The sequence below is a fragment of the Ostrinia nubilalis genome, chromosome 15 (assembly GCF_963855985.1).
Source record: "Ostrinia nubilalis chromosome 15, ilOstNubi1.1, whole genome shotgun sequence".
NCBI classification, from domain to species: Eukaryota; Metazoa; Arthropoda; class Insecta; order Lepidoptera; family Crambidae; genus Ostrinia; species Ostrinia nubilalis.
Window position 1 is genome coordinate 1,798,504 of NC_087102.1, and position 72,089 is coordinate 1,870,592.

The 72,089-nt window shown below is 39.6% G+C and overlaps 2 protein-coding genes and 1 long non-coding RNA gene across 5 annotated transcripts; 1 reads left to right on the forward strand and 2 right to left on the reverse strand.

The window, feature by feature from the left end:
* Positions 1-5,713: 5,713 nt before the first annotated feature.
* Positions 5,714-36,564, reverse strand: LOC135078693 (S-adenosylmethionine decarboxylase proenzyme). 2 transcript variants are annotated; one of them, XM_063973239.1, is made up of 9 exons: positions 36,481-36,564; positions 35,578-35,730; positions 34,540-34,626; positions 14,244-14,445; positions 11,984-12,080; positions 11,378-11,535; positions 10,767-10,859; positions 6,937-7,092; positions 5,714-6,143 (listed from the first exon to the last, which is right to left on the reverse strand). In XM_063973239.1, the coding sequence occupies exons 2-9, from the start codon at positions 35,703-35,705 to the stop codon at positions 6,006-6,008; spliced, it is 1,059 nt and encodes a 352-aa protein (XP_063829309.1). In that variant the 5' UTR covers positions 35,706-35,730; positions 36,481-36,564; the 3' UTR covers positions 5,714-6,005. The 2 variants fall into 2 exon arrangements, with proteins under 2 accessions (XP_063829309.1, XP_063829308.1); XM_063973238.1 differs by lacking the exon at positions 36,481-36,564 and having other exon boundaries at positions 35,578-35,964.
* A 138-nt stretch (positions 36,565-36,702) lies between these two features.
* Positions 36,703-38,930, reverse strand: LOC135078729 (uncharacterized). The gene is made up of 2 exons (XR_010258654.1): positions 38,565-38,930; positions 36,703-37,008 (listed from the first exon to the last, which is right to left on the reverse strand). It is a non-coding gene; the product is annotated as an uncharacterized LOC135078729 (long non-coding RNA).
* Positions 38,929-59,558, forward strand: LOC135078718 (activating signal cointegrator 1 complex subunit 2). Of its 2 annotated transcripts, none has more exons than XM_063973276.1 (13): positions 38,929-39,015; positions 39,487-39,564; positions 41,869-42,020; positions 42,730-42,910; positions 46,733-46,930; positions 52,234-52,484; positions 53,285-53,464; positions 54,811-54,951; positions 55,631-55,941; positions 56,431-56,668; positions 57,159-57,309; positions 57,772-57,929; positions 59,220-59,558. In XM_063973276.1, exons 3-13 carry the CDS (start codon positions 41,932-41,934, stop codon positions 59,374-59,376), a joined length of 2,055 nt encoding a protein of 684 aa, XP_063829346.1. In that variant the 5' UTR covers positions 38,929-39,015; positions 39,487-39,564; positions 41,869-41,931; the 3' UTR covers positions 59,377-59,558. The 2 variants fall into 2 exon arrangements, with proteins under 2 accessions (XP_063829346.1, XP_063829345.1); XM_063973275.1 differs by lacking the exon at positions 38,929-39,015 and adding an exon at positions 39,228-39,409.
* The last annotated feature ends 12,531 nt before the right edge of the window (positions 59,559-72,089 follow it).

Sequence of the window (72,089 nt, forward strand, 5' to 3'; positions counted from 1 at the left end):
CTAATTGTATATTGAGACGTGGCGGCGCCCTGCGCGGGCGCTCTTCCCGCAGATATAACAATAGTCAGATGTAGTCAACCTAGATGGTGGACGCTACAATAGTCAAGGTGTAGTCAACCCAGAGGTGGACGCTATCACTTCCTCTAGGTATACGAAAGTCTTAGTATGTGTGTGTGTGTGTCGCCTGCAGGATGGCGGCGAGCGCGGGACGCGGGCGCTCTTTTCCTGCAGATATAACAATAATTGCCAACCTACATGGAATGTACGCTATCGCTTCCAAAGTCGCTAGTTTATAATGAGTCTCAGTAAGTTTACTAAGTATAATGGCATAAGGTATAAAATAAAAGTCGATGTAAGTTCGCTAATTGTATATTGAGACGTGGCGGCGCCCTGCGCGGACGCTCTTCCCGCAGATATAACAATAGTCAGGTGTAGTCAACCTAGATGGTGGACGCTACAATAGTCAAGGTGTAGATCTAGGGTAGATCCGCCGATTTGATTCCGCGAGATTTATTTTACGTTTTTTGAAAAACTTTACAGGAATGCGTGCAAACTAGCTTAAACTGAAAGGTTAAGCAATGAGCTTTTTAGATCAGTGTGAGGCCCTTAGATTCAATCGTTATTTTAGAAGTAACAAGCGTCCAAATATTTTTTCACAAAATGGTAATGACGTTTTCCCAATGGTAATGATTTTATTAAAATGGTAATGATCTTATGTTAATGGTGATGACGAAATATAATTTTATAGTAATACATTAAATTAAAATAACTTGAAAACTAAAATTTAGTTAAAATTGTTCAGCTAAACACCAATTTTATCTATGTTATTTTCCTAGCTAAGCACGTACCTATTAAAGAATGGGTTGGAAATAAAAGTAAATGTATTCAATAATTTAATGAATTTATTGAATTTGGAACAATACGGACATTAGTTAAAATTTTTTTACGTTCCTAATATTATTCAGAATCAGAAAAAATATATATTTACACCAATGAGGATTTTGATTGAAAAATATGCCAAGCTACTCTTACTTAGACTTACACAATAGTCAACATACAAGAAATAAATAAAAAAACGTCTTTTCGTAAACTGATAAAAAACCTTCTCATTTAAAAACAAAGCTTAAAGAACAATGGGACAAAACGTCCCCAGAACTGTAGCACTTTAATACCTACCTTATATGATAGACCATGCTAATACCCGACCGATCTCTCTAGCTACAATCACGGCAAAGGTCCTTGACAGTGTGCTTGACTCTCTACTAGATAAATATTTAAAATCACATGATGCTCAATTCGGGTTTAAGCCTGGACTGTCGACCGAGAGCGCCATCCTTAGTCTTAAGCACACTGTCAGGTACTACACGGATCAGGGGACTCTCATTTACGCATGCTTCCTCGACCTCTCCAAGGCGTTCGATCTTGTGTCTTATGACATCCTTTGGGATAAGATGAGGAGGCAGGGCATCCCGTCAGAAGTATCACAAATATTCCATTATTGGTAAGCTAACCAGATTAACAGCGTAAGATGGGCTAACGTTTTTTCTGAGGAGTATGGGTTGCAGTGCGGGGTGAGACAGGGTGGGCTGACGTCTCCCAGGCTTTTCAACCTATACGTAAATGACCTCATTGTTGCCCTTAGCAGTATGCGTATCGGATGCTGGGTAGATGGTGTTTGTATCAACAACATAAGCTACGCTGATGATATGGTACTGCTGGCGCCAACAATGGGGGCTCTCAGAAAGATGGTGGGTGTGTGTGAAATGTATGCTAAATGCCATGGCTAATTGTATATTGTGAAGAAGAGCGAATACATGGTATTTAAGGCCGCCAGTAAATGTCCAAACGTGGTACCCGACCTCTTGCTTAATGGGGTAAAGTTAAACAGAGCCACTAAATTTAAATATCTCGGACACTACGTTACTGATGACCTTAAAGATCATGTTGATATCGAGAGGGAACGAAGGGCGCTGGCAGTAAGGTGTAATATGTTGGCTCGCAGGTTTGCCCGATGTAATGACCATGTCAAGATCACTCTGTTTAAAGCATACTGTCAGAGTCTATACACGGGAAACCTGTGGACCACGTACTCGCAGAAATCGCTTAGCGTCCTTCGGTTCCAATATAACAACGGTTTCAGGATGCTGTTGGGCTTGCCTCGCTTCAAATGTTTGCTCAGTCGCACACTGACGGCTTCTTTGCTGTCCTATGCAAGAAGACTGCCTCGTTGCTCAGTAGGATACGGGCGAGCCCCAACAGTATCCTGAAGACCGTGGCGGAGAGGTACGACTCTCCTATTACAACTGTCTACAGTATTTTTGCGCACGGGTTATGCATAGCTTATTTTTATTGATTTATAACCTAGAAACAAGAATAACAACAAAAAATTGTTCTGAATTTGCTTTTATGTGTAAAAAATAGAAAAATTCATATCAATGAATGTATGAAACATGAACATAGAGATGATTTAATTTGTTGCCAAATATTTTTTTTTCTTTCTTTCTTTCATTATTTCTAATTATTAAAACATAACAAACATCCATTTAAGATTCATTCTCACAAGAGAAAAAATAAAATAGAGTCCAAATATTTATTAAAAATTAAAAGTTCTAATTTCCTGTCATGTTCCATAGAAGATTTTTTTCATAAAAATCTAACCCTATCATGCTTTCAGTATACTGGCCTTGGTAAAGTCGTTTCTCAAATCCCACTATATTTTGATGAAAGCGTGCCCCTTGTTCTTGCGAATAAGCCCCCATAATTATTTATAAATATATCCCAATGAGAATGTGACGTGCATCTTTAGAGACATTCTACTATGAAGATAGAAAATTCAAATCGCTATAACTTTTAAAAAAGCAAATATTTTCGATTTGTAATCGCACTTTTTTATATACATTTGCTTATATAATCAGAATATAATAAGTAAAATTCATGCGCAAAAAAAAAAATTTTTTTTGTTGACCGGTGTTATCCGACATTTCCTTCGGCTACTTCTTACCGAACGGGTTGGATAATTAGTGGTATGTTATAATAAGTAAATTACTAACATAGTTGTATAAGGCACCCATTTACTAACCATGTGGATCATTGTTATCTTTAAATGAATAAATTGAATGGAATACTATAATTTTATTACAATTATGACAGCTCAAGTGTGACATGTCTCAGAAAAGTTATATCAAAAATAAAAATTCATAAGCAACCCTGAAAAAATACATACAAAATCACTTTTGACCAACTTCAAAGGGCACGACAGCTTGACCCAGGGACAATTCGACCCCTGCTACAACTCAAACCCTGCGACAACTTGATTTTTTTCAAAACTCAACACTTTTAACTTACTTCAAATGGTTTCACGACTGCTGGACAGTGGCGGCGTAGCATGGGTTGGCACCCGGGGCATAGCACAGCACAGCACCCCCCGTCATAAGTCTTTAATGTAAGTAAGTTGGGTATACATATAGCGGGGAGGTAAGACACCCCAAAATGGTCCTCCCTTACGCCGCTGGTGGCTGGACCCTACGACTGCTTAACCCTACGACCACTCGAACCCTCCGACAACTTACACTTGTGACCCTGTGACAAGTTGAACACTGCGACACGTCAACCCCTGCGACTACTCTGAGCATTTATTGTAGATACAGTTCAGGCATTGATTGATGGAGCTAAATGGTTTACAATAAGTATCATAGTTGAATATTTTGGACTTGTCGTAGGGGTTGAGTTGTCCGGGTCAGTTTTTGTAGGGTCGACCTTCGTTTAAAGTAGGTTAAAATTAATTTAATCGAGTTATCACAGGGGTCGAGTTGTCACAGAGGTCCAGTTGACCCCGATGACAACTATGATACTTATTGTAAACCATTTAGCTCGATCAATCAATGCCTGAACAGAATCTACAATAAATGCTCAGAGTAGTCGCAGGGGTTGACGTGTCGCAGTGTTCGACTTGTCACAGGGTCACAAGTATAAGTTGTCGGAGGGTTCGAGTGGTCGTAGGGTTAAGCAGTCGTAGGGTCCAGCCACCAGCGGCGTAAGGGAGGACCATTTTAGGGTGTCTTACCTCCCCGCTATATGTATACCCAACTTACTTACATTAAGGACTTATGACGGGGGGTGCTGTGCTGTGCTATGCCCCGGGTGCCAACCCATGCTACGCCGCCACTGTCCAGCAGTCGTGAAACCATTTGAAGTAAGTCAAAAGTGTTGAGTGTTGAAAAAAATCAAGTTGTCGCAGGGTTTGAGTTGTCGCAGGGGTCGAGTTGTCACAGGAGTCGAATTGTCCCGGGGTTAAGCTGTCGTGATACCCATTGAAGTTGGTCAAAAGTGATTTTGTATGTATTTTTTCAGGGTTGCTTATGGATTTTTATTTTAGACTAGCTGACCCGGCGAACTTCGTACCGCCTTAGCGTAGAGATTTTCTTTATATTTTTTTCCGTAAAAACCTTTTACAGAGTATTAGAAAACTACAAAAAAAAATCAGCCAAATCGGTCAAGCCGTTTTCATGTTAAGTCGTGACAACGGAAAACGAGTTTCATTTTTATATATATAGATATAACTTTTTTCTGAGACACGCATGTCACACTTGAGCTGTCATATAATAAAATTATAGTATTTTAAGGTAGGTATTAAAGTGCTACAGTTCTGGGGACGTTTTGTTACATTGTTCTTTTAGGAAACCATTCATAGTCATCATTACCATATACAAAGTGTCATCACCATAAGCCTAAATGATATGGTAATGATGTTAATGGTAATGACGAAAACGATTTTAAAATTATATAAAAATAATTGTCACCACTATTGGGACACCTCAATATCGCCATTTTTTTATTGTAATCACATGCTACAAAGTGCTAATTATTAGAAAAATATCGATATATTAAACTTACTAAATCGCACAAAATGGGAATGACGCGAGCCGATGACAAACTGCGAGTGTCTCTCGTTTTCGGAGTTTAAAAAGTCTCGGAGCTGCGTAAATTTTACGTGCATTCTTCTGTTACGAGCAACGAATTGAAGAGTGGGACGCGCGGACACAAGCGGGGATAAGTCGCGTCGCAGCCGCATTAAAGAACCTTTGATGCTGCCGCGATGGCTATGACGATTTCTCGTGACAATATTTCAATTCATGATTCCATTTTATTGGCTAATACGATTTCAATATAATTTTGTTATTTTGTCACGGTAAATATGTACATTTTAAATTTATAATCAAAATCTGGTCTGTGTATAGGTAAAGTAAAAAAAATTAAAAGACAACGGCAAAGGTCAGTACTTTTACTGTGATGGTAATGACGTTTAGTGCGTGTTTTCTTGATTATCGAAATAACTTGAAGTATTTAATCAATATGGATCATGGCGCCTTATGTGGAAACTTGTATGAATCGTTTTTCAGAAGTTTAATTTACCAGAACTACAACAGTTTTTTTTTTATCGATCGGAACATAAGTTTTTTACTGTTTCGCGGATTTACCCTCTAGCATCGACCCAGACGCTGTCACTTCCGAAGCCGCTAGTATATGAAAGTCTTAGTATGTGTGTGTGGGTGTCGCCTGCAGGATGGCGGCGAGTGCGGGACTCGGACGCTCTTTTCTTGCAGTTGCCAACCTAGATGGAATATATGCTATCACTTCCAAAGTCGCTAGTTTAAAATGAGTCTCAGTAAGTTTACTAAGTATAATGGCATAAGGTATAAAATAAAAGTCGATGTAAGTTCGCTAATTGTATATTGAGACGTGGCAGCGCCCTGCGCGTCGCGGGCGCGGACGCTCTTCCCGCAGATATAACAATAGTCAGATGTAGACTGGTTTTAGAACACCAGTCGACCTAGACGGTGGACGCTACAATAGTCAGGTGTAGTCAACCCAGAGGTGGACGCTATCACTCCTCTAGGTGTACGAAAGTCTTAGTATGTGTGTGTGGGTGTCGCCTGCAGGATGGCGGCGAGCGCGCGGCGCGGGGCGCGGCGGGGCGGGGCGGGGCGCGGCGGGCGCGCGCGGCCTCAGCTCGGGAACTTGCAGTAGAGAGCGTAGTGCAGCGCGTAGCCCGCGAAACGCACGAATTGCGCGTCTTTTTGCTCGAACGCGAAGAGCGAGGATATCTTTTTTAGTTGGCGGGGCGTGTCTGCGCCGGGCGAGTCCTGTGGAAGAAAGCGATGGTTTAACGCAGCGGTTCCCAAACTTATTTAGTCTACTGCCCACTTTGAGAATAAATTATTTTTTAGCGCCCCCCATTTTTGTAGTCAATAGTCGAGCTCAGTCGGTGTCTAAGAGTCCTCCTAGTAGATGACGCCTCCCAAGCCTCTACACAACGTCCCGATTTTTTTTTCTAGGTCTCTTACCGCTTTAAGCCTGCAGCGCCCACAAGGGGGCGTTATCGCCCACTTTGGGAAAGACTGGTTTAACGTCTTGATTCTAACATAAAAATAAGGTTTAGGTTGTATTAAGAGGTTTCTGTTTTAGAAAAATATTGCAGATTTGAAGATAATCGTTTAAGAGGCAATCGATAAAGCAAAAATCTGGTCGCCAGTTGGACGTAGTTCAATTCGTCAAATAGGGTAAAGTGTCCCGTGTCATGAAACATAAAATCATACGACGCCGCTACCGCGCCGCCGCCGCGCCTTTGCACTGTTTATACGCGCCGCGTGAACACCGCTGCCGCGCCGCCGCCGCGCCGCGGGCGAAATTATGCTTTGATGGCGCGGCGGCGGTTTTATCGGTGCGTATGAACAATGCAAAGGCGCGGCGGCGGCGCGGTTGCGGCGTCGTGTGCAGAAGCGCTAACGCTATTCCAGTGCAGCCGCTGCACATGCTATCAACAGTTGCTTTCTCCTGCTTTAGGGCACTCCTTGGAAGCTTCCGTGAGGACTGCTACTATGCAAAATGATGATAGTGTAAATAACAAACGTATGTACAACAAGCAGAGATTCTTACCGGCGACGCGAAGACCGTAAGCACGAACTTAGCAGGGCGGAAGGCGTCCAACACTCTCTTGATGAGGTCGTCGTAGCTCGCGGCTGGCACGTTGGATTCAAACGACACGTACGAACATGCGCGCTCTGGCGTGATGTGGATCGTCATGTAGCACCCCTGCGACAAAAGAGGGACGTTAATTACAGTTACAAGGCACTCTTAGTGCTTGCACACGTTGACTCGCGGGCGCGGGCGCGGGCGCGGTGACGAAATATCAAACATATGTAGTGATTCCAAGTGTTCACGTACGAAACGCACGTGCGGTCTAACTAGCGGGCAAGCTAGCGACTGGCGCGCGCGGAGCGCTCGCGGTAATTTCAACGCGTGAAGATGTTTGTGTGTGTTCATGTCAAACTAGCGGCGGCGCGCGCGTTTCACTCGCGACGTCAGGTAAGTTCAACCAGTTTGATCTTGTCGCTAGAAACGATAGCACGTTTTTATCATGTCGTTCAATACAGAAGAGTTTATTAGTGCTATTCAGGCTAGAACTCCTATTTGGCAAAGTAAACACAGTCATCATATGAACAGAAATGTTGTTTAGTTGATAACGATAATATTAATTAAATTAAATAATAAAGAGGAACCTTGTTTGAATTTGATTTTGATTGAAAATTATAAATTATTTACTAAGAAAATCTTTTTTTTAAACTCACCTTATAGTTACAAATAGTCTTTCTTCGGGCTTTATACTTTTATGAAAATTTGTGTCTACTTTTGAAATATCACTCCTTATTGAATCCAGTATGTAATCAAAACAGTTGACACTCATCCTGGTATATCCAAAAAACCTTGAAGGATGTTCTCTCAAATTACGATATAAAGTATGAAATTCACCATACCGTTCTCTTTCTTTATTAATCTCGTGCACACCAATTCTAATTTTTAGCATCTCCCACTTTAGGTATGAATTTTCGGTTAAAAATAAAAGATCGTCGTCCATAATTCGACCTCTGACAATACGTCACAATCGCGCGAACGCCTGGTCGTCAATATGAACACGAGCTCGCGACGTTACCCGCGCCCGCGCCCGCGCGTGCCTACGTGAACAAGCACTTACGCGGAGAAGTGTCGAGCCGGCCGTCAAATCTTACTAATATTATAAATGCGAAAGTTTGGATGTCTGGATGTTTGTTACTCTTTCACGCAAAAACTACTGAACGGATTTCGATGAAACTTTACAGTATTATTGTTTATAACCCAGAATAACATATCTATATATATAAAAATGAAACCCGTTTCGCGTTGTCACGGCATCACGTGTGAACGGCTGAACCGATTTCGATAATTCTTTTTTTTAAATGTTTGTGGAAGTCCAAGGATGGTTCTTACGGAAAAAAATATTAAGAAAATCTCTACGCTAAGGCGGTACGAAGTTCGCCGGGTCAGCTAGTAAGCTATAATTTATGACGATCTGTGACAGACTAAATTTCACGCGGGTGAAGCCGCGGGCAAAAGCTAGTTTTTCTATAGAATTTGACAGCGGCACGGCGTGAAGTGGAGCTGTGCAGAGCGGAGACGAAAGGCGAAAAGAATGAAATCTGATTGGTTATTCAACACACTTCTCTTCTCCGCTCCGCTTTGGTGGAAACCGGGCTATATGAGAGCTATCGTTTTTACACTTAAAAGGTGGCACCACTGGTGAGTGAGACAGAACCTTACTCTACAGTGGCGCCATCTTGGTGAGCGCATGCGATAGTCTTCCTACTGCCTCAACTGTTGGCGCCACTATCTTAGCCACTAGCAAGTGATAGGGCCTTGTCACTTGTCCTGTCACTTGCTTGTGGCTAAGACAGTGGCGCCAACTGGTGAGCGCAGAAGCGGTAGGAGAACTGTCACATTTGAAATCGCCAGGTTGACACCACTGTCAAGTAAGTTTCTATCATACGCCAATGGGGCTAACTAGTGAGCGCCATTGTTGATTTTTATCGACCGTAATTTCTTAGAGGATATTGAATAGTGGAAAGATTCCTATTTATTTCATAATAAATCTTAGTCACATAACAAATCTAATGACTTGTGTAAACACTACATACATAATCCATATCATCAATTAAATTAATTAGGTACTAGTAAACAATATCAGTCATTTGCTTACAAGATCATCTGCAATAAGCGCTATCTAACATGAGGAAAACTTTGTCAATTGCTTACATAAACGCGTCTAGTGTAGGTACATATCAATTTTTTACGATAATCGCTCTCCCGACGTGCATAATTGCTTATTAACAATCTGAGTGGACTTGACCGAGAAAGATTAGGTATTTTATGTAACGAGGAAAATCGTTTTCTCATACCTAAATCACAGTACATGACAGAGCTCTTACAGCGATTTGTTTTAAATTGTTTCCTTATTTTTCAGTTCTTATCTCTTGACCTTTTTCGACGTCAAAACAAGAGAAACAGTGGCCCTAAACACACAGTGTCTAATCTCTCGAATGAAATTGTGAATCATAAATACACAGCTGTGAAACAGCTTAGGTAAGCAATATGTAACTATAGTTGAAACTTACTGATGGAATATCCTTGTCTCCCTGGCAGCGTTAAATAAATAACAATCAAATTATTAACTAATAAATTCAATAATGTCAGCGACACACAAAGTGGCCAAAAAGTGGACAACAAAAACTTATTCCAATAGGGATGATGACTGGGTAATGAAATCCTAATGAATGAATGAAATGAATAAATGAATCGAAATTCTATTTAGTCCGTCAGACAGATAATTAGAAAATATTACACTCAATTTTTTATTTTTTTTCATAATCGAATAATTACAGATTATATTGAGTTGAAATGTCGGGCGACGACACTTTTGAGTAAAAATTCTACTCAAGCGTGACGTAACGCGCCATTTCAACTCGATGTAGCACTGTTATTATTTAATTATGAAAGAAAATAAAAAATATGAGTCTAATATTTTCTAATTATCTGTCTGACGGACAAATTATTGAAATTTTGTCATCCAGCCTATTGTAACAAAGACGTGTTGCGAACTTTGGGTGTCACGAATTATTTGACGAAATCTAGGTGTGAACCTTCAGTCTAATTATTATAAATAAGGTTATTTACATAGATAAATGCGTTTGTCTTGTGGTCTATCAAACGGGTTAGTGTGTCATTGAATTGGATCAGGGTCTAATGCCAATAATGGGTTGCGGAATTAAGTATAGCTATAGGTACTTGTCATCTTAATGATTAACAGGTCCCCTTGGACCTGTTAAAATGGATGTTCAAATGGACCAAGACCCCTAGACAAGTTACAAAACGTTACCGTTTTAATTTCGAAATCGCTTCTAGAAGCGAAGTTACGCTGGATCGAAGCGATTTCGGAATTACAACTAAAGCTTGCCACAGTGCCGAAATATCGGAAACTCAAAATTAAGGTACATGGTAGCAATTCCGTCAGTAATATTTTTTTTTTACAACTAAAGCGTTTTGTAACTTGTCTAGGGAGAGCAGAATGTTACTTAGCAGCTCCTAGACAAAAAAGTATCATAAGACAGGTTTTACGATATCTTTTATCTATGGAAAATAAAGTATCATAGACAATGAGGGTTTTCGCGAATGAAAAATACGCCAGATGGCAATACGTAGACGCGAGGTCCAAATGCTGCATGATTGGTTATTTTTGACATGACATTGACAGATATATATCAAAATCCACCAATCACGCAGCAGTCAGACCCCACATCCACGTCCCGCCATCTAGCGGATCTTTCATTCGCGAAAACCCTCATTGATAGGAAACTTCCTTCTTAGTCTATGGAAAATAGAACAGTGAAGATACTCACGTCTTTGGCGACTCCGTTCATGGAATACCCGCACGGGTCGAACAGGAAGTCGTCTATCACCATCCCTGGAATGATTTTGTCAATGCCTGACGCCTGCAACAAATAAACAATGGAATTGTAGTTACCTTAATATAGTGAAACACTATTTGTCAGGTGTATGGCGATAGTACACAGTTTCAAGCAATGCCTCCAATGAAAAAAAAAAGGGTAAGGTTGTTATGGCTCCTACTACATTACATAATTACAATTTCTGAGAATTAATCAAACAGACTACATTTTATCGAGAAATCCAATGTCCTATTAGTTTCCTGTGCTTTCGTTTCGTCTGTACATGATAGTTCTTTTCAAGTGTGTACCCTCTCTTGCACTTCCAAGTACTTATTCTAAAACGGACGCACATTAAAATAAACACTGGTACTATCATGTCAAAAATAACCAATCATGCAGCATTTGGACCTCGCGTCTACGTATTGCCATCTGGCGGATTTTTCAATCGCGAAAACCCTCATTGGCGTTAACGGGGAATAGTGAACAAAAAGTTCACTAATCCCCGTTGACGGGGATTGTCAACGGGGAATAGTGGAATAAGCCCAAAATTCAAGTTGCCTTACTTTAGTGGCCTCGGCAGCTGTGGCGGAGCTGGCCCTCGAGAAGATGTCCATGACGGCGGGATCCAGGTCCGACATCAGGATCTCGATGGTCTGGTCCGGCTCCGACGACTCGCAGCAGTTCACCTGGATCTGTTCCTTTTCTAGCGCGTCTACTGTACCTGTGAAGGATTTTAGGTTATTTCTTTGTTACAAAACTAACTAAAGCTGGCCCACTCCTGATGTACAGAAGAAGAAGGAAGACAGCTAGCTGAAGAGCTTATTGTAAATAGTCGTTACATATTATTATGCTATCCGGTAAAAAAGAAGCTATTGACTTAAAGTTGGTATTTGAAATAATCATCATTTCTTGTTAGGGCAATAGTGCTTTGACGCAAAAATTAAAAGTTGAAAGTCTATGTTTGATAATCATCATGATTTAAAAAAATTAAGAAGTGAAGGCGAAGAATTAATTTTACATAGGAATAATTTAGATCGTAGTGATGTGCGACAAGCCAATAACCAGTAGAGAAAATATTAAGGTGAGTATTATTATTTAGTTTTAGTTATGGTGCAAAGCAGATCAGAGTATATTTAATACAAACGGAATTTTTAAGTTTTTAGTCTCACCTTCAAGCGGCAATAAAGTGTAGAGGTACCAGCAGTCCTTCTCAGGACCCATAATGTACGCGCGTCCGTCGCCGAAGTAGGAGTCCAGGAGCTCCACCTGCAACAAGGAAGGACATCATTACTCCACCGTCAGCCTACAGTGCACTGCACGGAATTATAACTAATGGTAAGTAAAATGTGGACACTTGGTGGACCGATGATCTAAGGAAGTTCGGGAAGCACCTGGATGCGGGTAGCGCAGAACGGGTCATTGTGGGAATCTTTGGGTGTTTGTCTAACAGAGCACGGTACGTCCTAGTTTTTTTAAGATAAAATTTGGATTCTCATACTGCATACTTTCAAAAATTGTGAATTCAGTTCAAATTGTTTAAGTTTCCCTGACTACCCAGTCTCATAATTTGTTTAAAAAACTCTCAAGTTATAAAAACGAAACACGAGAATATTTGGAAACATCTCTCAAATATTATACAAACATACGTATCCGACAACAAGTTTCATCAATTCCCAGAAGAAGGTATCAACGAATCGGTGCATATTTCCGAGAGTTTGCGTGCGTTTGTCACTCAAGACGAAATAACAGCCGAGTGGAATGAGACACATCGGCCGTGTCACGGCAACGTCACCGTGATCATCTCATTCATGGACTGGCACATTTGATGATATCGACAAAAATTGCTAAGATTGGAAGAACACTGTTTCGTTATGCTGCAGTAATTTGCATCTTTTTGTCAATAATATTTAGAGTAAATTTTATAATATCGAAGTCATTGACGTATTATGAGTTATCTTCTTATTGAAATGTAATTAAGTACCAATAATTCAAACAGTAGGCATATCCCATTATCAAATGCGATTAAAACAAACAATTTGAACGAACTCATCGACATTGTAGAGTTCAAATAATTGCAAGACGAATATTGACGAACAGGTCATGTGGTACTGCGATAACCGAATGGATAACCGACACAAAGACTTCCTAGAATCTGAGTAATAATTTAGGTAAAACAACCAATTGATTGTGGCTTTTACAAATAAGCTGATAGTTGTTGCAAACAACTTTATTTACTGTAAATACAATATTTTTTCATACCTACCTACATCTTTTCATTTTCCTTCCCTATGACAAATTAAAGCTAGACTATTTTTATAAAAGTTACACCGGCAAAAACCCATTGTAGTTAAACGACTTACCTACTCTGCTAACTGAGGAAAACCTTACAGAATAAACTGATGGGATCTAGTTTCTTAACCACTTTAATAATAGACTATCTTAAAAACAATTACCTACCTACATTCATTTACTCAGGAAATATTCTCCAATAATGTATGGTTTATTTCAAACTGTTAAACAATGTATCTTCCAAAATGTATAACAACCGTCGAGAATGGAAGGTGCAAACCAGTGAACAGTTCTTTTTAATAACTTTGGTGTTGGAACTGTTGGACCGCTTGATTTGGTCAACAGTTCAACACTACGAGTATTCAGTAAACTGTATTTTTTCCCGGACAGAAACTGACATTTTTGCCGATCGAATGGAAGCAATGGAAGTCAGTTCAAATGTCAAAAAACTGGAGCATACAAGCGTTCCCGGAGATAACCAACGTGGAGCACTGGCAGATAAAGGTTAGTTACACCACCAGCACGCGGTGAGCCAATCACCGCTGATGCAAGCTCCTCGGTTCAACTGATAACGCGACTTCAGATTGTCCCAAGGCGGGGTTTTCTCGAACCGTCTATACAGGTCACATGACAGGCCAATTTCAAGACTATCTCAAGTTTTATCTGAGTGACGCATGGGATAACATTGTAGCGCGATAGATTTTGCGTAACGATAAGCTTAATTATTTTCCTGTGCTGCCATTTTTTATCAGGGCTGTGATAACCTATAGTTCCGGATCTACTGAGATAGTTGACACTGGAGATCAATGGAAAAGTAGGTCTAACGGCAGGGCATAATGTTCACTCACATGTATGTCTGAGAGTTCTGGATAAACTGACTAGGAGTTGGTTCTGTATGAATTAAGGATACGAGGGTGATACAGGCTGTTCCGACTTATTCTAACTGAAGAAACTGCTTCCCAAAGAATCCCCAAGTACCTCGGAATCAAAGTTTTCGTGCGACTGCAGATATACATTAGTCGCGCTCTGATCCACTGCGTGCACGCAACGCAGCGACATCTTTGTGCCCCACGTTTTAAGGAACGAAGGTACAAAAAATTTCAATATTTACTTCTCTCTAAAGAATCTCCTTGTACCCACCTCGGAATCAAAGTTGTCGTGCGGTTGCAACTGAGCTTTAGGGCGTGCGAACTCCCGGCGCGAATAGAACACGTTATGCACGCGCTCGTGCCCGGCCACGTCGCGTGCTAACGCCAGGACCGCGCGCACGCAGCGCAGCGGCGTCGTCGTGCCGCACGTCTTCAGGATGAAGCGACGCTTCGATACGAACATGCTGCTTTCGCTGTGGAAGAAAGTAACGGTCAGATATTGCTACATTACAGAACGTCGGCTTAATGTTAGGTTACAACATTCATATAGTTCCAAAATACTGAACTGTCCTATCCATGACATTGACAGCGGGGCGCCACCGTCAATACCGGATCGCTGGTTCCGATTTTTGCCATGTTGGAAACCATATAGTTGAATGATGGTAGCGCCCCCCTGTCATTGAGTTTGGTAGGACAGTTCAGCGTGGGTCATCTATAGATGAAGATTGACTAACTAATGCTAATCTGGCTATAAAGATTTGTGTAGGTGTAAAAGAAAAAAAATCCTAGTGCAGTAATGAAGATCATTGTATAAAAAATCCGGCTCGAAGGACTAACGTGGTCCTTTTACTTAACGAAATTAATTTCTGTCAAATAACTATATCTGCTAAATTTCATAATACAAAATGCGTTTGAACTTAAACTAGTACAGACAGACAACATTAGAGGTTTGGGACCTTTATCTTGCCCTAGTTTGTTCAGTACACAGACAGAAAAACGATAGCATTAACTATTATGACCCGACGGTTTTTAAACAATGATAGCGTGCACTCGTATCAGTCTGCAGTGAAATATTTTTAGAATAATTACAGGTCAGTGATAGGCAATATCAATGTAACTACTTACTTATTTTATTCACTTCTACTTACTTGTTTATCATTTACATTATACATGAGTAAGTACTAAAGAGTCAACAAACTAAAGTCCAGAAAGAGGGCACTATCTCTTGACAATATGTTTCCTTAAAATATCTTGTCCAATTAGGAAACTTTAATTACTAATACATTATTGTAAATATTTACAAAATCCGATAAGCTGTCACAATCGCCACAAACTGCGCATTTGAAAATAGACATGAGCGTCTAAAGAGTCCAAGGCATTTATTTTTAATCCGGGTCGATGACCTATTACTAACCAAATGATAAGCATTTGGTTAAATCGATGTTAAAAATCATTGAATGACTCTTTTTGTGATTTTTTTATAGTTACTTCCGTGAACTAAGCATGCATGAGTTTTTATGGACCAATTAAATAATAATATAGGATATTATCGCAAACTATATTTTTCTGTATTTTCTTTATTTCTTTGTTTGTTTTTTTTTTTTTTATTTTAATGGCTTTTTTTTCATTATTATATCAGTGTGTGAAATATTTTAAAAAAATCTGATTCTGACAAACGACTGGGAAAATAGATAAATAAATTAGTTATTAAATGTTTAATAATTTGTATTGTCTTTGGAACCGATTAGATAAAACAATGGTCATGCGACTTTACCTAAATGATTAAACCAAAGTTCATAGTTCAGATGATATAGTTTTCTTGTAGATAAAATTAAAATAACTACAAAAAATTGTACAATAATGTTCATTACAATTTGAATATGATGATTTAACTAATTAATTATTTCAAAGATATGAAATTTTATTTGAAAAATGAAATCTTTTACAAGTAATTTAAATGAAGTAATGAAGTATAAACGCAAGGAAGGGATAAAATGAAGTAAAAATAGGATCATATTTTCTAAATTAATCAATTACAGAAAAAAATCACGTAAAATAAATTGATACAAATTACTATGTTTGGCAGCTCTAGTCATAGGTAGAATATGAGTCATGCGCACGCGTCGACCGAGTGACGATTTTACCAGTTAATTATCGTTCTATCCTCTCAGATGTAGAGCTGAATATTGATAACATAACTATTCAGTACATACGATTTAAAACTATGTTGCACATAAGCTAGCCGACTTTGTGCTTTAAACTTCAAAGTTAGAGTTCAAAATCGGTCGACAAGTCGAGTGCGCGTTGCAATAGTTGAGGATTGAGCACGCGCGCCTTACAAGTACGTATTTGTTGACATGCGGCGATAATGACCCGAGTTACGCAACGATAGTATAATAAACATTTAACACGTTCCACTTAGCCCCATTACCCATACAATGATGCAGTCTGTATGTCTTTGTGAAGATACTTCCTTTTCTTGACAGAACTTTTGGACTCTGCAAATGTAGTTGGAATATTTCGTTTAGTTTCCTAGGTAACTTAGGTACGATCAGAATTACTAACGAAACCACAACTTCTAACGAATGCATTCGAAAAGAAATTAACCACGAGCGGATGACTCATTTTGTCTTTAGATTTCCTAAACTGATTAAAAATTAGGAATACTGATTCGCACGCATTGTTAAGATCTTACGTGTACAATTTGATTAACTTAAGCGAATTGAATTTTTGATAAAAAAAACTATAGGAATCTCCTAGCTATACCTATTCATTAGGATAATCAATTCTATGACATAATACACTCCATTTTATCAATACACGAATAATACACTCATAACAACGTTGCCTTATCGCAACAGCCATCAAAGCAATCAATAGAAAATGCATTTCTAGCTCGTCGATCGCCCCGCGCTGTCTGGCTTGCTCGATTACCTGCCCACGGTTACAATCTAATCTAGAATCTAAACACCTACACTATAATCTATTTCAGTAATTTCTATTCAGCCGTAATTTCAGCAATTAATTACTCCTGAAACACCGTATTTTTCAACGTTTAGATTTGGTCCAAATGGCATGGAAGTTCGACTACCTTCCATAATCGTGAAAATTTTTGTTCTGATTAGAATAGTAAACTCGTAACAAACGATTTCGTAATCACAAAAACAAAGGCTCTATTTCCTTTCAAATTTTAATTAATCCAAAAATATCAATGAGTAACGAATAATATTAAAACTTTTAGCTCAGAAATACTTTCCAAAGAAAAGAATAAGAAACCAGAAATAAAAATATCCGAGTTTATCTTCGTCTGAAGAGAATAATAATGACTGTCCGTTAAATTGCCGAAGGTCTGAGTTAAAAATACAACAACTTTTAAATGTATTTATAGGAATACCAGCATTTACAGAAACGGCCAACATTTCGAAACGAGGTTTCTTTTATTGCGTTCGGTCACCAGACCTTGAGGATAAGATTTATCCCAGAGTAATATTAAACTCGAAATAACATCTGTGCGACAACTTTTAATAATGCAATGAAGTAAAAACAAAAAGCAAAGTTTCAGAAATAAGTCTTCAAGTAACAATAACCATTATTGTATTCACGCATGTTAATAAAAACATGGATACGATCATAAAACATGAGAAAATCTCCAAACATGATCGGTTAAAATTTTTAAATAAGGCTGGTGCTGTATTACATGAATATACATCGCTAATAAACATGGGAGTTCCATTGCACCCATTCAGAAAGTTAGAGGCAGTCATAAAAATACGGAAAGGCTTCAGAAGTACTTAAGTTCCTTTGTTTAAAGAAAAGTAGCAGCGAAAGCCATTAGCAAGTCGAAAGCCGATGCTTAGTTAACTGTCACGCTATGCCTTGAGGGTAAGTTAAATATTAAATGAGTACTTTGCTGTGGCCTTATTATAAATGTCACACGACATTACAGCTTTAGGCTATACCTTTAAAACCCTTTGGAAAACCTTAAGAATCGCAACGAATTTTAGCCTTCTCGTAGAAATATTGAAGCTATATTTCATGTATTCATATAAGTAGTGAAAAACCCAGACGTTTGATCCTTCATTTGACCCCAATCAATCTTGACTTGAGCTATATTATCGCAAGATCGCCGGTCGCCATGAGAGTTTTTGCTTTTGTTTTCCTCGCAAACAACAATGTCATCTACATAGACGTATAGCTTGAGCTACATAGTAGATGCCAGTCAGTTTATACAATGCTATGAGTTAGTATAGAAGAGGCGAAGCAAGAAAGGGAGGGAGACATCTATAGATCGCAATATAGCTTTTATAAATGTTTTAAATTAAGTAGTCCTTGAAATTGATCCCATTTTTATACACGTGTTGCAACTAAATAAAGACGATGCTAAACGGTGTGCAATTACATCTCCTTTAATTTTCATTTCATGTGAAACACATAATATGTCGAGCAAATCGTCCGAGCTTGCATTAAAAGGCAGATGCATTAAGAATCTGACGCCTTAGCTGTTATTTATACTATGTAATCGAAGGAACCATTAAAATATTCACAAGTAACTACAACATAAACAGTCAAGTCTGAAGTCTACATAAAATTCATCGTCAAAAGCGACATCAGTCTACAAACAGCATAAATCACAACGCAGACCCCGCACAACTCAATCTGCGGGTAGGTACATGTCCAGACATGGCGGCCATATTTTCCAGACAGGCATGTAATGAAGTTATGGCCGGTATCGATCAGGCCCCCGCGAGCACCGATTGATAGGGGCTATTTTGCTAATATGTAAAGCCTGGATGTACTGACTGACTGTACATCAATTTGTTGCCAGACATGGGGTGATTTCGTGGGGACAGTGTAATTGTTTGAGTAATTTGAAATTTCCAACCATGACGTCATTTGCGTCACTTTTAGCGGAAGGATTTGGTAACACCAAATGTGTAGTTAAGTTTATTAAACTTTACACTGGTGTTGCTAATGTTGCTATGTATACTGGTAGTCAAATGATAACTTAATAAAACATGATAACTTGGTATTGTTATTTCGTAGATAGTATATTTAATAGATTTGCCTAGTTGCATGGATGAGAACATGTTGCCTCATGGCATACTGATGGCTCATTATCATAACACCATAAAATATGTTCCTCTTATCTGGTATCAATACTCTCTAAATACAATCAAGATAAAGATGTAATAGGCACGTTATCTGCTTATTTGCTACCACTATCAGGATGGTTATGTCAACCATAAAATTAGCTTAGTAACACTAACTAGCGATACCAAGTACCCACTAAATGTTAGTAGGAAATTGAATCTCCTCCCAAGTAAAATTTAGTCAAATCCAGTTAAGATGTGTTTAGAAAAATGTGTTTTTTCAGGGACACAATCATATAAAATTAAACTAAAGTGATAACTGTATCAACGTAAGGGCATCTACTCAGCATCATGCCAAGTATAGGAGCCATAAAGATAAATAAACTACAGACTGGAACAGGGCGAAATATTCATCCCAAACTACAAATATAGTACCTACACAAAAGCGTCGTAATTCTGCTACTATCCTACAAACGCTACAACCACAAGCGTGGAACGGTGGAGCATACAATAAATCCATCCCCGTCACTCTTCCCCGCAGCATGATGTGTACAGACGTCATCACTTCAACGAGAATCTAGGGAATCTTATTCAGTTGGGATAGGTGCGATTTTGCAAGATAACTGGGTAGACTGTCGACTGTACTTGTAAGTGCGTCACAGGAGGCTCGTCGATTGCAGCCGCGCAGGTCCCGATCGATACGGCCGGGCAGCTATATGCACTTAGCGCCTAGGTTTGTTAGGGCCCGGGAGTGAGCTATGTCCCGCCCCGTCTGTCACGTAGCGGGGTGCCGTGATTTGCTGCTTTTGATTTGTACGAGGGAAGATTTTTGATGTATTTCAGCAAGCCTTGTTACAGTCTGAAGCCTACAAATACAACTTGTATGGTACCTTAACTACAATTAATCTCCAAGTAGTAATGACGCTTTTAATCATTCGAGTAGTCCTTGGCTCTTTTATTCTTGATTCTAAGAAACTGATGTAAGGTTGTATGCAATGCAATATACACTTGCGAGCAAAAGTATGGAATCACTTACATGAAGTTGTTTCCACGCGATCTTGTGTACAAACCAATTTGTTAATAACAAAAAAAGTAGCACCATTTTAAAGATTAAACTTTTAACTTTAAATTGATACCAAATTCATTTAAATCACACCAGTATTTAAAAAGATATCCCGGCTGATGTAAAGAAGTAAGGAAAAAGACATGTATCAACTGTTTGATACGTCGCGAGTTGCGGCCTATTTACTCCCCATAAAAGCAAGTGTTTTCGGATTTTTGCTTTCACACGTTGATCCATACACATCTCCGCTTATTTTGACACTTTACCTGGGATTCTACACCTTCAGAAGCAGCACAAATCGTTGCACTATTGCAAGAAGGGCTCAGCCAGAGGGCTGTCGCACGTCAGCTCCACATAAGCCAGTCTTGGGTTTCGAAAGTTTTAAGACGCTTTCGGAAGACTGGTGGCTTTATCCCGAGACCAAGTTCTGAACATTGCCGGTGCACATCGCAGAGGGAAAACCGTTTTTTCATGTCAACTTCTCTACGAAATCGTCATTTGACTGGTATCGACGTCCAGCAAGAGCTCAGAAATGTTCGTAGGATAGCTGTTAGCAAGTGGACAGTTCGTCTAAGATATAAACAATAGAATTTGACTCCAAAAAGGCCTGCCACAGGCTTAAAACTGAAGTCAGGTCACCGATAAGCACGCTTTCAATTTGCTCCTACACATCTCGATGGGAAGTCGAGCAAGCCACCCCCATAAGCCAATGTTTTAGCGAACCAGGACTGCACAAATCGCTCCCCAGGCCCTCTATAGACCCGACCTCTTCGACTGCTGCACTGCAAAAACAGTCTGCATTCATCGGAGAACAAAACTCGCCTCTAGTGTCCGACCGAATGTTCGGTTTCGGTTTCGTTTTCGGTTAAGTTTCGGTAAAAACACGAGTTTCGGTTTAGTTTCGTTTTCGGCGGCAAACTTGCCGAAACTACGACCGAAACCGAATGTGCATTCGGGAGTTTCCGCGCTGTTATCGGTCATGTATGGCGCGTTGAATGAGTGAATGAATCCGAACAGAGCCAATGTCGTGATTCGCTTGCTTGTTTGTTTGCTGTTAGTTTTGTTGTGGTGGCGAGTTTTAGAGTGATTTATTTTGAATTTGGTAAGTTTTATCTCGTTTTATGTCGTTATAACATAAGAGCGGGTAGTAAACATAAAAAAAATATTCAATACTAGCTTTCCGCCCGCGGCTTCGCCCGCGTGGAATTTTGTCTGTCACAGAAAAACTTTATCGCGCGCGTCCCTGTTTCAAAAACCGGGATAAAAACTATCCTATGTTCTTTCCCGGGACTCAAACTATCTCTATGCCAAATTTCATCAAAATCGGTTGCGAGGTTTAAGCGGGAAAGCGGGAAAGCGTAACAGACAGACAGACAGACAGACAGACAGACAGACAGACAGACAGAGTTACTTTCGCATTTATAATATTATAGTTGGGATGACTGATAAAAGTTTAATCAAGTTTAATCTAACCTATAAAATTTTTTTTGGTTCGCAAATGCTATACGTAAACAAACATTAGTTAGGTAGTTAGTAATGACTATAGTGCATTTCATGGTGATAATATTATGGATTCAGAGTTCCAAAGTTCATTTTAGTATTTATCACCAAGGTTTCCAAGTGGCAAGTACAGTAGATACTAACTTACGTACCTACCTACTACCAATTTTGTTTTGAGAAATTATTAAGGTAAAAGACCCGACCATGGGACGGGTTATGTAGATGTCCTGAATATTGCGAGTAATTTAAAAAAATCTAGACTTTAAGTCCTTCTTTTTCTTTTTTTAAACATAATTTGATACCTTTTAGAGTAAAAAGGCACTTTATAAGTTCAATTTTAATGCATTTTAAAGAGAAAACAATAAAGACTGTCTGATTATAATAACGTTTTCTTTATTTTTCCCTGAAAATATAAGCCTTGTAAGGAAGTTTCGGTTTCGGTTTCGGTTTCGGCCGAAATAGACACCGTTGCCGAAATTCGTTTTCGGTTTCGGTTTCGGTCGTAAAACTAGTTTCGGTCGGACACTACTCGCCTCCATTACTCGCCTTCCGAGTGCGAGCTAATTGAAAGCGTGCTTGTCGGCGACCTGCCGTCAGTTTCCAGCCTGTGGCAGGCTTTTTTGGAGTCAAATTTTATTGCTCATATCTTAGACGAACTGTCCACTCGCTAACAGCTATCCTACGAACATTTCTGAGCTCTTGCTGGACGTCGATACCAGTCAAATGACGATTTCGTAGAGAAGTTGACATGAAAAAACGGTTTTCCCTCTGCGATGTGCACCGGCAATGTTCAGAACTTGGTCTCGGGATAAAGCCACCAGTCTCCCGAAAGCGTCTTAAAACTTTTGAAACCCAGGACTGGCTTATGTGGAGCTGACGTGCGACAGCCCGCTGGCTTAGCCCTTCTTGCAATAGTGCAACGATTTGTGCTGCTTCTGAAGGTGTAGAATCCCAGGTAAAGTGTCAAAAGAAGCCGAGATGTGTATGGATCAACGTGTGAACGCAAAAATCCGAAAACACGTGCTTTTATAGGGGGTAAATAGGCCGCAACTCGCGACGTATTAAACAGTTGGTACATGTCTTTTTTCTTACTTCTTCACATCAACCGGGATATCTTTTTAAATACCGGTGTGATTGAAATGAATTTGGTATCAATTTAAAGTTAAAAGTTTAATCTTTAAAATGGTGCTACATTTTTAGTTACTAACAAATTCGTTAGTACACAAGATCGCGTGGAAACAACTTCATTTAAGTGATTCCATACTTTTGCTCGCGAGTGTAGTAGTTACGGGAATTAACGTCACGCGTAAACCGATATATCGTGTTGTAACTTCATCCAGCGTGATGTTTGTAATGTAGAACTGGAATACTACATTATCATTTATCCCACATAAGCCAACTTAGTCAAAATTCAGCAAAATCAAATTGTTTCAGACTTATTTATATTCATTGTTGTTCGTTGTCATTATTTTTTTAATTACAGGAATTTTAGCAAATTAAAATCATTTAGTGCTTTACTTTTTATAATTTCATATCTAGAATTTCTATCATATCTTTTCCTGTACTTAATCCTTATTATGTCAATATCATTTTGCAGTCGATGAATAACATCAAGGTTAATCTTCTCTAATCTCTCTCTATGTGACGTAAGCAGTTCCTGTGTTATTATTTTGATTTCTAGATTATACGCCAGCCCACGTCCAATAATGTCGCGACCAGTTTTAAATAAACTGAAATTGGCAAACACCCATTAGCTCTGTTTATTTTGATGACGTACTGTTTTACATCAATCGCCTAGTGTTCGGGGTTTGGTGGTTAAACGTTAACCACGTTAGAATACTCGAGGTCAGAAGTTCAAATTCTGGGTCAAGGATTTTAGTTTGTTTACCATATTTGATTAAATCAGTATGGGTGGATTTTTTATTTTAGCGCAAAGAATAAGCTAGAGACAGTCATCCAACTCATCTTTCAGACAAGGTCGACTTATTAAAACAATCGCAAAAGCAACCTCTTCGTTATCACTTTGTAGAAACACCAATAAACCTAACACAGTTTAACTCGTGGTGATCAGAATATGATCAAACATTAAAACTAGTCGATCACAGAATCAAAAGTTCTAAACTTCCAAAGGAGGCAGCGTTTTTATATAACTCTACAACAGGACGCCGCGATCGTGCGTTACATAACACACAATACAAGTGGCCTTGAAGATCAAGTTAAAACTGCATGCGGACGGAACAGTACCCGTGTGGCCGGTTTCAACCATCAAGATATTTGTGGCTGAATAACGAGGTTTTTTATCAAATCATTTGGCCAATGAACCGTGATAAATATCATCCTTGAAGTGTCTATTCTTTTTTAGTAGGCCACACAATGAGGATGGACGCAAAAAAGTCCGATTTATTTCACCATTGAGCAAATAAATAACCTCTACTTCGGAATCTGGGAGTGTACCAAATGTTTCACGATAGGACAGTTATCTTCTACTTTTAATTTATATCAGTAAGTTGAAACACATTGAGCCTATTTTTAGTAGGTGGCCACATATTTTTACGCGGTAGATTTTGTGATAAACTTAAGACCGCGAAAATTTCGCGGCCACGCATTGAAAACAGGTTTGTGTCTTCGGGTTAGTCGAGGGGCTACAACAAAAACAATAGATTTCACGAGTATAAGGCATTCGGCGCATCGGAATATTCCAGAGACGAGGCGGTGCATATCCCTAATAAGGGTAGGCACACAACAACGATAACGGACGCGCCCGCGGGGATATCATTCCGAAATTTCCGAGCATCTGAAAACGGACATGGAGGAAGCAATAACAAGCTCAAGTCGAAGCTATTAGCACATTAGTTTCCTAATAATTTCCTGTTGTATAAGTATGGTAAGGAGCTTTTATCGCACGTTGGTACTGCAAAGTGTACATTCGCATCAGCATCAATCGTGAGAACTGTCCCTAAAATTGCAGAAGTGCCCTGTGCACTGCGCATGCGTCCCAAGGGCTACCTTGACCTTACCCTGCCTACCCCACCCGCCGAGACGAGCGAAGCGGTTGGTCGGGCGGGACGCTCTTCGGCCACAATGTGGAAGCTTCCAGATAGGTACATAGCCAATGTAGGTAGGTATAGGAACGTATGAGGTGTGGAATTTTCCAGAGAGTCGCTATAGGTGATATGGATGTCTAGATAGAGCTCGTTTGAAGAATGAGAGGCTCTACAAACAATGAGGGAAATTGTGCGCGCTTTTGGAAATGTCAAGCAGTTAAAGAGAATGAAAAATGACAGTTGAAATGTCCACAAGTTTAAAAATAGATAAAATCGTTTCCGATACGTCATGCACGGAAGTCATGCATGCAAGAAGGTGACTGCAGAATAAAATTGTACCCATAACAAGAATTTTACGATTACAATAGCGAGTTGGTAATAAATTAAAAAACGTTCTGATACATTTCGGACGAGGACAACAATTCCTTGCCCTTTAGTCATTTCTCTATGTGTATAAGACTGCTGGCAAAAATCAGCGACCCTGAACAACCCTTTTCACTAACCATGTAAACATAATTATAGGCAGTCTGGTGTCCCCGTCGCTAGGCAGCTCCGAAAATATCCTTCGCCTGCCCTTTCGTCGCACGATTTCAGATAATGGTGTAAACAATCGATGGCAAGGGTCGAGAAAGGGCACCTCATTGCGGCATGTTTGAGTTTCGGTAATTTTTCAACACGGCTTGTTGTAAGACTTAGCTGGACGACATAAGGATAAAAGGAGACCATGTTTGGCAAAAATAAAATAGCATTTCTGAAGCGATACACGTCTCAATCAATGTCAATTACGCCTCATCACAGTCAACAACTAAAGAAAAAGATGACAAGGATTCAAGTTAATCGACTCTTATGTTAATGATGATGAGGCAGAACTTTCAGACAGCCTTGTAAACGTTATCGGTGTTGTTATGGAAACAAACAATCTATAAATATAACACACGTAATAATCTTATGTAAGTAAACGCGTTATCTACACACCTCAGTTACGAGGCAGTTCAGGATCATAATAGGACTTTAAACTCATCGAAGTTCCCTCACGGGGTGCGAGTGTTTCTATTTACAGTTCGCTCAAGGCTATGGATATCTAAAATTAAGATTAGCGATACAAACGTTAGCACGTGGGGAGTTCAGGAGTAGGTAAATATTGTCCATAATTTGGGATTGATGAAAAAAAAGATCGAGAGGCCATTATTTTGTAGCAAAAATTTACTGACACACTTCTCTGGAACAACATCAGAGTAAAGCTATCGTCATTTACTATTCTTATATCAAAAAAAATCACAAATGCATACAGGAACTACTTTCCCAAAATTCTACAGATTTTCCTTTGCTTTGGCTACAAACAGATTCTAGCTAGAGTATTCCATCGAAGTAAATTGCTTCCGGACAAAGCATCTACATTTGACCTAGATATTCCGCAGGCCATGTCATCCATGCTATAGCTAGATTCAGCAGTTTATAACCGATCGATAGCGCTTCCAATAAATAGTGCATCTTCGCCACAAATCACAATGGGTGCTTGACACCAATACGTGCGACTTCAACCAAGTGTTGGTTTAACAGCGATGTAGGAGTGAACAGAATTGTTCATGGTACGTGTTAATATCAATGTTATGTAATCGTCGCTGTACTTGAATACATGATGGTGTCACATAACAAAGTCTTCCATGTCATTAATGTCTTAGAATAAATCAATACTGACTGAAGTCTAAAGTAAAACTGCATTCAATCTAATTTGTTGATTAATAAAGATAAATTAACAAATAGTCATTAATTATTTTACCAACTAAGTATTCTTGGGTGTCTCCACTGAACTCTTCTTCTTCTTTTCGGGTCGAAAACAAACCTGAACTCTTTAATATACGAGATCCAATAGCCAGTAAGACTCTGCATTTACAAAAATTAAATTGGTGGCACAAAATACTTATATCCTCAACGTAAATAAATATTTGATCGGCTGCAACGCCTAAATCACATTCGAAGTGTTATCAATCGCACGGAATCCGTGGGACATTATCTATAGGGATTTATTTCTACGCTAAATCTTTCCGAGATTACGCCTTGACTTTAAGATAACATTAAACTGTGTTTTAGGCGTTCAATTTCGATCCCCATTTTAAAGTCCCAAAGTGAAGGATGATGAGAAGAGAAGCATCTAACTTTTCAGTTTTTAAATCTGGATAGAAATTAAAATTGAAAATAGATTTTGCGGCAATCCATCTAAAAGACGCCATAATTGTAAATAAGTTTTTCAAATTCTGATAATTTGTTTGTTCTTCCATGTTTTTAATAACTTTCATGTTGACTGTATGAACTGAGCTTCAAGCATAAAGAAATATTTTTCAACAGTAGACAGTCATAACTGTAAAACCTGAATTGCATTTCCAAAACTGGATGATAATAACAGGCTGCGACCAGTTCCAGTAAAGAATTACTTATTATGAAGAGAAAGCTGACAATAATTATGGTCATAAAACAAGCTTCGACGGCGCACTTATCATCCTTACAGCTGAATTGCAGGTAAAAAATATGTATAAAAATAAATTTAATGCTGTCCAACGGAGTAAAAGACCAGAATAGTTCAGGAATATGATAAATCCACCACTTACGTCAAACGACCTTAAATAGATTACATTTCGACGAAAATAAGTCCCATGTTGTGAGATTTGGCATTAGATTATTTTGTGTTCTGAGTTACAGCCAATTACGTTATCCGATCAAATGTATAAAACACGCAACTCCAATTTCAGTCATGTTTTCTAAAATTTCCAAATAAGCTCACTGTCTAATGATTTTTGCTATTTTTCTCCTCCATTCATAATAATTAGTGATGTAACTACTATGCTAGATAATGATATTGTGGATGTAGGAGCCAAAATTGAATAAAACAATCCGAGTAATGTAGATGCTAAGCTTCAGGCACAACATTCAAACGAATGGATACCAGTGTGCTTACCATGAGTTTACGTTAGGTGTGCTCGCTAGCGAGTACGTCAAAAAAATCTATGAAGATTTTATTTCTTGAAAGTAGCCGCTAGGGCCGCTGCACAATATGTCATACATTTAATGTCATTTTTTTACGCAGTCGCTAACGAGCACACCTAACGTAAACTCATGGTAAGCAGCACACAGATGTGAAAACAAACATTTTACATAAGCCACACGGTGTAGTAGACACTTGGCATGAGCCTAGGTGTCTCCTAACACGGAACACGTTTAATCTAATAAGTATCGTGACCAATCTAAATATACATCAAGCGCATTCTAACTCCTTGTACACGTGCGAAAATTATTGAAACATCAACGTGCAGTTTCTTGGTAGAGAGTTACCACGTACAGCGGATTTCACAAATTTGTTTACACAGACGTTGATAAAGAACGCTTCCGTTGTATTGTGAAAATGTGAATTTCAAACTTTCATGACGCGTTTGAAGAATTTTATGGAATCCAATGGTCTTGAAAAAATCTCTCTTCATCATCAAGTGTTTTCCATAATTTATTTAGCAAAAGCGTTACTCAGAATATAAATTAACCCTATTAATTTTATTACCTCATAAATTCTATTGTAAAAGGCACTTCGTCTTGAGCCTACATTGTTACAAAGACAGCATTTTTTAACCGCCGTTCTAATCGTGATCTTTGGCTACTTTTCAATTACAATGTTCCTCGAATCTATTATGACCTATCCCTGACGGCTTACAAACATCTGCGGGTCTAAGCTTGGGATATTTTCGTTTAGTTATTAAACACAGTAGACGGTTTAATAAACGGCATTGACATTGTAGATGTTAGCAGTTGTGCCCGTAGGTTGGTTGTTGGCTTTCACTATCGTCGCCTGTTGGCCAAGTGCCGCAGTGACGTCACGGGCACTTGCGTATACGATCGCGTACGTTCACGCGAACACGTAATCGAGAAAAACGGGAGGTGTGATGTTTTAAAATCGATTACGCGAGGGTATTTGACCTAGATGCAACCTTTTGTAGAGAAATCATCATCAGATTATATGCACTGGGATTCTGGGAAGTGAGAGAGGATTGATGTTCAATGCATGATGCTTTCGAAAAGGACAATAATTCAGATTGAATATTTTTTTGAAGTCTGTCCAAAATAATATTTTGGAGGATGTTATACTTTGTATCAACGACTACACTGAAATCTAAGTAGATTTGTTTTGCTTGGTGGAAATCTAAAATAGAACACGGACGTACGCAAGATGCTAGGTGAATGTTAATGCAATGTTGATGTTTTTATCGTGTTTAACTTCGTTTATGATGCTTTCGTTCCCGTGTTAGTAAATTTTCATTTGACTATTCTGCGAATTAACAGATAAGAAAATATTTTCTTACGAGGCATTAATGATTTGTTTAGTAAACAGATAAGAAAATATTTTCTTATGAGGCAATTATCATTCGTTTAGTTGATTTAATTACGTAACATATTTGAAAAGGCCTTTTCATACGATAAGATGGCTATTAAGCGGAATTTAAATTCTAAGAACAATCGTCACAAAGATATCAGTAGTCAAATGCCAAAGGTTATTCGTGCCGCTCTTTAAAATACAAATGTACATTTTGTAATCAAATTGGCGACGAGATATTTTAGATGTCGCGATGACCCTGCCCTTACCTCGGCGTCTCTCCTTTTGACAGGCCTCCGATAAGTCTATCATGCGATGACCCCGTTAAACCAAATCGCTTAGCAACACGAGTTATCGTTCGACCTCCTTCTTGCGTAGTTTACTACGAGCAGATAGCCCGAGCTAGCGATAACCCCGCTGCAAAATCCGCACTATGATTTGTCAGGGGATGACCGCGTGAAACTGGTAGCTACGTTTCATTGAGAAACATCTAGTGCGGTGATAAGTGACCCTTTTCGGTGAACGGCTTCTGTTTTGGTTACTTCAGCGTCATTTTCCTTAGTTTCTTCATTAACATTTGGTAGGTATTCTTCCTTATCTTGTAAAGTTCGTCATTCGTTAGTAATATCTATGGGTTTTTAATTGAGTTTTTTTTACTGCTAACGTCATATTATTTTGGGCACGTTAAGTTACAATTGCAGGCACGGTTAAACCTTCTTTGGCCCTTAATTGTTTACCGTGCTGTATTTCTTCGTTATAGGCAGGTAAGTAGTTGCTTTTTCCTTCGGACGAATAAGGTCAAAACCGGTTGAAACTTTGAAAGGCATTGGGGGACACTTGACTGAACCAGACGCCAATCTATGCACTGGTTATAAATAGCATAATTGGACAGTAACACGGTTAGGCAATGCGGCTGGGAGTGGCAATGGGAGACTTGATGGATAAATTGCTTCTTGTCTGGGTTGCACTATTGCCTAATTTATGTTTGAACTTGGGAGGTCAAAAAGAACTGACTCAAGGATTTCACGGGTTATAAAAGGCTTTTGTTTGAACGGTTTTGTGTTATCGAGGGTCAGAACTCAGACCAGCTGAAGGGTTTCTCTTTTTTTACAATTCGCGTTTTGCAACGTCAGGGATTCTTGCAAAAAGAGTTTTCCAACGTCAGGATTTCAGGCACTCACAAAAGCTCTTGTTTTTTTTTCGCGGAAAGTTGGAAGGAAAGGATCGTTTTGTGGGAAGTTAAATACAATACCTGCCATTAAAATATAGCAGATAACGTAATGCATATTTAAAGTATTTTTTTGCGGTTAAGAATCTATTGGACAGTATTATTTTGTAGCCAATGATAACATTGCAAATCTGTGACTAATAGAGAATACAATCTTGTATCTACCTTCTGCCAAACTCGATGACGTATGGCGTTAGTTGTATTCAGATACAGTAATAAATCCATTGAAAAATAAAACTCGAGGTCCTTACTCTTTGACTGTTAAATTGACTGTTTAAATGTTATTAGTCCAACTTTTCACTTAAACAACTCGTTACAAAGGCAATTAAGTAATGCCCTTATAACATGGTTGTTAAGAGAGTTATCTTACTTAGATTACAAATGCGAAAGTAAACTTTATCATCTGCTTAAGTTAGTTAGTAGCTGTTAAACGAAGTGATACATTTTGGTATAGAGATAAAATTAGCCCCTAGAGACTGTCATAGGTACTCAGTCAGACTCTAGCTTTTGTACTGAAAAACTTGAATAGGGTGAATTAATTTAAGAAAAAAAACATAACATTTATGTGGGCATTTTGTAAATAATAAAGAGTGTTAAAAAAAATTAAATACCCTTTGCCGTATGTTGGTATTGTAAAACTTCTGGAATTCAAGCTTTTTCGTTGGAATTAAATTATGTTCGGTAGGATTTTTTTTTGTTCGTAATTTCGAACACGGGACACGCGATAATTCGTAAGAAATCCACGCGGTCGGAACCGCGGGTAGGAGCTAGTTACATAATAGGCGTAGCATAGAAGATTATGTACTAACAATACATGGAAAGTTTCAGTTATCAGTGAACCTGTTTGAACACGTCTGTGTGTGATAATAATAAACGGATATAATGACGGATTACAGGGAATTGTTGTTGTAAATAATGATTTTCATAAAATCATTATTTAAACTAGCAGGAAAATTTAAATTATTTTGAAAACTTTTTTAGTTTAGCTAGTGTTTTACATAAAGGAATAATTTTGTCATACAATAAAAAAAATACTTTGCAATATAAAAGTAACTGCTCAATATTGACAATATTAGAACTTCTGCTGAAACTGAAGTACAGTTTGAAGTAGGGTAAGTGCGCTAGTTTTCGTCCAATTATCGGAGTTGCCAACTTTGTGATGCGAAATGAATATCTTAAAATACCCTTACTCATATGTATCATATGTCATTTTAGTCCTTATACACCGTGTTACTTTGCATTCTTGCCATATTCACAGAGATAAAAGTAGGGAACAATACCTATTATTTAAGATAAACAAGAGACTCCCATAAAGAAAGTACACTAAGTTTTTAGTAAATTTGGGTTTTCAGTACAAATTGGAATAAACCAATTTTATCTTGCACGTTCTACAGGTGCAATTGGAATAAACCTAGTGGGCGTGGCCTAGTTCTTATTAATCTGTGATGTTTTATGGCTCTGGGTACCAGCCTTTTTATCCAGTCATAATAATTATTTTAAAATACTCTTCAGTTGATTTCAGATTTTCCTTTCTACTTTACGGGCTTATGACCGTCAAAAATACGTAATAATTATTAAGGTTTTAATTAATTTATAACATTGTTCCCTATTTTTGCAAATTAATAAATTAAGTATGAAATGAAATCACCTTATTCACAATTAATTATTTATTTATAAGTTCCTACTTACAAAGTTTACGTACTGCGAAGCAAATGTTCAAAGTGTCCTCCGTTCTGATGAAGGCACAGTCTAGCACGGCGAAGCGTTGGTATTTCGCTTTAGTTTTCACAACACATAAACGTTTTGTCTCACAGTTTCGCTGAAACAATCCTTTCATGTAACACGTTTACACTGTTTATCTCTTCTGCGCATACCAGTCGTTTCAAGTCACTCTTAGTCCATTGGTGTTAGGTCCGAGGGTCGTGGTGGCCAAGCTACTGGACCCCCTCGTCCAATCCACTGTTCACCAAACGTATTATTCGCGCACTTGACGTCCTTATTGTGGGGAAGCACCATCCTGCTGGTAGTAGAGCATTTGGTGTAACGCTATGGGTACGTCATCAAGCATGTCGTCTAAGACGTCTTGCAGACACTCCAAGCACCATTTTGTTAAATTATTCGTTGTTTGAATACACTTCAGTCATTTTTGTATTATTTATAACGTGATTTGTGATTGATGGATTTCTCAGTTTTTTACAAAAGTGTCAAAAAGACATTTTAAAGACAATAGATTGCAATAGATATTTAAAAATACAATAAAAAGTAAAAAAGTCTTCATCACCATCGCCAACAAGTGATGTGCATGCGTTACGATAATTAGTGATGTGTTTAACAGATTGTCGATAAAATAAAATATTCAAGATTAAAAAATAAAATTTTCGGGCATTATTTTTTTACGGATTTGTGTTCAGTATCAGTAATATAGTTACCTCTGTAAATATGGCAAGAATGCAAAGTAACACCCTGTATAGTCTACTTTACGTTAATATTATATGACAATAAGTAAATACCACGGGTTTTTTTATAAAAAATATTTTATGCAAAAGAGGCGATTTCACTAGTTTTCGTCCAAAAAAATCAGTTTTCGTCCTAGTGTACGCTAGTTTTCGACCACTGTGTAGAAAAAAGGGTGCAGTTGAATTATTAACTTAAAACCAATTCTACTATACAGTAACTATGGATTGTGGTATATCATTTGAAAGGTAATTTTGTTAGCTTTCAAATGATATCAAAAAGATTTAAATAAGTTTCTTACCTAAATTTAGGAAAATATTTCAATAGGTCGAAGGACAAATGGACGAAAACTAATCTACAGGAATAGCTAATTTTGGTTCTCGTCCACCCCAGTGCTTGCTCATGACGTCATGGACGAAAACACAACAACGTTTAAAGCTGTTTTTTGTTTTCGTCCACATCTTTTTAACGGTTTTTATGGGTTTATCACTGTTAAAAAGTGGACGTAAACTAAAATGTTTAATGTAATAGCAATAAAGATCATATTGGAAGAAAAAACATTGTATTTTGTAGGTCCATTGAAGTAAAATGATTATTAAAAATATTAACTAGGTGTCAGGGTTTCCGTCCACGTGGACGAAAACCAAAATCTTGCAAAATTGTTATGCTAGTATTAGTCCACTTAATTATCTAAGATTTCTATACAAAAACTTTAATAAACCCTTAAAATAGTGTTTATTATGCTAATAATTAGACATACGTGCCAAAAACATTACGTAAAGTAGCTAAAACAGTAATTAAGCATACCATGAAAGTTCCCTACCGGCACGTTTTTTTTCTAACTTGACGACGTTTTCCATTCACCTGTGTGCAGCAGCAACTTACGTAGATTTTTTTGGAGTTATTACTTGTCAAATTACATTTTCATGCAGGCAGAACTGTTACTTAGATATTATAGATTGTAACAAGTCCAAACTTGCACGGAAAGTTAGGTTTGTATTCTAATTTTCCGTATTTGTTTGTGGCAAGTCGGTCAAATGGACGAAAACAGGAGCTGGACGAAAAACCGGCGCAATTACCCTATGTAAATTATCATATAAAATACGTATAATTGTTGGGTTTTATCTTTAGACAAAGCACTGATTTCAAAAATATTGGCACCTTAAAACTTCTCTATAATGCATACGTCCGGTCGCAATTGGAATACGCCTCTACTGTGTGGAACCCTATGTACTCAAAGTACGTAAATATCTTGCAGAGTATCCAGGACAAGTTTGTAAGGCGTTTGAGGTATCGTTTTAAGGATTCCGAAGCCGTGGATAAAATTGAGCCCCTGGCCATTAGACGCGAATTTAGAGATCAATTTCTTTTATATAAAATCATAAATAGTATTGTTGACTCGCCCTATTTATTGAGTAAGTTGTCTTTCAGGTGTTCTAGACCTAACGCAAGACACGGAAAAACTTTTATGACGCCACTATGTAGGACTAATTATAGAAATAACTGTTTTGTCATTAGAGCCTGCAAAAAGTATGACAGTGATTATGGTCACGTTGACATATTTCACGAGAGGCCTATGCGGTTCCGTGGCCTAATAAAGGCATAAAATGTGTATTAATACACCTTACAAATAAAATTTGCGCATGGTTTTAAATGTTTAAGTTAGATAATTAAGTATTGTGAATCTGTCTTTTCAATTTTAAATTACCAGTGAAAACTCATAGGCTTGTGTAAGACTTATTATTTTTATTCTACATGTATCATAATTTAAGCTGTATGTTTTCCTAATAAAGAAAATAAAATAAAATAAAATAAAAAAATAATTAAGACTTACCTAAGAACATAGGCGTCGACTTGCTCGCTCTGTGTGAAAGAGATAATTTCGCAGCGGACAATTTTCAGCACCTTCTCCCATTGTTGGCTGTCAAAAAAAAATTACTGGTTAGTTCATCAGAAGATTAAATATACCTAAATAAAGTTTACAGATAGTAGATGTAAACCTATCAAAACCTATGCTTAAAAAATAAAGTTAACAATCTACTGAAAATATTTCATGAAGATTGTCTTTAGTGTACCTACCTACCTACATCCAGGTTTTGGAAGTAATATTAAAATATTACATGAACTTCTTTCAAATAACAGATTGCTCAAATAAGTATTTTATACAGAAACATTTGTTTAAAACAATATTTAAGGCATCATGAAGCTAAAAGAAAATTCAAACTGAAATTGAATGTAAAGGAATTATTTTTTGTTGGAAAGTGTAATGATATATTGCAATTTGTAGCTCAGTTTGCTAATCTACCTTTGTGCACTAAAATAAGAATAATGTAGGTAGATTTACCAGTGCTTTTTTAAACGTATAAAAAGTACCTACAATATAAATTATTGTGCCATTGTAAGCATGAAAATTATCGTATTATTGACATTAAACAAATATTTATAGAATATATCGACCTACGGGAACATACAATGGAGTGACGATATGTAAATCAAAATTTGCCTGCTTGAGGAAGTTCAAAATCACGCGCCACCGGCGTGGGCCGGCCCGCTAGGCGATAGCCCAACCACGGCCCAGCCTACTTTAAAATAGTTAAAACAGCTGATCCAGAACATTCCACAACAATAGCACACACATTCGCTCTGTTTACAGACGATTTTAGCAACTTACATTTACCAAATATTGAAAAATAACAACGAATAAAAACCTGGAACCTACACTTCGCGGTTAGGTTTTTTACTCGATAAGGCTAAAATGTGCCGGTAACCTAACTGTTATCACATAAAATCATCACTATTACATGAGCAATTTATTGAATTTTATAGAGCTAGTCAAACACAATAATTATTATAATAAAAATTGGACACTTACCGCGGTATCCTCCTTAGGTCCGCATTTTTTGCGGGAGTGAACCATATCTCAATAAGTTTCTCAACTCCCTCAAAGAATTGATCACTATTATTCTCACTGGCATTAGATAATATTTCCGTTTCAGCCATAGCGATTTATTTCTTTTGTTCTGTACTGTTATAAAAAAATATTATATTTTATTTTCACTAAAACTCGGTACACAACCACAGCGGACTGATGTCAGAAATTGACTGAAGTGAAGTGTGAATGAATCAAAATTATTGGCAAGGCAAATGCAGGTGAAAGAAGAGATGGAAGATGGGACCTCTCTTTCTTTCAGAGCGAGCGAGTCGGCGCGTTCGGAAGCACCGAGGCGGAGTCGTGGACTGGGCAAAATGAAAATGAGACAAGGAAAAACTACGGCCCAAACAGTTTTGATATCTTTAATCAATCTCCTTCCATTTTGCTTATTGCAATAAATAAAACACGAATTACCCCATTTTTATTACTTATCTGAACAACGCGAACGGTTAGTTAGGTTCGAGTAGGTAGGTAGGTATAGCCTTATTTAGTATAAAATACCTTACTTGCACTATTGACATTCTGTGATTATTAGGTTTTGTTTAATTAACTGATCTGTAATATTAATTAGAACCTAAACTTGCACTAATTTACTTAACTCATCTTAAAGTTTTATTGTTCTTCATTATTGGAAGAATTTTTTTTTGTTATTTGATAAAGGACTTTAGTCTAATAATATTGTTATTATTATTGAAATTAATTTAGATTTTACCCTTATTTGGGGTAAATTTGTGTATAAATTGACACACAATATTTTTTATTATCACTACAGTTATCTTGGGTCATAGGTCACATAGTAGTAGGTAGGTATTATTTAATTATTTCTCTTGAAATATTACTCACTTATGCTTTGTAGACAACACTTGGAAAAATACTTCAGAACTGGCATGATTCTCCTCTGATGAAGGCTTTATAGCATCTCTATGAAACAAGTTAATTTCATGGGATTCCCCAAATATCTTAAAATAAAATCTTCAGACCGATATTGCCATGTAAAATATATGGTGCTGTCAGAGCACCTAATAGTGATGCATACAGATGTGGAACAGCAATAAAACATACAAGTTCATGACATGTTTTTATTTTGGGTCATAAATCTTCAAAGGAAGCGATAAGTCTATGTAACTGTCCATTTTCAACTTTCTTCACTGGCTTGAATTTTGGTTTTATTACAGGTATCACTGGCATAACGTCACTTTCAATTTCGTCCTGGTAAAAATCTTCTATATTGGGCTCCATATCCCGTTTACTGGAACTTGCACTATGGACTCTCTTGTCCCTCTTTGTCTTCAAATCTTCAACATTTGCATTAAGTTCTATTAAGTTTTTGTAGATTCTATCATTGAAGTGGAAATTTAATTTTTTCGTCATCTGAAAAGAGACAAATTAGATATTTTTTTCAATAATGTAGGTACACTAAGGCTAGGCTGTTTATTAAGGTAAAAAAACTTTTGCATTACCTAACTTGAGATGTCAAGGTAGTTCCCCTTATTATTAAATATACGGCCGAATACTGAAACGCTACTCAAATCTTTCACTCAGCTGACGGGCTCCTAAATTTAAGTATCCTTCAATTTTAAATGGTATTCTCAAACGCCACTCAACGGATTTGAAGCCGTGATCAGCTAAGCAGCTCTCAAATGTTTACATAATGGCAACATTTACCAAAAAAAGTATGTTTTCATTTACACAAATGATGACTTTACGTTTTTTATCCATTACACGCAGCATCGTTTGGTTATGTATTGTCTTTTATGGAAATATACTCAATCAACTTAAAATAAACTGTTCTATCTAAATCTCGTTTTATTATATAAAAAAAATAATGCTTGCATTTTTATTTAATTAAAAAGATAATTTTAAAGGTGATACTTTTTATTGTTGAAATCTATTAAGTGGCGATCGTGGACCGAAACGTAACCACAATTGACATTTATCATTGTTGACAGAGCATCAAATTGACAAATCAACAACTCTTGGAAATGCTGCTATAGCTTAAATCCATTTGCGATGTCCCCATATTCCTCAGAAATAGGCATGTTTATGTAATAGTGCGTCCAGACTGGGCGAATTTGCTCGCGCGGCACGCTGGTCACTATACGATGCACAGTTGGCTGTTCGATGTGGAAGATTATCACCTAGTACACGTTCATAACTTTCCGTTGCGTAGAACCGTAGGGTTATAATAAGTATTTGGTCCACTGGTTGTATGGCGTTTGGTGAGGGGTTTCAAAGAGCTTCCAAATTATGAATCCAGAAACAACACCGTTTCTTTTGAGACGCGGAACCTCGCTCGGAATTGCATGTCATTAATATTTTTCAATAGCGTTCAGCTTTATTGCGTTCCTGCGATTAGATCTAGGTATCTCCTCGAGGCTCGAAAGAAATGATAACGATGACACAGACATTATTTACCACTATTTAGGTCGATTTAGGTATAAGAATAGGATTTAAGATACCGCGCAAGCACTCTCAAATTTAACGGCTGCTCAAGACGATTTGACAGTTGTTTGAGTAATGCTTAGCGTTGAATGGCGTTTCAGTATGCGAAAATTCATTTGAGTGGCGTTTGAGTGCAACTTAATTTGAGAGGTGCTTAAAAATTGAGAACTACTCAGATATTGTTTTGAGTATGCGAAATGTAAGTTTAGGAGCTGCTTAACTATTTGAGAAGCCGTCAAATATTTAAATGGCGTTTCAGTATTCGGCCGATAGACTTTCAGAAGTACTAACTTCTAGATAAGTAATTGCAATCCTGTGGGTCTAGACAAAGTGCAATTATAATCGCAAACCAGTCGAAAAGTGGTCGAAAAGCCCCTTTTTTGTATGGAACTTGACGGATTCGATTTTCGATTCGATCAAAAAGTGCGTTTTGTCTAGGGGGGCTGAACATACATTGTGCAACTAAAATCTTTTTAGTGACTCACCTTTGAGCTATACTGACATTTATCAATATCTTCAAGAGGCGTAGGAGATGGTAAGGACTTCTTCACATCAGTTAAATAGTGAGCCAACGCTTCGCTAGAGCACAGGGAAGGCTGATTCAATTGATTTTCTTTTTGAGAAGACCGTGAACTTCGATCGGCAGTTGGCAAGTTGGAACAGCCTATATCAAATACTGATGTTTCCTTGAGAGCTGGGGTTTTGGTCTTCTGTTCACAGTTTCTGTTAAGAGTTTTCTTGACTTTCGAATCAAATCCATGCCTATTCATAGTTCTAAATGGAAATAAGCCAACAAAATTACGAAATAATTCATTTATATTCAAATTTTCTGTTGTTGTTTTTTTGACAGTTTATTTTGACGTTTCAGTTTCTTTAGCGGTATTCATGGCCATGGGGATGAATAATTTGGGATAGAAGTTGGGAAGGAGGACCAGGGTGAGAATGGATTAAAATGGCTTAATGAGCTGATGCAGGTGGAGTAGTTGAAATTTATCATTACTTCTGCATCAGTTAGGTCACTTAGGTCTGGCCTGTGTGAGTTTATTTATTTATTAGAAAAAACTAAAGCTAAAACGGAACGTTTCCCATTAAACTGTCAATGTCAATTGTCAAATGAACGAAATGAAATGTCAATCCATGCCAGCTGTCAAAATTTTGGAATTTGATTTCGTCGACGATTTTACTTTACTTGAAAAAAATAGTAGTACCTAGTTTATTAAATAACATACTGTGAATTTGAATCGTAGTGTGTTTTGGTTCATAAGAAAATATAGTATTGTTTATTGGTGCGATAGAAAAGGACATGTCCAACAAGAATGTTGAATTTTCTGTAAGGCACCTTGTTCTTCTTCCAAGCTGTTTTGGTTATTGGTAAATTTTGATTTTGATACTAATACTCTTTTACAGAACCCTGAGAATTTGCCAGTGGAGAAACTATCAATATCCGTTAAAAATGCGGGCGTTATCCAGGAAATCAAAGCTCTTGTAAGTACTATGATACATTCTTGTGAAATGCGTGTGCAATCCTGTTAAATAAATACTAATACCTAAAATACCTGGTCTAAAAGTCTAATAATCTCTGCAAATAGACTTTTTATAAAGCACTTTTACATGTCCCAGTATAAATCTAACCTTACCACTACATCTTATTATTAGGGGAATCCCGGTGTCATTCATTTCAAACTTTGTTAACCTTTAACTGGTGACAAGCGGTCTCACAGGCCGGGCGGCGTCAGTGAAACATCGTTTCACCCCCTTCCCCGTACTTCCAATGTTTCACCGCTTCAGTAGCTTCAAGTTTAGTTGTGTCTACGCCGTAGATAAGGATATTTGCATCATTCAGCTCCAAATCGGCAAGTTACATCGATGCAAAGTTCAGCAGCGGTCTCTCAGACCGCATGTCACCAGTTACGTGACATTTTTTTCATACAGTTTTTTCGTATTTTTACAGTTTTTACTTGAAATTGATACTTAAATAACTCCAAAAAAGAAGCTTAGGATCATTAGTTGGGAATATAGTGCCATACTTTATGAAACGACTTGAAAATCGCCAGTTGAAAAATATCCGGAAAAGGAAGACTCAATTGGGTCAGAAGCCGAATATGTTCCTGAAAACATCGTTCTGGAGCAAAGTGACCATGACTCGGAAGCCGAAGAAAGTGTTTTTGAAGATGAAGGACCAATTGACGAGAATCAGTCGGAAAGTGAAAATGACGGTCCACTCTTATGCCAAACAATAAATGTCCTGACAGCCAATAAAAAATACAAAAGTTTCACCACTGCCAGTTTTCTAAAATTATAGGTTACTTATGAGTGATAGGTTTTTTAAATTGATTATCATTGGAACTATAATAAAAAATACTAATTTTGTTATAATTTGTTGATTTAAATTTCTTATTTGCGATTATCGATCTCATCTCTAGTTTTTTGATTTTTATTACTACATATAATTTAACAGCAAGTTCTGCATTAAAAATTGTATTTAGAGTTTATTATTTTATTTAAATTGAATTCTTCTATATGCTAATAATCTGTTTTTAAAGATTGTGGTATGCTACCTTACCTAGTTTCTATGCTACAGTCTTAATACGGTAGCGGCCTCTCAGACCGCATGTCACCAGTTACGTTACACAAAAACCATGTCACCAGTTAAAGGTTAATAAATCATTTACCATCAGTTATCACTAATATTCGCACATGATTAAAAAATCATTTGGTGCAATTATTTAATTTACATAAATCTCTATTGTGCCAATTGCATTATTGGCAATGGCAACAATATTATTTTATTAATAAAGCTTTTAATAGTAAATAAAATTAATGAGCTATAATAAAACAGTATATTTTTTGAATAAATGATTACTGCATGACTTGTAAAATATTTACTTCACAAAATTCATATTCATATTATTAACTAGCGGCCGCCCGCGACTTCGTACGCGCGGATCCCATTTTACCCCCTTCATCTATCTTACGCAGTTTAGATTTTTTCATACAAATGTTTTTTCCCGCTAACTCCCGTTCCCGTTGGAATTTCGCAATATCCTGTTGTAACTAAGCTTTAAGTTTACTAAGAGACCTTCATGCCAAATTTCAAACGTCTAACTTAAGCGGTTTAGATTTTTCATACAAAAGGATTTACCCGGTAATTCCTGTTCCTGTGGGAATTTCGGGAATTCTTTTCTTAGTGCACCTCTACGGTACCTAAGCTACGTCCCTTATAAATTTCAAGTGCCTACGTTTAGCCGTTTAGGCTGTGCGTGGGTATGTCAGTGAGTCAGTCATACAAAAGGAATTTCCCGCTAATTCCAGTTCCCGTGGGAATTTTGCAATATCCTATTGTAACTACGGTTTAAGTTTACTAAGGTACCTGCATGCCAAATTTCAAGCGTCTAACTTACGCGGTTTAGATTTTTCATACAAAAGGATTTTCCCGCTAATGCCCGTTCCCGTGGGAATTCCTAAGTATCCTATAACCTGCCCAGGAGTATGAAGAATAATTGTACCAAGTTTCGTTAAAATCCGTCGAGTAGTTTTTGTTTCTATAAGGAACATACAGACAGACAGACAAAAATTTTACTGATTGCATTTTTGGCATCAGTATCGATCACTAATCACCCCCTATTTCATGTACAGAATTGACCTCTCTACAGATTTATTATAAGTATAGATTTGCTCACTAAGTGTAGGTATATATAAATAAAGGTCTTATAACTAAATACAGTGCTTAAAACTTAGTAATCCTTTTTTGAAATAAATAAAACTTAGATGTCTTAATAATTTTTTTAGGACAAATACTGGGTGGAGATACGTGAGCTGACGTTGTACGAGCGGCCACCGTCTGGCAGCCACATGTTGCTGGGCGCTGTGGACGCGTGGAAGCTGAAGGCCGAGGCTTACATCAGCGACCTCAAGTGGTTGCTTAGCTTGGAGTATCATAAGTAAGTATGGCCTTGTTCAGACACACCTGATAACCGTGCAGTTACTGGGTGTTTCTCATTGGAGAAGCACTGAGGAGGTAACTGTTTTCTTTTTTGCTATGCAGAACAAGGCAGGTTACATGTGTCGGCCGTTTGGTGTAGTGGTTCAGAACGGACTACTATGCCGAGAGGTCCCGGGTTCGATTCCCGGCCGGGCAGAAATTGAAATGATGAATTTTAATTTCTGTGACGGGTCTGGGTGTGACTATGTATAATATTTATGTATTTAAAAAAAAAAAAGTATATAAGTAGTATATCCGTTAAGCTAGCACCCATAACACAAGCATTAAGTTGCTTACTTTGGGGCTAGCTGGCGCTGTGTGAAATTGTCCAAAGATTATTTATTTATTTATGTGTGTGGTTATGGTCTGATGTAAATGTATGAAAACTGCCCAGTACGATTATTGTGGTACCTGAACCAGGCCTAAGATTTAATCCTTTACAACAAAAACAGCATATCATACTTTACAAAACACCGCGCCGAGCCGCGACAAGTCTGAAGACCACCACAACTGTTACTTGACTTTGGTCTATGTCGCCTGTCTCATTCTATATCCCGGTCTCTTGCTTGCCAGTCTCAAGTTTTTGACAGCCTGCTTGATATGGGACTATTCCTACTTCATTCCCACTGCCAATAAACCTGCCTGCCTAACAGTAAATCTATTCCCAGATTCTGGAGCACAGTCCTGTACCACTCCCAAGTCATGGACGCACTGGTGTCGTTCCTGCAGGAAGCCTCACCACCTTACGCGCCTCCGCTCGAGGGACGGGACGTGCAGAAGACGTATGCTGAGGCGAGACGTTTGGTGCTTGTCGTGTTTAGTCGGCTAGCTACCAATAAGGAGAGTAAGGTAAGAAAGTAAAGCTTTTTCCTACAGAATATATTTTTATAAAAGAGTAGTAGGTATACAGAAAAGTAGGTGAGCAACGAAGGAGAGTAGTTGAGTACACAAGGAGAGTAGGTGAGGACACAGGGAGAGTAGGTGAGGACACAGGGAGCGTAGGTGAGGACACAGGGAGAGTAGGTGAGGACACAAGTAAAGTAGGTGAGGAGGACACAAAGAGCAAGGTACGGTGAGGACATAAAACAAGTACAGCTTCGTTCCTGCAGGAAGCTTCACCATCTTACGCGCCCCCGCTCGAAGGACGGGACGTGCAGAAGACGTATGCTGAAGCGAGGCGTCTGGTGCTGGTCGTGTTTAGTCGGCTAGCTACCAATAGGGAGAGTAAGGTGAGGAAGCAAAGCTTTTTCCTACAGGCTGGTCACCAACAGGCAGAGGGAGACAAAGAAAGTAGTTGAGGACACAAGAAGAGTAGGTGAGGACATAAAAAGAGTAGGATACAGAAAAGTAGGTGAGCAACGAAGGAGAGTAGTTGAGTACACAAGGAGAGTAGGTCAGGACACAGGGAAAGTAGGTGAGGACACAGGGAGAGTAGGTGAGGACACAAGTAGAGTAGGTGAGGAGGACACAAAGAGCAAGGTAAGGTGAGGACATAAAACAAGTACAGCTTCGTTCCTGCAGGAAGCTTCACCGCCTTACGCGCCCCCGCTCGAAGGACGGGACGTGCGGGAGACGTATGCTGAGGCGAGACGTTTGGTGCTTGTCGTGTTTAGCCGGCTAGCTACCAATAAGGAGAGTAAGGTGAGGAAGTAAAATGTAGATGCAGGATTCTATCTGGGGGCGTATAGTACGAGAGCCCACGACCAAAATTTTTGTCTCATAGCAATACGGCCAAAACCGCATCAAATCGATAGATACGATTATCCTGAACTCGAAAATACCAATATCAGACATTTTCCGCGTAGCGTTTGATCTGACCGAATTTTCAAAATTGTCAAAGAATTTTACCGAACTGCATCATAGCAATATGTCTGATTTGCAGACTGTAGTTGAATGATAGTTCTGAGATACCGGAAACATTATTTTCAGACGTTAGTGGTGTAGCGCAAACCCGTAAAATCACTTAAAAAAATAAAAAATGAGACAAAAAAAATGTCTCATAGCAATACGTCTGAAAATCTTTTTTATTAGTAAACTTTGGTTATTTGATGCGAACAAAACAATTTTCAGACGGAAATGTGAACGCATTAAATTTTGAGACCGTTTTGAAAATGTTAACAAATTTTACCGATCAGTATCATAGCAATATGTCTGAAAATTGTTGGACATGATAAAATAAGTTGTCCACATGTGCAAAAAATTTATATCAGACAAATTAAGTGTAGCACCTTCTCTATCATACAACTTTTTGATACACTTAAAGTGTCTGAAAACAGGTTTTTGGTAATCATGGCAGCAATACGAAAAGTTGAAAAAAAATATTATCCGTATTGCTATGATACAGGTCGGCTAAATTTGTTGACATTTTCAAAAATGCGCTCAGGCTATATGCTACGCGCAAAATGTCTGAAAACAAACTTTTTCGTAATACAATTATAAAATCTATGTACATTTTCACTATCAGACGTATTGCTATAATACCGACTGTTTTTTTTTTTGACACAGCAGAAATGGCCTCCCACGCAGTTGCTACACTTTCGACCGTTACTACACACCTAGTCGGGTTCAGAATCATACAATCTAACGATTTTATAGGGTTTTTGCCGTATTGCTATGAGACATGGTTTTGGTCGTGGGCTCTCGTACTATAGTCCAGTCATTTAAGCTTAAATTAGGTAAGAATCTCGGAATTCGAGATACCCAGCTGTAAGTCTGTAAATACTTGTATATTGACACCCTAAAAGTTGTCTCAAAACCTACATATGGTAGGGTGTAAGCAACTATTAAATTTTAAGGTCAAAGGTCACAAAAATCGGTTATTTGCGCTTTTTTTGGAAATATCTCATTTCCTATGGGTTTTTTGCTATTTGTATTTATTATCAATATTGTAGAATACTAAATTATCTACAAATTTTGTTTAAAAAATTTTTTTATACGGTGAACCGTTTTCGATATAGAGGGCGGAGAGCGCGCGGTCACTGCATCACTTCAGGTCAACTTAAGTGGTTTAGGTTTTTCATACAAAAGGATTTTCCCGCTAATTCCCGTGGGAATTTCGGTAATTACTTGTTGTAAATAAGCTTTAAGTTTACTAAGGTACCTATATGCCAAATTTCAAGCGTCTAACTTCCGTTAAGCGTTTAGATTTTTCATACAAAAGGATTTTCCCGCTAATTCCTGTTCCCGTGGGAATTCCTAAGTATACTATAACCTGCCCAGGTGTATGAAGAATAATTGTACCAAGTTTCGTTAAAATCCGTCGAGTAGTTTTTGTTTCTATAAGGAACATACAGACGGACAGACAGACACAAAAATTATACTGATTGCATTTTTGGCATCAGTATCGATCACTAATCACCCCCTGATAGTTATTTTGAAAATATATTTCATGTATAGAATTCTGTCCGTCTGTATGTTCCTTATAGAAACAAAAACTACTCGACGGATTTTAACGAAACTTGGTACAATTATTCTTCATACACCTGGGCGGGTTATAGTATACTTAGGAATTCCCACGGGAACAGGAATTAGCGGGAAAATCCTTTTGTATGAAAAATCTAAACGCTTAACGGAAGTTAGACGCTTGAAATTTGGCATGTAGGTACCTTAGTAAACTCAAAGCTTAGTTACAACAAGGAATTCCCGAAATTCCCACAGGAATTAGCGGGAAAATCCTTTTGTATGAAAAATCTAAACCGCTTAAGTAGACCTGAAGTGATGCAGTGACCGCGCGCTCTCCGCCCTCTATCTCGAAAACGGTTCACCGTATAAAAAAAGTTTTTAAACAAAATTTGTAGAGAATTTAGTATTCTACAATATTGATAATAAATACAAATAGCAAAAAACCCATAGGAAATGAGATATTTCTAAAAAAAGCGCAAAAAACCGATTTTTGTGACCGTTGACCTTGAAATTTAATAGTTGCTTACACCCTACCATATGTAGGTTTTGAGACAACTTTTAGGGTGTCAATATACACGTATTTACAGACTTACAGCTGGGTATCTCGAATTCCGAGGTGAACTTACTATAATGACTGGACTACTAGTAGTGTGAGTTTAAATCAAACGCATTCGATATCGATTCACGATTTTAGTTCTTGAAAGTTTCCACTAGGGGCGCTGTACAATCCGTCATAAATGAGCACGACGATGTAAACTCACACTACACCACAGAATGAATCAACGAATCCCTAAAAATTACGGAGAGGGTAATCACACGTTCACGCCACACTGTGCTGTTCATTTAAATTTTTTCGATACTTCAGACACGCATTCGTTCGCCCGCGCGAGTTTTAGCATAGCAGTCTATTTATTTACTATAGTCTGGTCTGTGAGTACGTAGAATTTTGTCCAATGACCCCAAGCTACCCATCCTTATCGCTCGCGCGTAATTATGCTGCGGTCGCGCTCGCACACTCACTGCGGGGGCCCGTCGCACAGTTGCGACATCAATATAATTACGCGCGAGCGATAAGGATGGGTAGCTTGGGGTCATTGGACAAAATTATACGTGCTCACAGACCGGGCTTTAGCTACATTTTTTTTATTCTAGACAAGCCAGGTATTTGACCGCAATCGCACCTGGTGTTAAGTGAGATGCAGTCTAGGATGGTACATATCTGCCCTGTAATTGTAACACACTTGTAGAATTTCACTTTCCCTTTTCCAGTCCCAATGGATGAGCAAGGAGTTCATGGCGGAGACATTATACAACAACTTCATCTTCACGATCCCCATCGTGTGGGACCTGTGCCTGGTGTATGGTGCGGACAACCCGCGCCACGTGGCCAGGCTGCTGGGCTGCGTGTTCAGCATACAGCCCAAATACGAAGGGGACACTGCTGCCGCTGTCGCCTTTGTTAAAGAGGTGAGCTTGGTACTGTTAACACATTAGACGTTAAAGAGCGCTTTCAAATTTAGGCGACTTTAGCAGCGCGACAAATATGCGACAGACGCGCTGCCGATAATTTCATACTATATGACAGCGGATGCCTGCTTTCACGTTATAAAAATGCTGCTGCCGCGCTGCTGTCGCGCTTCAAACGCAATAATGTGAAGGCGGCCAAAGACTGTTTGGCTTTCCATAGGCGAGCTAAGGCGCTGAGGCGAGTGACAGAGGCCGGGGCTATTTTAGTGGGTATGCCTTATCCATGCAATGAAGGGAGCCCCATAACCAGCTTTAGCAATTCCAAGACTTTTTCCCTGTTAAAGGGGATATTGCTAGCATGGATGGATATAGGCAAGGAATTCATGACAAAGACTATTGCGTTCGCTCCTTCATTTTAACCAAAGGACGTCCACTACTGGAAAATGGCCTCAAGAATTTCAACAACGCCCGGTCTTGCGCTGTCCTCATCTATGAGCTTCCCGCGATCTTCACTACTAGTGAATTAATCACTAGATCATCAGTCCACCTAGTGGGAAGCCTGCGTCCACCTAGTGGGAAGCCTGCGTCCACCTAGTGGTAAGCCTGTGTCCACCTAGTGGTAAGCCTGCGTCCGCCTAGTGGTAAGCCTGCGTCCGCCTAGTGGGAAGCCTGCGTCCACCTAGTGGGAAGCCTGCGTCCACTTAGTGCGTCCACCTAGTGGGAAGCCTGCTCACTACATTCTCTGGAGACATTACACAACAACTTCATCTTCACAATCCCCATCGTGTGGGACCTGTGCCTGGTGTATGGTGCGGACAACCCGCGCCACGTGGCCAGGCTGCTGGGCTGCGTGTTCAGCATACAGCCCAAATACGAAGGGGACTCTGCCGCCGCTGTGGCCTTTGTTAAAGAGGTGAGCTTGGTACTGTTAACACGCTAGACGTTAAAGAGCGCTTTCGAATTTAGGCGACTTTAGCAACGCGACAGACGCGCTGCCGATAATTTCATACGATATGACAGCGGATGCCTGCCTTCACGTTATAAAAATGCCGCTGCCGCGTTGCTGTCGCGCTTCTCACGCAATAATGTGAAGGCGGCCAAAAACTGTTTGGCTTTCTATAGGCGAGCTACGGCGCTGAGGAGAGTGACGGAGTGCCGGGGTTATTTTAGTGGGTATGTCTTATCCACGCAATGAAGGGAGCCCCATTTACAGCTCCTGCATTTCCAAGACTTTTTTCCATTAAAAACGGGGTATTATTATTTATTATTATGGCTGAGCAAGGAATTCATGACAAAGACTGTCGGTCGCGTTTATTCGTTCGTTTCAACCAAAGGACGTCCACTGCCGGACAGAGGCATCAAGGATTTCAACAACGCCCGGTCTTGCGCTGCCCGCATACAGGTGCTTCCCCTGACCTAGACTAGATCGTCAGTCCATCTAATGGGAGACCTGCCTAAACTACGTTTTTCGCTGCGCCATCTGCATCCAAATACTCCTCGCGACCTAGATTGTCATGCACTGCTCGCATCCAGCTGTTTCCCGGGGACTTCATAAAATCGTCGGTCCACCGAGCAGGAAGCCTGTCCACACTACATTCTCTACAACAACTTCATGTTCACAATCCCCATCGTGTGGGACCTGTGCCTGGTGTATGGTGCGGACAACCCGCGCCACGTGGCCAGGCTGCTGGGCTGCGTGTTCAGCATACAGCCCAAATACGAAGGAGATACTGCCGCCGCTGTGGCCTTTGTTAAAGAGGTTAGTTGGTTGTTACTACACTGGTAAAGCCTGGTCCGTGAGCACGTAGAATCCCGTCCAATGACCCCAAGCTACCCATCCTTATCGCTCGCGCGTAATTATGTTGCTGTCGCGACTGTGCGACGCGCGCCCGCAGTGAGTGTGCGAGCGCGACAGCAACATAATTACGTGCGAGCGACAAGGATGGGCAGCTTGGGGTCATAGGACGGGATTCTACGTGCTCACGGACCAGGCTTTAGTTGAAAACTGTTCGGCTTCCCATAGGCGAGCTAAGGCGAGTGACAGAGCGCCGGGATTATTTTAGTGGGTATGCTTTATCGGATCTATAAATCGGATGATTAAGGGAGTCCCATAACCACCTCTCATAATTCCAAGATTTTTTTTTTCTGTTAAAAAAGGGGGTATTGCTAGCATGGATAAGCAAGGAATTCATGTCTATCTCGTTTGTTCCTTCATTTCAACCAAAGGACGTCCACTGCTGGACAGAGGCATCAGGGATTTCAACAAGGCCCGGTCTTGCGCTGCCTGCATCCAGGAGCTTCCCGCGACCTTCACTAGATCATCAGTCCACCTAGTGGGAAATCTGCGTCCACCTAGTGGGAAGCCTGCGTCCCCCTAGTGGGAAGCCTGCGGCCGCCTAGTGGGAAGCCTGCGTCCGCCTAGTGGGAAGCCTGCGTCCGCCTAGTGGGAAGCCTGCGTCCGCCTAGTGGGAAGCCTGCGTCCGCCTAGTGGGAAGCCTGCGTCCGCCTAGTGGAAAGCCTGCGTCCGCCTAGTGGGAAGCCTGCGTCCGCCTAGTGGGAAGCCTGCGTCCGCCTAGTGGGAAGCCTGCGTCCGCCTAGTGGGAAGCCTGCGTCCGCCTAGTGGGAAGCCTGCGTCCGCCTAGTGGGAAGCCTGCGGCCGCCTAGTGGGAAGCCTGCGTCCGCCTAGTGGGAAGCCTGCGGCCGCCTAGTGGGAAGCCTGCGTCCGCCTAGTGGGAAGCCTGCGTCCGCCTAGTGGGAAGCCTGCGTCCGCCTAGTGGGAAGCCTGCGTCCGCCTAGTGGGAAGCCTGCGTTCGCCTAGTGGGAAGCCTGCGTCCGCCTAGTGGTAAGCCTGCGTCCACCTAGTGGGAAGCCTGCGTCCATCTAGTGGGAAGGCTGCTCACTACGTTCTTTGGAGACATTACACAACAAGTTCATGTTCATAATCCCCATCGTGTGGGACCTGTGCCTGGTGTATGGTGCGGACAACCCGCGCCACGTGGCCAGGCTGCTGGGCTGCGTGTTCAGCGTACAGCCCAAATACGAAGGGGATACTGCTGCCGCTGTCGCCTTTGTTAAAGAGGTGAGCTTGGTACTGTTAACACGCTAGACGATAAAGAGCGCTTTCAAATTTAGGCGACTTTAGCAGCGCGACAAACACTTCTTAAGCCCTAATGTGAAGGCGGCCAAAGACTGTTTGGCTTTCTATAGGCGAGCTAAGGCGCTGAGGAGAGTGACGGAGTGCCGGGGTTATTTTAGTGGGTATTTCTTATCCATGCAATAAAGGGAGCCACTACGAGCTCCTGCAATTCCAAGAGTTTTTTCCGTTAAAAAGGGGGTATTGTTATCATGGCTGAGCAAGGAATTCATGACAAAGACTATCGTGTTCGTTCCTTCATTTCAACCAAAGGACGTCCACTGCTGGACACAGGCATCAAGGAGTTCCACAACGCCCGATCCTGCGCTGTCCGCAAATAGGAGCTTCCCGCGACCTTCACTAGATCATCAGTCCACCTAGTGGGAAGCCTGCGTCCACCTAGTGGTAAGCCTGCGTCCACCTAGTGGGAAGCCTGCTCGCTAAGTTCTCCGGAGACATTACACAACAAGTTCATGTTCACAATCCCCATCGTGTGGGACCTGTGCCTGGTGTATGGTGCGGACAACCCGCGCCACGTGGCCAGGCTGCTGGGCTGCGTGTTCAGCATACAGCCCAAATACGAAGGGGACACTGCCGCCGCTGTGGCTTTTGTTAAAGAGGTGAGCTTAGTACTGTTAACACGCTAGACGTTAAAGAGCGTTTTCAAATTTAGGTGACTTTAGCAACGCGACAAACACACGACAGACGCGCTGCCGATAATTTCATACTATATGACAGCGGATGCCTGCCTACACAATGTAAAAATGCCGCTGCCGCGTTGCTGTCGCGCTTCTTACGCAATAATGTGAAGGCGGCCAAAGACTGTTTGGCTTTCTATAGGCGAGCTAAGGCGCTGAGGAGAGTGACGGAGCGCCGGGGCTATTTTAGTGCCTTATCCATGCAATGAAGGGAGACCCAGTACCATTGCTGGAATCTGTAATTCCAAGATTTTTTTCCGTTAAAAAGGGGGATATTGCTAGCATGGATATAGGCAAGGAATTCATGACAAAGACTGTCGCGTTTATTCGTTCGTTTCAACCAAAGGACGTCCACTGCTGGATAAAAGCTTCCAGGATTTCAACAACGCCCGGTCCTGCGCTGTTCGCATCTAGGAGCTTCCCGCGACCTTCACTAGATCATCAGTCCACCTAGTGGGAAATCTGCGTCCGCCTAGTGGTAAGCCTGCGTCCACCTAATAGTAACCTGCGTCCACCTAGTGGGAAGCCTGCGTCCGCCCAGTGGTAAACCTGCGTCCACCTAGTGGGAAGCCTGCGTCCGCCTAGTGGGAAGCCTGCGTCCGCCTAGTGGGAAGCCTGCGTCCGCCTAGTGGGAAGCCTGCGTCCGCCTAGTGGGAAGCCTGCTCACTACGTTCTCCGGAGACATTACACAACAAGTTCATTTTCACAATCCCGATCGTGTGGGACCTGTGCCTGGTGTATGGTGCGGACAACCCGCGCCACGTGGCCAGGCTGCTGGGCTGCGTGTTCAGCATACAGCCCAAATACGAAGGGGACACTGCCGCCGCTGTGGCCTTTGTTAAAGAGGTGAGCTTGGTACTGTTAACACATTAGACGTTAAAAAGCGCTTCCAAATTTAGGCGACTTTAGCAACGCGACAAATACGCGACAGACGCGCTGCCGATAATTTCATACTATATGACAGCGGATGCCTGCCTTCACGTTATAAAATGCTGCTGCCGCGTTGCTGTCGCGCTTCTTACGCAATAATGTGAAGGCGGCCAAAGACTGTTTGGCTTTCCATAGGCGAGCTAAAAAGCTATGGCGAGTGACGGAGCGCCGGGGCTATTTTAGTGCCTTATCCATGCAATGAAGGGAGACCCAGTACCATTGCTGGAATCTGTAATTCCAAGATTTTTTTCCGTTAAAAAGGGGGATATTGCTAGCATGGATATAGGCAAGGAATTCATGACAAAGACTGTCGCGTTTATTCGTTCGTTTCAACCAAAGGACGTCCACTGCTGGATAAAAGCTTCCAGGATTTCAACAACGCCCGGTCCTGCGCTGGAATTCATGACAGAGACTATCGCTTAAGCGTAAGGTTTGTAACTTTGTACCCGAGTTGCAGGCCACTCTATTTGACAATCCCACAATGGCTCGTTTAGTTGCGAAAATCTGAAATTTTATTAAAATTGTTTTGTATTATGTTTCAGGCTTTCAAATACATAATACTGCAAGTGAACAAAAACTACGACTGCGAAGGCCCTCCGAACCTTCCAGAAACATTCAAAGGTTTTGGAGAGATCCGGAGGCCGCCCAACACGAAGAACCAGGACAAAATCACCTTCGAAGTGCTGAAGGACTTGGTCATACATCTACTGGACACGGCTATGACCTTGAGGGTGTTTGTGGAAGTCTACCCTAAAAGCGTGAAGATATTGAGGAAAGCAAACTTTATTATTAGGTGAGTAAGGTCTTTAATGACATGGTAGATGCGTTGCATTTAGGCTGAATGTAGGAGCATGTCAATATGTGACAATTTGGATTCAACAAAAGAAAATAAGTTGTTATGTAATGAGTTATTATCAAATAATTTAAAAAACGGTCATCAAAAGTTATACAAAAGTGGTGTATCTATATATATAAAAGAAAGTCGTGTTAGTTACTCCACTTATAACTCAAGAACGGCTGAACCGATTTAGCTGAAAATTGTCAGGGAGGTAGTTTAGAGCCAGGAGTAGGACATAGGATACTTTTTATCCCGTTCGAAATTAAAAAAAAAAGTCTGCTTATTTATTGTCATTAAGGCGGAACAAAGTTCGCCGGGTCAGCTAGTTTATAATATTTGCTATTCTAAAATTTCTTTATATTTTGCTATGAAATATTTTTTTTGATTCCGTGTTTAGAGAAGTAAATCTTCGTTAGTTATTGGTTTCGTTGACTCTTAACAAATCCTCCATTTGCTACTGCTAAATTAGAGAAGGTCTGGTAAGGCTGTGGTCTCCTATAAATGCTGCAGGCCGTGTACAACGTCACAATTCTTACTTTATAAATGTACTGTTGTGGTCTCTTTCAAACGCTGACATACGCCGTGTATAGCGTTCAATATGAGACTGTAGCCTAATCATATTCCTGCCTTCTGGTGCATAAGGTCCATAGTGGCATTACGTCTACAGTATCATTTCGTCCATAGTATCAAAACGACGCATTGAAAACTAAATGACCAGCCGATGAAGGTGATTAAATAGACGGCTTTCTTTCTAGTATAGTCCAGCTGTACGAGCACGGCATCCCGCTGCTATACGAGAAGCTACAAGAGGTCGGCGACCCCACCAGCGTGACGTCAGTAGAAGTCGAGGGATACATCGACGCCGCGCGCGCAGAACTCATTGACATATTCAGAGAAGTGCTGGCTGTTTATAAGAATGACATATTTAGTGGCGAGTGAGTATTAAGTTTAACCTTTTATTTAAAGCCTGGTCCGTGAGCACGTAGAATCCCGTCCAATGACCCCAAGCTACCCATCCTTATCGCTCGCGCGTAATTATATTGCTGTCGCGACTGTGCGACGCGCGCCCGCAGTGAGTGTGCGAGCGCGACAGCAACATAATTACGTGCGAGCGACAAGGATAGGCAGCTTGGGGTCATTGGACGGGATTCTACGTGCTCACGGACCAGGCTTTAGTTGTGAAACCCATAACGCAGCTAGTAAAAATGGCAGTTTTCGGCCCTATTAACCTCTCCTATGCTTTGTCTCATATCTGTGCAACCTATGTCAACTGCTTTGTGTCAGATCTAAGACAAGACTACTTTGTCATTTTGAAACATCATTTGAAAACCGTAGCAGTTGGGGGTGCAGTTTTGCGCGGCTCAATAGCACGCCAAAGGTTAATATGGCACTAAAGTTCAAAATACGGTGTAAAATAAAGCGCTAGGGGGGCTTCTATACGAGAAGCTGCAAGAGGTCGGTGACCCCATCAGCGGACGCCGCGCGCGCAGAACTCATTGACATATTCAGAGAAGTGCTGGCTGTTTATAAGAACGACATATTTAATGGCGAGTGAGTATTTGATTAAACTTTTACAGTCTTTAGCTCTTTCCGGTGGGGGTATCATAATACATATTAGTTTGACAACAAATAAAACGCAACTAAGAATTTAAAGTTTTGTAGGTAGAATAAGCCTCTATTATTTTCTATTTTACAAGTTGTATGAAAGTTCAAAGGTGTAGACCGACACTAACGCAAAGTGGCAGGCACGAGACAGCTTATTAGCAAAAGTCACTATAATGAAAAATATTGTTAACTTTTCTCATTATTTTTACTGTTCCCGATTGGATCTTTACCATAAAACAGCATATTGGGACACAATACAGATCTGTTTTGTGTCAAAGACAAGACACAACCGTCCGATATTCGGTTTAAAGAATCTTTATTCTCATAAGAACAGGGTAGTTCACTTACATGAGATTAGAATAATTTACAACTATTGTCTTGTGACGAACCATGCGCAAAGCCCACAAACAAAAAATAATGTAGGTACATAGATAATTATTAACATTATTTCGAATAAGTAAAACATCAGATCTGCAACTCCGTTGACACAGAAATAATGGCCCTCAAACTAACTATCATTTACTCAGTCAGGACTAGGTAGGTGTGACTAGGTGTAGTGAGTAAGAATCCACCTACTAAATAAATAAGATTGTAAAAGAATACGAGATTTATATTCATTTAAAGATCCTAATGTAACATGTGGAATAGCTACGAAGAATTTGAATGATTGTTCCAGAGGCAACATCCCCCTGCTAGTAGAAGAGTACCTGGCGGTCATGCTGGATGGTTTATCAGAGAAGCTGCTCATCAAGGACTACCACGCCTGCTACCCCGTGCACGACGACCTCGAGCTGCTGCGCCAGGCCTGCCCCGACATGTATCCTTTGATTAACCCTTTATACGGCAGTGGGAAAATACACTCTACATCAAATAAACCGCACCTTCCGCGACGCGAACTTTAAAGATTTTCTTCTGACACAATTATGGTACCCCAACAATATTGGTGTTATTTGAAAGCCCAATAAATATCCTTAAAGAAAAATACATTTCATTTCTAAATAAATGATTAACATATACCATAAATGTGACTTGAAAATAGACCTCACTTTGGGCTCACCTCTGGGATCAATTAGACCAATTTTTATGGTTATAAAACCAAATAAAGATCTCACGTGTCCTCTTTAACAGATGGATAGCGATTAATCCCAACTTAACAGTTTTATAGTCATAAAAAATGGCTATAGCGTAACTACCTATTTTTTGAAGAAGTGACTCTGGATCCTTGTAAAGACACATTTTTGGGGTAAAAACCTTTCCTTTAATGAAATGAAGTATAGAACTAGGCTTTCAAATGGTACCAACGTTGGTGGGAAGTGGGGATGCATACGTTTGATAAGTGCTTGTCGCGGGAGGTGCGATTTATTTGATGCCGAGTGTAGTATGAGTACGAGTTTCTTATGCGAGTATTACCTATGTAGCTCTTATCAATGCGATAAATGTTTATTAGTTGAATAAGTACTCTCTTACATCCCAATAATTTCTTAAACCTACCTCAGTGATACCGTAAAGACTGATTTCATCCTACAAGCAATATACTCAAACCTCGACGAGCCGATACCAGAAAGTGCCCTTACAAACGGAACCATAACCAACGGCCACGCCGAAACCACAGACAACTCGCCTGAACCGACCAGAGACAACGAAATACCCGACAGCGTGAAAGAGGAGTCATTGATAAGCGAAGTGAAGGATATACTGCCGCATTTGGGCGATGGATTCATATTGAAGTGTTTGAAGCATTATGGATTTAATGCAGCTAGAGTTATTAATAGTATTTTAGAAGACAATTTAGCGGAACCCTTGAGAGGTAAGATACCATATTTATTATGTTTAGAATATAATTAAGATATTATGTAATGATCATGCACATTGTACACTAATGTACACGTTTCTGCCCTATAAACGTCGTCTTTAGGACGCAAGTCCCGAGCTTACCAATGATTACTACACTTTAAAGAATTTGCCACACTGGTTGCGGTCTGCGGTCAGGTCAAAGTGAACGCAGCCTGCATCGTGTATTAAAATTACGCAAACTGATAGGTGTGTTGGGTTAATTTGTTCTAACCGCAGACCGCATTCAGTGTGACAAATGCTTTTATGAAAACCAACGGGCATGAATCTAGCATGGTTTAAGCCCAATGGGTTGTTTTATTCGTATTTATAACGTTGTTCGTATATCAAAAGATCAAGTTAAATCTCGCCTAATTTATTTACTCTATCAGTCCAACTTATTTATCAAATTTAATTTCAGTTAGTCAAACATGTAGCTAATTTCTAACCTCATCAATTCCCCCAGGTATAGACCAAAACCTGCCAATAATCCCTGAAGACCCGGTCGACAATAAGTACCTAGAAACCGGCATCAATCGACTGAACGTTTTCGACGGCGACGAGTTCGACATCATGACGCGAGACGACGTAGACCTCAGCAGAGTGCACAGAGGGAAGAAGAAAGAGAAATATAAGGACCTGAAGGATCTGCTGGATGATAAGACCGAGGTTAAGAGGGTGGCGGACATTTATAGCAAATACAAGTAAGTCCATGTTTGCAGGACCTATTTTTTAAATACATAGTAGGTATAAGCTTGGTCCAAGGGGTGCAAGCGAGCTTGTCCAGAAAATACCTGTTCACTCGTGCGCTTTTTATATTATACATTAAATAACATTGTGTATCTGATTTGGGAACGACCGTCGTCTGCATGCGAAATCCGCACCACGCAGCCGATATGGCAAAAAAAGTATGAAACATATGATATGGCAGACAGACTGACTTTGATACAGGTACCCTTAAGTAATCCTGTGGTACCTGTTAATCTCTTCGGGGTATTTTGCATTGATGACCTTACTTTTTCCCACAGCAACAACCTATAGGCTAATCTTTATTGGTGACCTGTTACATTTCGGGCTGTTTCCTGATTACCCGCTTTTACCCCACTATTGTCCACTTTTGAATGCTGTAATAAAAATAACCCGTAGGTTATCATTCGGACTATTTTTAATTGGAAACTTTACTATTGCCTGCAGCATGGTGTGCGACGAACAAGCAATGTACTCAGATGAGTACGACGATACATACGACTCGGACGGCGTGGCAGCGGCCGACGCTGGTGACGACACACGAAGGCCCTTCGTCACGCCACGCGCTCTGCAGCAGTCACAGCGGAGGGAGGCCGAAGTAAGCACAACTCACGATACTTACCCCTTTACTAATAAAACTTACACGCTCGTTGAACAGTGTTTTAAAGTGACATTTAGTATGGAAATGTCACTTTAAAACAGTGTTCAACAACTGTGTAACTTTTTATTAGTAAGAGGGTTAGAGAATAGGCTGCCTATAAAGCAAAATGTCTATTCTGACAGCGAAATAAATGGGCAAGGGCAAAAAAGTTATCGAGTAGCGACCATAGACCATAAAACGTAGTGCAGGCCTTCAACGAGATGAGACATGGTTTGACAAGTCAAGTCGCGGAAAATAAAGGTTCCCACAGACCACTGTGAGAACTTTTGGCACACAAAAGGATGAAATTTCAAGATTTTGATTAAAATTAATAAAAAAAAAACATTAATTAATTTCACATTAACAAAAAAAATAACGCATGTGAAGTTGTATTTATTTATACCTATATTTCAATCTCAGGAGGAATCGGAAGAAGAATCCGAACCGAATATCGAGCAGCCGGGCAGCAGTAATAGGAACAAACTGGACTTCTGCGTCAACCCTGAAGAGATCCGCGCGCGGAGAGAAGCGAGCTATAACGCGCGGCGCGGGCGCGGACACCGACCTCCGCCGGCTAAGTAAGAACTTTTTTGTTTTATTATCGTCCAAAATACATCAAGGTTCAAGACTAAAGCCTTTCCCTGTGTGATCGGATCAGAAATGCAGACATCCGTAGGAGGAAAACCACAGTAATCCTGTTGTTGTTTCCTGGGTCAAAAAGCAAGAGTTTTAATTATTCCGTCAGTTAACTTATCAAAAAATACTCTACACGTATTTTTCACTTTTTCAAACTAATGAAAATTTAAAGAGATAAAGCGCGCCAAAGTTCATAAGAAGAGGCCCGTGACGTCAATGAGTGCATAAAAGTGCCGCACTTTGTGACGTCGCGCGGAACTTCAACGCACCATAACTATGTCATTATGTGTTAGATTGTGAAATAAAAATATATGTGTTCAATATTTTTTGATATTAAACATGACGGACTAAAAAATTTTTTTAGGAAACTAGCCTATTGCCATCTTAAGTGCCAATGGGTGGGAGCACATTTTCTTCGGCCAACGGCCATCGTAGAACAGATGGCCGATCCGGCAGAATGTTCTCGATTAGCGATCACCGGAATATGCATTTTATAGGTAGGTCTGCCACTCGGTGCACAGTGGGCTGAGTATGAGCTTACATTAAACGCGCCCACTAGTGAACGCTTTTAAAAAAATTCTGAAATTTTTAGTTTTTGAACGTTTCCCGCTAGAGGCGCTGTACAATCCGTCATACATTTAATATCAGTTTTTGACGCTTACTAGTGAGCGTGTTTGATGTAAACTCGCATTCGGTCCTCTGATGTGTAAGCGCAGGACAATCATTACTAAAATCTTTGTAGTGGAGAGGGCTTTATCCAGCAGTGTAAAATTAGTAGGATTTAGTTTCATAATCGTACTAGCTGACCCGGCGAACTTTGTTCCGCCTTAATGGCAATAAATAACGGGATAAAAAGTATCCTATGTCCTTCTCCTGGCTCTAAACTACCTCCCTGACAATTTTCAGCTAAATCGGTTAAGCCGTTCTTGAGTTATAAGTGGAGTAACTAACACGACTTTCTTTTATATAATAGATACTAGCTGACCCGGCGAACTTTGTTCCGCCTTAATGGCAATAAATAAGCAGACTTTTTTTTATTTCGAACGGGATAAAAAGTATCCTATGTCCTTCTCCTGGCTCTAAACTACCTCCCTGACAATTTTCAGCTAAATCGGTTCGGCCGTTTTTGAGTTATAAGTGGTGTAACTAACACGACTTTCTTTTATAATATAGATAGATAATCCCCAATGATGCTTTTCAAAGCTAACCCTCAAACACTTATCTTTTTACAGGAACATGGACGTAACAGGCAAACCCAAAGGCCAGGGGCAAGAGAAAGACGTCCTCCACAACAGAGACAAGAAAGAGAAGCACAAGTCCTCGCGCGGAAACCACAACCGCCGTCAGGGCGCACAGTGGAAGCGGGGACAGGGCTTACTACCCTCATAATAAAGGAAAGTACGAGGGAAGCTATCAACCGACGACTTGTGTGGAACTAAAATCAGAGTAAATACAAATGAGTAGGTCATCTTCATAGAAACGCACGGGCGCGGTTTGTATGTGAGCGCGCCAATACGTATGCGGCGCGCACGCACACTGACAAAATTTAGCGTGGATTAGCGGGGTGTTGCGCCGAACCTACTCATTTGTATTTACTCTGCTAAAATGCAGTTTTAACGCCATCTATTGGTGGTTTTAGTTCCTCAAAACTACTAAAGCATGCGCGAGTCTAATGAACCGATCGTGGCTGGAGAACTTTTGAGCAACTAAAATGTCGTTTTAACGCCATCTATTGGCCGCTGAATTTAGTTCCTGAAAAATCCGCTAGGCAAGACCGTGATGATTTGATGAGGTTGTATTTGTTTATAGTCGAAGACCGATTAAAGTTAACATCGTTTCAACTCCCCATTCTCAAAATAAATAGATTCTAAACAATTTAATTGCAACATAACGCTTCAAATTGTAAATCAGCGTCCGTCAACAACACACAACAACTCATTTTCGGTCTTTGACTACTGTAAGACTTATTTATGTTAATTTATTAAAGGTTGTACAAATAGAAAGCCGTTACCTATATCAGTTAATCGCGATTAGTCGCAATCACAGTAATAGAAAGACGTTAATAGATCAGTTAATCGCGATTAGTCGCAATCAAAGTATGTAATCAAGTAAGCGACTAATAGTTTCATTATACAGGATGTTATAATCGAATGGATAAGCCCTATAATCCCAATTCAAAAACTGGGCTCAGCAAGGCTAGGACATTTACGTAAGCCTATCGATTATTTGACACCAAGAAAACAATATTTTACGTACCGGGTGCCTTTTAATCCACATTGTAATCAATATATGACAACACCGTGTAAATTGTTCTGTGATATGATGGTAAATAAAACATATGCTGTGTATTTATTAAAGTGATGGTTTAAGGTTAATTTTAAACGTTCGCGTTGCACAATTGAATTAATTTAAACAGGTTATACGCGGGTAGGTAACATTGAAATATTACCTGTATTTGCCTGACGTTTCGACCGGGTTGCATGGTTTAATGCTGCGTTTACACTGCGCGGAAATTAGCCCAGTCAAGTGAAAAAAACTGGGGTGGGGATGAAAAATGAATGAATTTCATCCACACTCCTCTGTTTTTTTGACTTGACTCTGCTAATTTCCGCATAGTGTAAATCCGCCATAAGGTTGTCGCACACATAAGCGTATATTATAATCAGTAATTCAACTGATGCTCCGTTGTTTTGTCGTCATAATATTTTCGGCATTGATTCGTTTTACCGCGAAATGAGAGAGTCAGGTACCTCGCATTTAACTATCTGATTAGTTTAAATAGGTGTGCGACACGCGTTATGGTTTTCAAGTATCTCTTAGCAACCCTGTATAAGTTGGTATCGTTTCAGCCGTCACGTTAACGTTTGACGTCAATTATTTTAAACTGAGTTTGTTTAAACTTACCTAACTAATTACATGATTGTAAATGATCTTCCGAATATTTATTGTAATATTTTGTTTTTAACTTGTATTCAACTTGTTTAACTAAACATATTGTAATGATAGCATAGAAATATAGTTAATGTTAACTCAATTACAGTGAGATAAAAATATATAGGGTGATAATATTAATTTCACTAGTGCTAGCCAAATGTACTCAATCCAAAACGAATATACACACAATATGAAAGAAATGTTAATATGATATACAGCGTGTTATATTTTGTAATATATTGTTACGTACACCGCCGTTATGTATACATACAATTTTGTATGATTTTGTTACCCGTCGCTCAAGCACGATTAAACGAATGTAATTACAGTATGCGTTTCATTTTAGACTAGGTTTTGACTGGCTTCGCTCGCGTTCGAACTTTGGACTCCCTTATTATTACTATTTATTTATATTACTATTTTTCTTCCCTCTCTTTATTTTTTTCACGTTGCGTTTCTGTTTCCAAAATCGCTCGTTTTCTAGTTTATGGGACAAAAACTATACTGGGAAAATGGGCTAAGCGGGTTCCTGTAAAACCTTTCTTAGCGACAGAACAAACTTAGTTGTAGAATGTATTGTTGGTATGCGCAGTTCTGTAAATCACTCTTATTTATGTGATGGCTCCCACTATTTTTACGCTTTAAGTCTTAAATAATAGAGGTATTTTCAAAATAAATAAAAACACGATAACTTACTTGTTTCCAGAGTATATTGTGTATCACACACTTACAGAACAATACACACACGGTAAGTATAACACTTTCTACTATATCACTCTGACCGCATCAAGAGCACTGCTAGGCACAACCGACCACTTCAACGACCAACAGAGAACTCAGCAACTGCCTACTTTTCGGTAAAATGACAACTGTCACCCCCACCAAAAGAGTGGTGGCGCCATCTAAAACGTCAGTTCGCTCTTAGTCAATTGAGATACTTTTAATTGTAAAATGAAGCGGAAATAACCAAAATAATAGGCGTTTGTATTATAAATTAGTGATAATAATTAATAATTATAACAAATTGATGACAGTCGGCCATCCTTAATGTCGTATGACCTCGTACGTTTACAAAAAGAAAACTAAACTAATTACTAGATAAGGATACATTCATAAATAGCTCGCCACATAGGCTGTCTAATTACATTATCTAATGGACCAGGGATGTCCTTATTTAATTAGAGGACCAGGGATGTCCTTATTTCAGTACAGGACCAGGGTTGTCCTTAAATCATTACAGGACCAGGGTTGTCCTTAAATCATTACAGGACCAGGGTTGTCCTTATTTCATTACAGGACCAGGGTTGTCCATATTTCATTACAGGACCAGGGTTGTCCATATTTTATTGCAGGACCAGGGTTGTCCATATTTCATTACAGGACCAGGGTTGTCCATATTTTATTGCAGGACCAGGGTTGTCCTTTTGTGTACAAAATCAACTTAAATTCTTATTTATCATAGTATATCATATTCACTCATATATTTCATTACAACATGAAATAAAAACATCATTATTTACATAATCATTAAAATTAACGATTCATTTTCATGCAAAATTATAAAACTCATTCTTTAAGTAGTCTTAAATCATATTTTCCTTAAATTATAACCATTTTTTTTTTTAGTCTACAATGGCTCTATTCCGAGGAGTCACTAGAATTATCTAATTCTTGCTCATGAGGTCTATTGAAACTAAGCCAGGGCTTAATTTTGTCGATGGCTACTACTGTAGAAAATTTCCTATTGCCTTTTCGGGTAAGAGGAGTATCCTCTACCTGAAAGCGGTCATGATCTAGTACAGCTATAATCCTGTAAGGGCCTTGGAATTTAGGTACAAGCTTTTTGCTTTGGCCAGTAGCAGGCACTTGTCTTTCGATCCTAATCAAATCACCGACTTCGTATTTTTGAGGTTCACAGCGACGTTTATCAAAAGTTTCCTTTTGTTTCTTTTGACAGGACTCGATGTGAGTGTTGATTTCCTGGCGAATACTAGTTCTGTCCGGACTAACTGGACCTGACGTATCATGCGTTTGATTAGTATCAGTGAGCTCAGACAATATTCTACTGTCGCTAGGGCCTGCTGGTCTTACACCGAATAGTGCCTCAGAGGGAGTTCGGTTAATCCCCTTATTGAAAGTATTATTGATGCCCCACTGGATGTCAGGTAGATGATCATCCCATTTACTGTCGGGTGTACCTATACACTTGGCCGTTAGGGCGTCTACAATAATTTTATTGTAGCGCTCGACCTGACCATTCGCCCTAGGTGTAGCTACTGCGTTTAAAATATGCTTAATACCCCTTTCATTCATAAATTTTTTGAAGGATCCGCTGGTAAATGATGTCCCTCGGTCAGAAATTAGCCTTCGTGGTACGCCAAATATAGCGAAAATATTCTCTGAGAACTTTAATGCTTGTATGCGATTTTGTATTTCGAACGGCTTTAAGGTATAAGTACTTTGTGTAAGCATCAATCACGACAAGTATATGAATATTGCCTCTACTGCTACGCACAAAGGGTCCAACATGATCAATATGTACGGTGTCAAATGGCACGTCCACTTTTGCTATTGGGTGTAGAAATCCTTGTTTCTTACCCCCTGAAGCCTTAGCATATGCACATTCGAGACATGAGGTCACATATTTCTTAACAAAATTCCTCATTTTGGGAAACCAGAATGAAGATTTAATTTTTTCCAATGTTTTGTCAATGGAAAAGTGGCCAATGTCGTCATGGTTCTGTTTGACCACTTGCCAGCGTACTCCCTTAGGCACCACCCATCTATCCCCATCAGGCGTAATTCTAAACAGTTTATCTCCCTTTAATTTGTAGTTATTTTTGATGTCAATAACGTCATTAAGATTGGAATCTTTTAATATTTTTATTATCCGTTGAATTTCGGAGTCAGCGTTCTGAACTGTTACAAGCCAGCTTTCCTCACCTACATTCCTAACATCCATTATGTCATTTCCGGCAATTGGGTTGCGGCTAAGCGCATCAACGTGTGCCATAGAAGATCCTGCTCTATATTCAATATCAAAGTGATACTCTTGCATATGTTCCCACCATCGGGCAACGCGGGGTAACATGTCCCTTTTTTGAAATGTCGCACGTAATGAATTGCAATCTGTTACAATTTTGAATTTTACTCCAATGAGGTAAACTCTAAACTTTTGTAGGGATGTCACGACTGCAAGAGTTTCTAAATCATAAGAGGAATAATTTTGCTCCTCTGGAGATGTCTGACGGCTAAAATAGGCAACAGGTCTGAGTATACCACAGTTACTGCGTTGTAGCAGAATACCAGCTACGCCAACCTTACACGCATCTGTGTGTAATTCTGTCTCTGCTTGGGGATCATACAAAGCCAAAGTCGGTTTTTCAATTAATTTTGCTTGCAATTCTTTGAACGCTTTTTCTTGTTGTGGACCCCAAAACCAAGAAACATCCTTTTTCAAGAGATGTGTAAGGGGCTTCGCTATTATGGAAAATCCTGGCACAAAACGCCGAAAAAAGCTGGCTAGGCCGAGAAATTGCCTCACGTTATGCTGATTCTGGGGCACGGGAAACTTCTCCACTGCCTCTATTTTTCTAGATCCGGGTCGAATGCCCTCTTTAGAGACCTCAAAGCCTAAATAATCAACCGTATGTCCGAAAAATAGACATTTAGAAATATTGAGCGTCAAACCAGCATTAGAGAATAATTTGAGGATATTTTCTAAGCGATTCAAGCCTTCTGTAAAGTCTTTCGCAGGGATTATGACATCATCGAGATAAGCCAAAGCTTCTTTATGACGAGCAGAGCCTAGCACCTGATTCATAATACGCTGAAAGGTGGCTGGTGCGTTCGCGAGGCCAAAGGGCATCCGAGTAAATTCAAAATGTCCGTCTGGTGTTACAAACGCTGTTTTGAATTGGTCTTCTTCGCGAATGGGAATCTGATAATATCCAGATGCTAGATCTAATGTCGTATAGAATTGATGACCAGCTAAGACATCTAATTGGTCATCTATCAGGGGCATGGGATAATTCTCCTTGATCGTTTTCTTATTAAGAGAACGATAATCAATGCAGAGACGATAGTCTCCAGTCTTTTTACGTACAAGAACCACCGGACTGGCGTAACACGAGGTAGAAGGTTTAACTATCCCATTCTCCTGTAGATCTGTAACCATGTCTCTAACTACTTCTTTCTCTTTAATGGAAAGCCGATAGGGTCTGTAAACTACCGGTTCATTATCATTAAGATTTATTGACATCTTCCCAGCTGAAGTAGTACCCAATTCGGACAATTTTGATGCAAAACAGTGTCTATATTCATTGAGAAGTTTCAGTAATTGCTCTTTTTGTGCAGGAAGCACATTATCGCCTACTCTAACATCAGTGTCAGTTAATGGGGAACAATTACTTTGTTCGGCGCTAATACGCATAACTTGTGCCGTTGAGGCTGCAGTATCTTCTCGAGCCTCACACCCTCGAGCTAAAACATGACCCTTTTTCAGAATGACTTTACTATTTCCCAAAGTATAAACCAATAGCTTTCCAATTCCACCATCACTTATTCTGAACAGGCCTGACGGCACAATGAAGCTAGCATCTGATATAAGGCGAAAGCCTCCTTCAATAAAAACATCACCCATTATGACTGGATCAGTATAAATGTCTACCAATGAAGTTCCAGATAGAGTCATGTCCTCTTTAATGCAAATTTTAACCTTGAAATTGGGTGTAATGTTGCAATCAGAACCTATCATCATCAAACTATTGGCATCCTTATGTACTATAACATGGGGTTGTTCTGTGAAAGTCTGTCCAATCATAACGGGTACCTTCATGGCATCATCTGGCACGATGAATAAGTCAACGTCAGCTTCAACCTCGTCAACACATATCCTAACACGGCATTTTCCTAGCACTTGTACAACTGAGTTCCCAAACCCTCTAAGCATTGGAAGACCAACAGTCTCTAAGTCGGAATAAAGTTTTTGAAAATCTGTGGATCTAATCATGCAGCATTCACTGCCAAAATCTATAAAAGCCTCAAAAGGGATCTGGTTGATTTTGATATTTTTATGATATTTATCACCTGGGCTACTGGTGCCTGAAACTACCATTACTGTTTTCTCTGACGGTAAGGGTTGCTTTGAAAAACATTGATCGGTATCGTGTCCAAGTCTGTTACATTTACTACATTTTTTTATTGGTTGGGGACAACGCGAGACATTGTGACCCTCCTGCTTACAATTAAAACAGCGCGCAACCTTAATACTTGGCGTAGATTGTGAATCACGTATATTTGTATTTAAGTTAGGAGTTTTCATTTGTTTGCGCTCAGTTTGTGGTCGGACATTCCTAGCATTCCTCAAATAAGCAAGTAACTTATCAGGGTTATCATACTGAACTGCTTCCGCGCCTAATCGTACTGATCGATCGTCTATTCCATGCAGTATACACTCTACCGCCCTTCTTCCCTCAATACCACATCTATTGATCAATGCCACCTTATCGTAATAATACGATTCTAGTGAATCCCCGAATCGAGCTCTTTTCGCCAACATATCGCTTAACATTTGCCCATAGTTCTCATCAGACGGGAATGCTGTTAACAACTTTGACTGCCACTCTTCCCACGAGAAAAGAACAGTCGCGAGACCCTCATACCAGCGTTGGGCCACTCCACGCAATTTAGGCAAAGCGAAATGAATTATCTGCTTTTCGTTCCAATCATAAATCGAAGCACATTCGTTCACTTTATGAAGCCACATTGAAATCGTCTGTTCTTTTCTCGCAGGGTCAAACTCGGGAATGGTATTTTGCATATTACCTAGCTTATCTATTGACTCAGAGCGGTTTATAGATTTCAAAGCACTTAAGAGTTTAATAAAGGTATTGGATGTAATAGACTCATCTTTATCCTCCCGCTCCTGATGGCTGCATGACTGGCGGCTCACCCGGCTGCGGCTTTCTTGACTGCGAGACCGGCGGGCGTGCCGATTGCGCGGCCGGCGACTGGACGGGCTGCCCGACCGGTGACTGGGCCGACCGCGACTGCGCGACCGCTGACTGGACTGGCTGCGTGACCGGTTACTGGGCCGACTGCGCGACCGGTTACTGGGCCGGCTTCGCGACCGGTGACTTGGCCGACTGCGCGACCGGTGACTCGGCCGACTGCGGGACCGATGACTGGGTCGACTGCGTGACCGGTGACTTGACCGTCTGCGACTGCGCGACCGACGACTGGGCCGGCTGCGCGACCGGTGACTCGGTCGACTGCGGGACCGATGACTGGGTCGACTGCGCGACCGGTGACTAGACCGTCTGCGACTACGCGACCGACGACTGGGCCGGCTGCGCGGCCGGCTGTATCGTTCCTTCTCCGTAGGGTGAGACGGAGAGTAGGCCTCAGCGCCCTCTTGCTTGGATGAGTCCACTGAAAGTACAAAGTTTCAACCGCATAGTAAACTGTTTACTCATGTATACAAAAGTAGTGAGCAGCGTAACTATTTCATTAGTTTATTCAAAGTATAAAATTACAATAAGAGAAGGCGAAGCATAATCTACTCAGTTCAGTACTCATAATGGGGGGATGAACTTAAGTTCTGGTATTAATTTTGGTCGATATTGCTTATCCACCACCGGGAAAACGGATGCTATCAAGGAGTCGCCTTGACCAAGCGCTATTTTCCCAATTCTCTGGATAAACAACAACAAGAGACAAAAATAGGAGCCACCTCTTACTAAAATATTTATTTTTGTGTTTATACCTAATTATATGTTCAAAAGAAAAAGAAAAAAAAAAATGCATTACCATTTTACTTTAGTAGGTGTGCGAACTTTTATCCCACTTCTGAGATGTGATGGCTCCCACTATTTTTACGCTTTAAGTCTTAAATAATAGAGGTATTTTCAAAATAAATAAAAACACGATAACTTACTTGTTTCCAGAGTATATTGTGTATCACACACTTACAGAACAATACACACACGGTAAGTATAACACTTTCTACTATATCACTCTGACCGCATCAAGAGCACTGCTAGGCACAACCGACCACTTCAACGACCAACAGAGAACTCAGCAACTGCCTACTTTTCGGTAAAATGACAACTGTCACCCCCACCAAAAGAGTGGTGGCGCCATCTAAAACGTCAGTTCGCTCTTAGTCAATTGAGATACTTTTAATTGTAAAATGAAGCGGAAATAACCAAAATAATAGGCGTTTGTATTATAAATTAGTGATAATAATTAATAATTATAACAAATTGATGACATTTATTTGTATGTTGGGTCTAACAAATATTTTTCTAGTCTCACTCCACCTGTTACAGTATTATCCTACTAATATTATAAAGGCGAAAGTTTGGATGTCATGATGTCTGGATGTTTGTTACTCTTTCACGCAAAAAATACTGAACGGATTTTGTTGAAACTTTACAGTATTATTGTTTACTAGCGGCCGCCCGCGACTTCGTACGCGTGGATCCCGTTTTACCCCCTTCATCTATCTTACGCGGTTTAGATTTTTTCATACAAATGTTTTTCCCGCTAACTCCCGTTCCCGTGGGAATTTTGCAATATCCTGTTGTAACTAAGCTTTAAGTTTACTAAGATACCTGTATGCCAAATTTCAAGCGTCTATCTTATGCGGTTTAGATTTTTTTATACAAATGCTTTTTCCCGCTAAGTCCCGTTCCCGTGGGAATTTTGCAATATCCTGTTGTAACTAAGCTTCAAGTTTACTAAGGTACCTGCATGCCAAATTTCAAGCGTCTATCTTACGCGGTTTAGATTTTTTCATACAAATGTTTTTCCCGCTAACTCCCGTTCCCGTGGGAATTTTGCAATATCCTGTTGTAACTAAGCTTTAAGTTTACTAAGGTACCTGAATGCCAAATTTGAAGCGTCTTACTTAAGCGGTTTAGATTTTTCATACAAAACGATTTTCCCACTAAATCCCGTTCCCGTGGGAATTCCTAAGTATACTATAACCTGCCCAGGAGTATAAAGAATAATTGTACCAAGTTTCGTTAAAATCCGTCGAGTAGTTTTTGTTTCTATAAGGAACATACAGACAGACAGACAGACAGACAGACAGACAGACAGACAGACAAAAATTTTACTGATTGCATTTTTGGCATCAGTATCGATAACTAATCACCCCCTGATAGTTATTTTGAAAATATATTTCATGTACAGAATTGACCTCTCTACAGATTTATTATAAGTATAGATAACCCAGATTAACATATAGGTTATAGTTCCAAAATACTGAACTGTCCTATCGATGACATTGACAGCGGGGCGCCACCGTCAATACCGAATAGCTGGTTCCGATTTTTGCCATGTTGGAAACCATATAGTTGAACGATGGTAGCGCCCCCCTGTCATTGAGTTTGGTGGGACAGTTCAGCGTGGGTCATCTATATAATTTATGACGATATGTGACAAATCAATTTCAATAAATAAATAAGACGTGTCTAAAAAGCGCCATCTATCGTCATTGGTTAAAATCTACAGCGCAGAACAAACTACTGTCTTTTACGTTCGTAAATATTCATGCGGGGGAAACAGTGAAACACCATCTATCAACATGATATCTAACGGGGGTAAAACGAGGTCCACGCGTACGAAGTCGCGGGCGGCCGCTAGTTACTCTATAAAACCTATCTGCATCTAAACATGAAATATCATCTAGCCATTCCCAAGATGGTAGTTTGAAGTCGCTAGTCAAACCGACAGAGCAAGACACAGCTTATCAGACATCTTCACAACAACACTGACTTCAAGGCAGCCGCCTCTCATCCACACGTACTTATCTGTCATATCACACCTCTGGATTCTTACGAAAAGTACATACCTGGCTGCGTAGGTACCTAGGTGTAATAGGTACTTATCATCACTACATAAAACAAATTCGCTTTCCCGTTTGTCTGTCCCTATAATATGCTTAGATCTTTAATAATACGCAACGGATTTTGAAGCGTTTTTTTTTCAATACGTAGAGTGGTTGCAATTTGTGAAGATTTTTGTTTTAGCACGTTTTTCTTAAAATGTATGAACATTTGTACCTACACACATATCTTCCTAAGCTAGAATATCAATAACATACTTGCGCCTTAAGAGAGTGGCTAATAAATTTTATCCGCGCATGCAATGCTTGTCACAACATAATAATGCAACATAAAGCCAGTATTATGCGTTTATTACTAAATAATGCTCGGGCACGACATAACGAATAATCTATTAGGCATTCAGAGACGCGCGCGCGCAAAAAGACGAAAGTGCAACATGCATACAGAATTACAGAACCCACGGGCGTCGGCGTAGTTCTGGCGGTAGAAAGATATGTTATTTGGAATAGGGTTGCCTTTCGTTATCCGAAGGCACAGTGGTGTGGTAAGCTTAAAGTAGTGTTTTATTAGCGCCAAGGATCTTTATTGAATCTTTTCCCTGCTGAAAAACGATGATTTCGTTTTTCGCTTTCAAATCTCGTCTACATTATTTTAACAAAATATTGCATACTAAAACATTGCATTAAGTAGGTGTATTTTTTTTATCTAATTTTTAAAAAGTTAGATAAGGCGTTTGATACGCTCGACTTTTATATTATTTTTGTTTATTAGAGATTGTTTCAGATTGCATTTTTATTTTATAACATTTTATTGGAGAATAGAATTAGTCATCAATGACCCGGATTATTGAGCGAAGATTTATCTTTTCTTAAATTTGTAAATTTTGGAGTTCCGCAAGGGAGTATTTTGGCTCTACCTTTGCAAACCGTAATCAAGTTGCGTGTCATAATTTACATCAAGAGTACTGAAATAAAATCATTTTATCTTTCTCAAATATGACTTATATAATAACCTTTTTGAAGTATAGTGCAAAAGGCAGCCCTGTTTATGAATAAATATAAGCAATAGAGAGGTCGCAAAATGTCGGCCGGACGGGCGTGAGTTAAATCGCGCGCGCGTGCTCCGAATCGCAATATCTCATCTTTGTGGCACCGCCTGCCGAGGACATGGCCAAAAGAGGAGCGGAAAGCGATTTCGGCGGAACGAAATAGGTACTTAGTTGGATTTTGTTATATCCTCAATCTATGCGTCTTGAAATCATTTGGGATAAATTTTGGAAGACCTTATGGCTATCACAGAGCCTTTAACTGCAATAACTTTACAACTAATATTGATGGTTTATCTGGAATGAAAAGATTTAGTAAGTAATAAGCACTGCCTAGGTCAATAGGACCATAAATTGACTGATAAACTGAAACCGATAAACTAAATAATATAATATGCAAATCACATCACGTCACACTAATATTATAATGGCGAAAGTTTGTGAGTGTGTATGTTTGTTACTTCTTCACGTCTAAACGGCTGGAGCGATTTTAATTGGTATGGAGTTAGCTGATTTACCATAGGCTACGTTTACGGTTAATAAAATAAAACATTGATACCCTACAGTATTCTTTAGAGCTAGAGCTTTCAGCCCTATTCTTTATGCATGTTATCGCGAGTCACTCTAGTACGCTGAAAGAAGTATACTCGTACTGTAAGCTGAAAGCATATCACCGCTAGCCGCTCCTCTAATGCAGTATGTCCATGCCTTTACCTCAAAGCAGTGCCGCCGCTATAAAGGCGCCGTAAACATAGACGCCGTAACTGCGCGATGACTTCATACAAGCGCATGCGCTTTACGCTCTCATACATACACTGGATGTAGCACATACCTCATTCGACACGTACAATAACTCTGCAGAGGCTATTAAACGATCATAATGATATAAATAACCTTTAGAAGGCACAGTAGCTAACTTAACTTACAGTCATGAAAGTTAAACTACTACTTACATTAATTTTAATTTCATCTTAATAGCTAATGTCGTCCAACTAAAGTATATTAATACGAACGTTGAAGCGCAAGGACAGCTAAAAAAAGAAAACATGTAATGTAAATGCATTGCAGGGCAACTTTTTTTTTAATTTACTTCCATAATGTATTTTAATTTAATTTTTCAATTAACGATTCGGTTTTTTCTTTCAAAGAGTCGGAGACTCGTCTTTCTGGGAGTAATAATTTATAATTATACAAAAAATATTAATGTCCTTAGTGCTGAGAGCCAGGATTCTTGGTGGTATCTTTTAAGTATCTTACAGCATAGAATA

Bases quoted from the DNA above. Each gene is read 5' to 3' on its own strand.
- LOC135078718 (XM_063973275.1), top strand. From the start codon at position 39,383: ATGTCCAACAAGAATGTTGAATTTTCT. The intron at 53,465-54,810 runs GTGAGTATTAAG...TGATTGTTCCAG, and splicing joins AATGACATATTTAGTGGCGA to AGGCAACATCCCCCTGCTAG. The intron at 56,669-57,158 runs GTAAGTCCATGT...TATTGCCTGCAG, and splicing joins GACATTTATAGCAAATACAA to CATGGTGTGCGACGAACAAG.
- LOC135078693 (XM_063973239.1), bottom strand. From the start codon at position 35,705: ATGGCTGAAACGGAAATATTATCTAATGCCAGTGAGAATAATAGTGAT. The intron at 34,627-35,577 runs GTAAGTGTCCAA...TTTTTTTGACAG, and splicing joins GACCTAAGGAGGATACCGCG to CCAACAATGGGAGAAGGTGC. The intron at 12,081-14,243 runs GTGGGTACAAGG...TCCTTGTTGCAG, and splicing joins ACGACAACTTTGATTCCGAG to GTGGAGCTCCTGGACTCCTA.